The sequence below is a fragment of the Helianthus annuus genome, chromosome 5 (genome assembly GCF_002127325.2).
Source record: "Helianthus annuus cultivar XRQ/B chromosome 5, HanXRQr2.0-SUNRISE, whole genome shotgun sequence".
NCBI classification, from domain to species: Eukaryota; Viridiplantae; Streptophyta; class Magnoliopsida; order Asterales; family Asteraceae; genus Helianthus; species Helianthus annuus.
Genome location: NC_035437.2, coordinates 91,202,923 through 91,275,011, shown reverse-complemented (window position 1 = coordinate 91,275,011; position 72,089 = coordinate 91,202,923). Strand labels below are relative to the sequence as shown.

At 39.5% G+C, this 72,089-nt stretch overlaps 4 protein-coding genes across 6 annotated transcripts; 3 read left to right on the top strand and 1 right to left on the bottom strand.

The window, feature by feature from the left end:
• Positions 1-13,218: 13,218 nt before the first annotated feature.
• Positions 13,219-14,728, top strand: LOC110938828. Its single transcript, XM_022180875.2, has 2 exons — positions 13,219-13,914; positions 14,512-14,728. Exons 1-2 carry the CDS (start codon positions 13,219-13,221, stop codon positions 14,593-14,595), a joined length of 780 nt encoding a protein of 259 aa, XP_022036567.1. The 3' UTR covers positions 14,596-14,728.
• Positions 14,729-15,352: 624 nt separating this feature from the next.
• On the top strand, positions 15,353-17,788 carry LOC110943134. Its single transcript, XM_022184890.1, has one exon. The coding sequence runs from the start codon at positions 15,353-15,355 to the stop codon at positions 17,786-17,788; it is 2,436 nt and encodes an 811-aa protein (XP_022040582.1).
• Positions 17,789-37,471: 19,683 nt separating this feature from the next.
• LOC110940564 (zinc finger CCCH domain-containing protein 63) lies at positions 37,472-42,673 on the top strand. Of its 2 annotated transcripts, XM_022182112.2 has the most exons (9): positions 37,475-38,090; positions 38,605-38,700; positions 38,788-38,877; positions 38,957-39,058; positions 39,143-39,289; positions 39,731-39,850; positions 39,930-39,989; positions 41,997-42,094; positions 42,273-42,673. In XM_022182112.2, exons 1-9 carry the CDS (start codon positions 37,662-37,664, stop codon positions 42,418-42,420), a joined length of 1,290 nt encoding a protein of 429 aa, XP_022037804.1. In that variant the 5' UTR covers positions 37,475-37,661; the 3' UTR covers positions 42,421-42,673. The 2 variants fall into 2 exon arrangements, with proteins under 2 accessions (XP_022037805.1, XP_022037804.1); XM_022182113.2 differs by lacking the exon at positions 42,273-42,673 and having other exon boundaries at positions 37,472-38,090; positions 39,930-40,015.
• A 288-nt stretch (positions 42,674-42,961) lies between these two features.
• LOC110940565 (probable protein phosphatase 2C 75) lies at positions 42,962-47,280 on the bottom strand. Of its 2 annotated transcripts, none has more exons than XM_022182115.2 (4): positions 46,876-47,280; positions 46,517-46,807; positions 46,302-46,350; positions 42,962-43,365 (listed from the first exon to the last, which is right to left on the bottom strand). In XM_022182115.2, the coding sequence occupies exons 1-4, from the start codon at positions 47,158-47,160 to the stop codon at positions 43,085-43,087; spliced, it is 906 nt and encodes a 301-aa protein (XP_022037807.1). In that variant the 5' UTR covers positions 47,161-47,280; the 3' UTR covers positions 42,962-43,084. The 2 variants fall into 2 exon arrangements, with proteins under 2 accessions (XP_022037807.1, XP_022037806.1); XM_022182114.2 differs by having other exon boundaries at positions 42,962-43,374; positions 46,876-47,278.
• Positions 47,281-72,089: the final 24,809 nt, after the last annotated feature.

Below are 72,089 nucleotides of genomic sequence, written 5' to 3'. Positions count from 1 at the left end.
ATATTTTTAGAAAATTTTGCCATAGTTTTCCCTAAAAATGGAGGTGTCCATGCTATCAAAGCATATCATTTTCTTTTTAAAATCATCACAACAATCAACAACTTAACCAACACTTACCAAGTGACAAAACAATGCTATTTACATAACAGCATGAACTTGAACTTTCATAAAAACTTGTAGTAACTTGTTTGTAAATCTTATTCTTGTAAAGTTTAGTCTTTTACAACTTACTAGATGATTTTTCAAAAAATCATTCTTTTGAATTTTTCTTGTTAACAATGTAATTTTATACTTGTTTCACCACTAGATACATGGTTAGCTTCTTTAAAAACATTGTTTATGTAAATCTTGTGACTTAACTTAGTTTCTTGAGAAAACTAGTTTTGAAATCATCCAAGATTATGTCTAGTAATTATGTTACATACTTCATCATTCATAAAATCATTTTCATTCTTCAAGTTCATGAGAAACATAAGGTATGATGATCTTGGTGTTTCACAAGATCACCACCTTAACTTACTAGATCATGTGTTAAATCACAATCTAGTAGGTTTCATATGATGTCTAACATCACTAAAACAAATCATCAATCATCAAGAAGCACATCAACACTAATCAACACGTATTTTTATGTTACTAAGCTTATGTTAAAGTTTCATCGTCTTGTTCATTAGTGTTCTTGTGATTAACATCTTACATAACATCTTTTAACCAACTAAATATGAAGTAAAATCAAGTGACAAGAAGCTTACTACTAGCACAAGGGCTAGGGATGAACACAAGAAGATGGAGATGGTAAATATGATGGATAAAAGCAAATGGAAGTGGTCCTTCAATCTCCAAGAGCTCCAAGCATCTTTAGACACCTTCTTGCACCTTTGTGAGTGTATGGAATGGATGGAAGTGAATGAATGATGATGGTGGTGTGGGTGGTGGCTCACGGCCGTGAGGGAGCAAGAGAGGGAGAGAGAGCTTGTGTGTGTTGGTGTGTGAGAGATGAATGAGCTTAATCCTTCTTATAACCACGTTTAAGTTTTATCCAATGGATAATGTGTCTACTAAGTACATGGCAAAATCTCTAACAAATCCAAGTGAATCAAAGGAAGATCAAGGGTGGGTCCACCCTTGATGCCGCCGTGAACATTAGGGGGGGGGTCTTGGTTGGGTTGTAATGGAATGTTAAGATATTTAGTTGAAATCTAAGTGTATTAGTTAGATGTTATGCATATTAAGTGTTATATAGTGTGTTAGGGTGTTCGGGGATCATAACTAGCTAGGAAACATTAAAACAATGCTTCTAGTGTAATTTTGATGTTTCGGGTAGTGTCCGGTTATTCGGTTAGATACCGGTTCGTTAAAGTGTCAAACTATTCCGTTTAGTGTTCTTTATGTACCCTTTTGTGACACTTTTAATTCCCGACACATAGGAAAGCATTCAGGACCATTTAGTCATATTTTTGCATGGTACAAACCTATTAAAAAGCTGATTTTTGCTGAAATATGCTGAATTCAGCACTTTATGTGGGTTTTAGGCACTTTCCGGACTTAAACTATCACTTAGGAATGCAGTTTTGTGGTCCTTACTTCCCTACACACCATACTAGTGTAGTACTTAGTCTCTGGCCCTCACTGGGTCTCAAAACACTGTTTGTCTATGTACTGAACTTCGTCAGCATTTTTCTGAGTTATCCGCTAACTGTGCTAATTGTGCTTTGTGCATCGTTTATGTCAATAAAGTTTGTATGTAAAAATGATGTGGCATTATGAAAGGTGTAATGCACATGTAAGTATGATGCAGTAATCAGAAAGCAATTTTTTTGTAATTCAGCACAGCCAATAAGCACTAATCATGGTTAATTAATTGTACGGATACCTGGATTTTTGATGGTTGTCACATTCTCCCCCTGTTAAGAAAATTTCATCCCGAAATTTTAGGTTCTGCTAATAGCTGCAGGGGAGTTGGGGAACAAATGCGGGTATTTTGCTTTCATGCGATCCTCACGCTCCCAAGTGAACTCTGGGCCGTGACGCGCGTTCCATCGAACCTTGACGAATTTAACACTACTCCTACGTGTCTTGTTAACCTTCCAATCGGTAACCTCAACAGGTTCTTTGGTAAAGTGGAGTGTGTCGTCAATGTGGACTTCATTGGCAGGAATGACAACTGTTTCTTGAGTTGGACTCTTTTTCAGATTAGATACATGGAATGTATCATGAACTCCATTCAGTTCTGCGGGTAGATCCAACTTATAGGCTACAAGACCAATCCTGTCCAGGATTTTGAACGGTCCAATGTATCGCGGGTTCAACTTTCCACGCTTCCCAAAGCGTGCTACACCTTTCCAAGGTGAGACTTTTAGTAAAACCATATCTCCCACTTGAAATTCCAAAGGTTTCCTTCTTTGGTCCGCATAGCTCTTTTGTTGATCACGAGCCGCCATGATGCGCTCTCGGATCTAAATAATCTTGTCTGTCGTCTCTTGAACCAATTCGGGACCAACAAGCTGTCTATCACCCGCGTCTGCCTAGCATAACAGTGATCGACACTTGCGTCCGTAGAGAGCTTCAAACGGTGCAGCTTGAATGCTTGCATGGTAGCTGTTGTTGTACGAGAACTCAACCAAAGGTAGGTGAGTGTCCCAACTGCCACCCAAGTTCATTACGCAGGCTCGCAACATGTCTTCTAACGTTTGAATCGTTCGTTCGCTCTGGCTATCTGTCTGCGGATGGAATGCGGTACTCAGATTCAGCTGAGAACCAAAAGCTTCTTGAAAGGATTTCCAAATCCTTGACACGAATCTCCCGTCTCTATCAGATATAATCGAGAGAGGCACTCCATAAGACCACCAAAGAGGGGAACCCAAATTCTTCCCATAAAACACAATGTTCCTTCTTTTTTGGGTACTAACTGCTTCTCCATCCCACAGAGATATTCATTCACAAGGTTCTCCTTCTTAAGAGCTTCTCTCTGCGCAGCACAAATGCGCAATGAGAGGTCCGTTTGTATGATCATTTCCAAAGCCCTAACCCTTATGGGCTTAATCCTTTCTTTCTGACTCAAGGCGTCTGCTATGACATTCGCCTTTCCTGGTTGATATTTGATCTCACAATCATAATCGTTCAACAGCTCCACCCATCGGCGTTGTCTCATATTAAGCTCCTTTTGATCGAATATATGCTATAAGCTCTTGTGATCAGTAAAGATCGTGCATCGAGTGCCATACAAGTAATGTCGCCAAATCTTTAATGCAAACACCACTGCGCCTAATTCCAAATCATGCGTGGTGTAATTTTTCTCGTGAACCTTCAACTGGCGCGAAGCATAAGCTATAACCTTCTGTTGCTGCATCAACACGCAACCTAAACCTTGACGCGAGGCGTCGCAATATACCACGAATTCGTCGGTGCCTTCGGGTAGGGATAGGATGGGTGCATCGCAAAGCTTATTCTTCAGCAACTGAAAAGCTTCCTCTTGTTTATCTCCCCATTCGTACTTCTTACCCTTCTGAGTAAGGGAGGTCAAAGGTTGAGCGATTTTCAAAAAATCCTCGATGAATCTGCGATAATACCCTGCCAAACCTAGGAACTGACGGACCTCGGTTGGCGTCTTCGGAATCTCCCAATTCTTGATCGCCTCGATCTTTGTGGGATCCACATGAATTCCATCTTTGTTAACCACGTGAACCAGGAACTGAACCTCATGCAACCAGAACTCGCACTTTGAGAACTTTGCGTATAATTTCTCTTTCTTAAGCAGCTCTAAAATAGCTCTTAGGTGTTGTCCGTGCTCTTCCTTTGTTCTTGAGTAGATCAAAATATCGTCGATAAACACAAGCACAAATTTATCGAGATATGGCTTGCAGACTTTGTTCATCAAATCCATAAACACTGCTGGCGCGTTTGTCAGACCGAACGGCATAACCAGGAACTCGTAATGTCCATATCGAGTTCTGAAGGCAGTCTTCGGAATACTCTCTTCTTGAATTCTCAACTGGTGATAGCTCGATCGAAGATCGATCTTGGAGTTGAAACTCAAACCTTCTAGTTGATCGAACAGGTCATCAATCCTTGGCAAAGGATACCGATTCTTAATGGTCAACTTGTTTAGCTCTCGGTAGTCGATACACATGCGGAAACTACCATATTTCTTCTTAACAAACAGCACTGGAGCTCCCCAAGGCGAGAAGCTTGGTCTGATAAATCCCTTTTCCAAAAGCTCCTGAAGTTGTGTCGACAACTCTTGCATTTCTGAGGGTGCAAGTCGATAAGGTGCCTTAGCTACAGGCGCGACGCCTGGAACTAAGTCAATGCGGAATAAGACTTGTCGCTGCGGCAGCAATCCTGGCAAGTCTTCGGGGAAGACTTCAGGATATTCCTTTACAACTGGGATATCTTCTAACTTTGGCTCAGCGGCTTCTTTGTCCACGACGTGCGCCAAGAAGGCAACACATCCTTTCTTCAAGCACTTTCGAGCTTTCAAGCAGTTGATAATCCTCAGAGGCGTCTCATGCTTCTCGCCATGCACCACAATCGTTTCTACATTCGCCATCGGGATGCGAATGATCTTCTCGTGACATACGATCTCTGCTCAGTTGCTCGACAACCAATCCATTCCAACTACCACGTCAAAGCTTCCCAACTCGACTGGCAGAAGGTCAAGCGTAAACTCATGCTCCCCAAGTTCTATTACAAAACCTCTAATGACTTCATTCGCTTCTACTAGCTTTCCATGAGCTAGCTCTATCGAGTACGGAATATTTAGCTTACTAGCTACCAACCCAAGCATATTCTTAAATTCTAGGGATACAAAACTATAATCGGAACCAGTATCAAACAATACAGATGCAAAGCGTTGGTTGATAGGGAACATACCAGTGACTACGTTCGGATCTTGGCGAGCTTCCCTAGCGCCAATGTTGAAAACCCTTCCTTGAGCTTGGTTGATTTTTGGGCATTCTCTCTTGAAATGCCCCACATCTCCACAGTTAAAGCAACCTGGTCCCCGACCATTTCCATTTCCATTACCAACCTGGTTGTTGTTCGCTCCACGGTTTCCACTACCAGCTTGATTTCCAAAATGACCACGATTTCCACTACCGCCATTTCCTCCTTGATTGCGTTCCATACCCATTTCCACCACGGTTACCGTTTCCATTACCGCCACCATAATCTCTCTGACCACCGTTACCACGACCAGTACCAGCCCAGCATGTCTCCTTCGAATGGCCAACCTTTCCACAAGACTCACATTTACTAACTCTACACTAGCCAGCATGATGGTACTAGCACACATCACATTTGGGCAGAGTGCCCATGTATCCTTTTCATTTGTTTTCAGCACCAGTCTTGACTTCGGCTGGTGGGTTCACATCCTTCTTTTTGTTGGCACTACTGGTACCCTTCTTAAAGTTTGAGAACTTCCTTTTGTTCTCACCTGACGACTCAACATGAGTCTCCTTCTTCTTTTGGTCAGAGGTCGAGAACTTGTTCAACCTGATTGCTTCTTCGGTTAGTGCCACACTTAGATCAATAGCCTCAGTGATCATTGCAGGCTTTGACATCGTCACCATGCTCATGATTTGGGGTGCCAATCCCCAAATAAAACGCTCGATGCGCTTGAATTCTGGATCAACCATGTAGGGAACGACGCGAGATAGGTCGTGAAATCTCTGCACGTATTCAGCAATCTTTGGACCATCCATCTTGAGGTTCCAGAATTCAGTCTCCAATTTCTGTAGCTCAGCCCTTGAACAGTACTTTTTGCATATAAGTTCCTTCATTTCATCCCATGACATGGCATATGCAGCTTCTTCTCCCAAGGTCTGAACTTGGAGATTCCACCATGATAGAGCGCCGTCCAGAAAAAGTCCCGAGATGTAGGTGACCTGGTGCTCCGGCGCACACTTGCTCATTCTTAGCACAGAATTGGTCTTTTCTGTCCATCTGACGAAAGCTACAGCACCCCCGGTGCCGTCGAAATTCAGAGGCTTACAGTCTAGGAACTGCTTATAGGTACAGCCTGTACAAGCAACGTCATTCACAGAAAGCATTAGCGAACGCACATGGAATGTCCAAATATAACGTAATGTGTCTTTAGTGACTTAACATTACCATGAGGTGGGTTGTTTCCAGAGGTACCCCTGCTATGTTCAGAGCGTAGGGCCTCGTGCTGTGCTATCGCTTGTGAAATCCGTTCTTGTAACTCAGCCTCTGTTGTGGGCAATCGAGTTTCTCTTCGTGGGGGCATCTTCTATAAGAAGATCGTATCGGTCAGGTCGTAATAAGTATAGTAAGTACATGACACGTACACGTAATAGCTTTTATCAACGCAAGTAAGCACATAACATCCAAATCATAACACAAACAAGTAATTCAACAATGCATGTAATGAGAATATTGCGATTGAGCTTTCATATATCATTGACCACGATTACAGTTTTACAAGTTCTACAAGTGTATCATACATCAAAAGGGACTACAGGGTCACATCACCCTTGTCCAAATCGTCTATCAATCTACAACAATCAAAAGTCAAAAAGTGGTCTTCAAAAGGCTGTGCAAACTGGGCTCAATAGCGACACTCTCATCAAAAGTAAACGACCCGCATAAAACCAAAAACCGGCTATGCTGATGGCGGTGGAGGAGGAGGTGGAGGAACGAAAAGCAAACTGCGCACATGCGCTAACTCCTCCTCAAGAGCATGATCGCAACGCAACAGGTAACTAATTTGCTGCTCCATGGTAAGAAATCGCACATCAAAATCTGGGTATGGCAGAAGAGGAGCAGGTGGAGTCGCGAAAGGTGACTGACATGTACAAGGTGGAGGACGTGGAATCCTCTCTAGCTGCAAGACTCTGCGACACAACATCTCCTGCTGGAGCTGCAAGGACAGGAGTAGCTCATCCCTCGTGTAGCCAATAAAGTGTGAAGGATGGTATGGATCAGAAACTGGCATAGTGTTGGGCGGAAACCATATGAGTGGCTCGCCCGATGATGCAGAAGCAAAATGAGTAGCAGGTGAAAACAGAGGCATGAAGGGAAAAGCTGCTGACAAAGGTGGAACATGGCCAGGTTGCTGGCTGGACAGACCTTCCCCTGGACGGGGTGGAGGGATATCCTGTAAGAATGTGATCGGCAAGTCAGTGCGGTGTATATCAGACACATGTGGGTGAAACGGGGCAACGCCAACAGGTGCATGTGTAGGTGCAGGTGGGGGAGTAACAGGCTCAACAAAAGGAGGCATATCATCATCGTCCTCTATCCACCCATTGCGGGTGAATTCGTAACGGGGATCTATCTGATCAGCAAAAGGAGCATGGTCAGCGGCTTCAGGGATCGGATCGGGTACAAGTGGTGCCACAACAGGTATGCCAACAAGTACAGGGTCATGCTCAGGCAGAGGATCATGAGCAGGTATAGGCTCGGGTGCAAGCATAGGCTCAGGGTCGGCTGGTGCCAGCTCAGGATCAGCAGGTATCAGCTCGAGATCAGCGGGTGCATCAAAAGGCTGATCGTCGGGAACAAAGTCAACCTCATGCTCAGGATCAAGGTCAAGATCAAGCTCGTCATCAAACTCAAAGTCCTGTGGAGGAATAGCTGCGGTAGACATAGCTGTGTCAGAATCGGAATCGGTGGGGTAACGCTGCAATCCCAGTGCATGCAAAGTAGTGGATCATACAGACTCAAAAGAATCAGGACCAGAATGATCAGATGAAATCTCAATGATAGGTATCTCAACAAGTGGAACAGCAACGACATCATCGACTGGAGCTCCATCACCCTGGGCATCCTCAGGGGGACCCTCAATAAAAAGATCGACATCATCATCAGACAAAGCATCAAAAGGCAAATCCTCGAGAGGAAATGCAGCAAGAGGCAAGGGGGCGAGGATCAGAACCACGGCCTGCTCATCATCGGGATGTCCGAGGATGATAAGATCCTGGTTAGGAATAGGAATAAGAAATAGATCCTCAACGGGTAAACCATCAGCATGCGGTATAATGTCGCCAAAGTCAGGTAAAGCAAAAGGCTGGAAATCATCGTCATCGTCACTCTCAGTGTCAGAGGTAAGAATCTCAGGGTCTGGGACAATCTCATCGTCCGAAACTATGGCCATGGGGTCAACTGTATCTGACAGTCCACTCTCAGATGAGGACATGGTGTCTGTAACAAAGCAATCACAACATATGCACATATATCAACAATCATCAAATAAGGATGTAAGTAGTAACAATGTAGCATGTATTCATCCTAGTCTCCCCAGACTATCCCACCCAACCTCTCAGACTGAACTACCTAGCCTTTCAGACTAAACCTCCCCAGTTTCTCAAACTAAACTACCCAGTCTCTCAGACTAAACTTCCTAGTCTCTTAGACTGAATCATAACCTTCAAATATGTTTGGTGTCTTTTGTTTGTAAAAATGTTTGTCTCCTGGATCTGGTCGCTTTGTGTATGCAATGAAAATATGTTGTTAAAACATTTTTGTGAGAGCCCTAATGATCGTAGTCTAGACTCGAGAAAGAATCCTAGTTCGCTACGAACCTGGCTCTGATACCAAGCTGTCACACCCTGACTTTTGCGGAAGCGTGGTTATTGGTGTGACTTTCTTAATACCATAGAAATCAATCATAACAACACTATATGATAAAACCAGTAGATGTTCATCCATAAATTAAGTTTGAAAATATTACAACATACTTGTCTGAAACGTTGACTCCAAATTTAGATTACAAACCACAACATGTTTAAATGAGTTCATGAAGACTCGACAAAAGACCTTAAATAAAACCGAGTTTAGAACCATGTATCTTGTCCTGGATTAAGATACATCTCCTAAACCCTAATGACCTCGGATGACATCTTTTCTTCATGACGCAGCTTGAGACATGCAAACACCTGCCAGATCCACTTAGTTCCCTGAAATACATGTAATTTGAAAACATCAACAAAAGTTGAGCGAGTTCATGTGTTTGTGTATGAATAAACCTTTAAAGTATGTCTGTATATATCTAAGCCCTGGTATGTAGCAATAAGGAAAAACAGATCACCAATGGTTTGCAAGGCCAATGGTATGTGTGAAATGGTGCAGGAAAACTCAAACCTAGCGGATTTTGCCACGGCATTAGTAGGTGGACATAGTCACCACATGGGCCACCCTGGTCCTGATGGGTGTGGGCCCCCTACACCCAAATAGATCTATCCTCATGTCCCTCGGTCCTACGACGAGGATTAATGGCCTTAAGTGTTGTACCCACCTTTCACATGATTAGGCAGTAACCCTCCTTAGCTAACCATACCATGTATAAAACGTTTGTAAGCAATTGTAACATGTATTTCACCCCCGGAGTTATAATACTGAAAATAGTTAAAAGAAAAGGGGGACATGAACTCACAGTCTTGCGTCTTCGGTACTCGTAACTCAAATCCCTTAAGCAAACACGACTACCTACAATGTACTAATGTCTATTTGACGAACGGGCCGTGCCTTGCCTTAGTATTTACGTTTTTGAGTTACGTTTCTTTTATATCTGTAATATTATCCCAAGTTATAATTACTTGTTAAAATAATAATTATTTTAACTTTGAATTATATTTAATTTTGGAATAATTGTTAAACAATATTTTTGTAATAATACTTCTCAAGTATTTATACTTATATTTCCTTCCCAAGGATGGGGGTATCTCATACATGTGTATTCGTATTCTTGTATTTGTAGTTTCAAAGTAATATATTTTCAAGTCTCACTTTAGAAAGTATATATAAACTTATTTTTATCCAAAATAATGTATTTCAAGAAAATATATATTCTTCCCAAAAATCATATATCTTCTAAATATTCCATGAAAATATATTTTTACTTCCCAAAAATAATATATTTTCTCCTTGTCGAAAATATGATATAACTTGGTAATATTTGAAAAAAAAAATCATATTTTCATTTCTTGTATCCAAAATATTATTTACCAAAAATATATTTATAAAGGTATTTTCCGGAATATATTTGTAAGTTACGTTCTTTCGTTCGGTTTAACAATATTATGTGTGTAACTTATATATTTATTCCTTGAGATTTTTGGTATTATTTTGGATTGTGAATTCTTGGTATTTTTGTTAAGTTATATTACTTTAACCCTAAAATAATATAACTATTACACAAAGTATATAAATAATCACACACAATGTGTCTTCTAAATATATATATATATATATATATATATACCTTTCAAATACATATTTAGTTATTTTTATTTACAAAAACCAACCTCCAATATTTGTATTTTTGTTACAAAAATTATGGCAAAGTTTATATTGAAAACCATAGTTAAAATTCACTTGTAAATATTTGTTTAGAAAATATTTTTCTAAGTGTTTATATTTTTAGAAAATTTTGCCATAGTTTTCCCTAAAAATGGAGGTATCCATGCTATCAAAGCATATCATTTTCTTTTTAAAATCATCACAACAATCAACAACTTAACCAACACTTACCAAGTGCCAAAACAATGTTATTTACATAACAACATGAACTTGAACTTTCATAAAAACTTGTAGTAACTTGGTAGTGTGCTTAGTAGGTTTAGTTATCCTTTAAAAAGTGGTTATTTGTTTGTAAATCTTATTCTTGTAAAGTTTAGTCTTTTACAACTTACTAGATGATTTTTCAAAAAATCATTATTTTGAATTTTTCTTGTTAACAATGTATTTTTATACTTGTTTCACCACTAGAAACATGGTTAGCTTCTTTAAAAACATTGTTTATGTAAATCTTGTGACTTAACTTAGTTTCTTGAGAAAACTAGTTTTGAAATCATCCAAGATTATGTCTAGTAATTATGTTACATACTTCATCATTCATAAAATCATTTTCATTCTTCAAGTTCATGAGAAACATAAGGTATGATGATCTTGGTGTTTCACAAGATCACCACCTTAACTTACTAGATCATGTGTTAAATCACAATCTAGTAGGTTTCATATGATGTCTAACATCACTAACACAAATCATCAATCATCAAGAAGCACATCAACACTAATCAACATGTATTCTTATGTTACTAAGCTTATGTTAAAGTTTCATCTTCTTGTTCATTAGTGTTCTTGTGATTAACATCTTACATAACATCTTTTAACCAACTAAATATGAAGTAAAATCAAGTGACAAGAAGCTTACTACTAGCACAAGGGCTAGGGATGAACACAAGAAGATGGAGATGGTAAATGTGATGGATAAAAGCAAATGGAAGTGGTCCTTCAATCTCCAAGAGCTCCAAGCTTCTTTAGACACCTTCTTGCACCTTTGTGAGTGTATGGAATGGATGGAAGTGAATGAATGATGATGGTGTGTGGGTGGTGGCTCACGGCCATGAGGGAGCAAGAGAGGGAGAGAGAGCTTGTGTGTGTTGGTGTGTGAGAGATGAATGAGCTTAATCCTTCTTATAACCACGTTTAAGTTTTATCCAATGGATAATGTGTCTACTAAGTACATGGCAAAATCTCTAACAAATCCAAGTGAATCAAAGGAAGATCAAGGGTGGGTCCACCCTTGATGCCATGAACATGAGGGGGGGGTCTTTGTTGGGTTGTAATGGAATGTTAAGATATTAGTTGAAATCTAAGTATATTAGTTAGATGTTATGCATATTAAGTGTTATATAGTGTGCTAGGGTGTTCGGGGATCATAACTAGCTAGGAAACATTAAAACAATGCTTCTAGTGTAATTTGGTGTTTCGGGTAGTGTCCAGTTGTTCGGTTAGATACCGGTTCGTTAAAGTGTCAAACTATTCCGTTTAGTGTTCTTTACGTACCCTTTTGTGACACTTTTAATTCCCGACACTTAGGAAAGCATTTAGGACCATTTAATCATATTTTTGCATGGTACAAACCTGTTAAAAAGCTGATTTTTGCTGAAATATGCTGAATTCAGTACTTTATGTGGGTTTTAGGCACTTTCCGGCACTTAAACTATGACTTAGGAGTGCAGTTTTGTGGTCCTTACTTCCCTACACACCATACTAGTGTAGTACTTAGTCTCTGGCCCTCACTGGGTCTCAAAACACTGTCTGTCTATGTACTGAACTTGGTGAGCATTTTTCTGACTTATCTGCTAACTGTGCTAACTGTGCTTTGTGCATCGTTTATGTCAATAAAGTTTGTGTGTAAAAATGATGTGGCATTATGAAAGGTGTGATGCACATGTAAGTATGATGCAGTAATCAGAAAGCATTTTTTTTTTGTAATTCAGCACAGTCATTAAGCACTAATCATGGTTAATTAATTGTACAGATACCTGGATTTTTGACGGTTGTCACACTAACAATACCCCCCGAGAATAATGGGGAGGTGCATCTTCCTATAGCGCTAATATTGTTAAGGCGGAACTACACACAAGGATTAAACGTTCACATAGCATAAAGAATCAAGAATCAAGAATCCAAAAGTATCAAGTTTCACATTTACTGAGGATAGAGTTAGATTCAAATAGTTTCAAGTTTCAAGTTTCATAGAATACTTTGGAAATGCCCTCGACATAGAAACCAGAATTGCGGAACTTGTAGGATTGCGGAACTGGTTTGGTCTCAAATCTGCACATGGGTTAAAATGCCCTAGACATAGAAACCAGAAACACTTAGAGAGGTATTTAATACGTTAAATGATTATCATTGGCCAAAGGTAAAAGAGAAGGTTGTGCACGCAATCTTTATGTTAACAACTTGGTGTATCTGGAAATATCGAAACGAAAAAAATCTTAAGAGCAAAAAACGGTGAGGCATACAAGATGATTGAAGAGATTAAGGAAGAATCATTCCAATGGATGAAGAAAAAACTAAGGTGCAAGTAAATTATGGGTTTACTTTTTATGATGTAGCTAGTTATTTAATTTCCCTATGTTCTCTTGTTATGTAAGCTTAACATTTTGATGTACTTTGGTTCTCATAGCATCTTGCTATGAGGCCGTTGTTCTCTGTGGTTAATAATATGCTTGTTGCCATTGAAAAAAAAAAATTTAACCCGACCCAACGGCCAACACCCAATTGTACAACACCATAGTTGAATATTTTCCCACCTAAACCTTAGTAATAATATAATAATCTTTTAATGATAGAAAATGCTTCAGCTGAACACACCCATATCTACTAACCCACTTCCACCAACTCCCATAACTTGATGCATAAAAACATGCAAACTATTCATGCAACCTCTTCAACTCAAACACCATGGCTGATCAAGACTCCCCACAAAACCCTACCAAACGAATCAAACAAACGATTTCGGTCCCCTTTCTTTGGGAAGAAAAGCCTGGAACACCGAAAAACGACTGGAAACGAGTTAACCCCGTCATGCAACTGCCTGTTAAACTAATCGCTTCGGTCCCATTCATGTGGGAAGAAAAGCCTGGAACACCACTTCCAGGCCCCTTCTCCCACCAGACACCCGAACCCGAAGTTACTACCCCTTCACCACCATATCTACAACAACACACCAAAAACAACCCATTTTGTGATTCGGATTCTGATACTGATCTTGATCAAGAACAACATCAAGCTTCTAATCAGCTAACTATATACCGTAACAACAACCCGTTTTGTGATTCTTCTGATGACGAACTCCAAGCCCCTTCGTCGCCTGCGTGGGAAACCGAGAGTGTTGCAAGCAGCTATGCAACTGGTACGACAAGCCTAGCTGGATCGTCCTTCTTGGAATGCATGTTTCCGCTCATGACCCCGAAAACTAGTTTCCTTGAAAGCGTTGGTTGCACGAAAACTAGGGTTCCAACGACGAATTCGTGTACTCAGATTGTAAGCTATGGTGGAGAAAGAAAGCCGTTAACACTTGGGGAGCTGATTATGATGAGCCGAAGAAGAAGCTATCTGAAGAGAGCCATTGAGTCACAAGAATACAATCACTCCACGGTAATCATTTCTAACACGTCACTATATATATCATCGTTGTTAAATTAAAGAGTATATTTTAGTTAAAAGGGGTAATTTTTATAAAGAGTATATTTTTTATAAAAATGTTAAATGATCTAAAAAAAAAAAAAATTGATTGATCAACAAAACATTTCATTTTTATAGAAGACAAATAATAAACGAATAATTTAAATCTGTCAGTAGTGTGGTACGAACCCATAAGTTCATATTCGACTCAAAAACCAGATTTGGTTTCAATATCATTGTTTTCAAGTTCGGTTCAAATAGTGACGGCTTCAAGATTTTATTTCAATGGATTCATTTTGGTAAATTCTTTTTAATTCTCACTAATTTTTTCTAAATTCTATAAGGTTCTCACTATTTTTTTCTATTTTTTCCAAACACACTTAGTTCCTAGGAACTCACAAATGTGGGCTGGATCCGCCCCTGGGTTCAAACATTAAATAACTATTACAAACGACTTAATTATTGTTTGTCGGCTTTAAAAATCTCAAATCGGATTATTAATTTTATAACAATATATAGATGTTTATCCCATCTAGAAATGTAATGGCTGGTAATTTGATGAACTGCCAGGAATTGATGGTGAGGAATGGATTTGGGTGCTGCAATATCGATGTTGGAGGATTAAAGAGGCAGTTGCAGTTAAAACTGATCTAAAAACATTTACATCATATTTTTGCTTCTTTTGAAAATATATTATTGTCGTATTTGGTTTTGAGATTCTGTTTACTTCTTTTGAAAATATATTATTGTGGTTTTTGGTTAGGTAATGAGATTCTGGTGTTATAAACTGGGACATGGTTTCTTTCACATGGGGCCTTTGCTTAGGGGTTTGCAATTTAAGACTTTAAATAGAACGAGAGATTGATAAGTTATTTTTTAATCGATTATGGTGATTCAAACTTTCCAAAGGTGTGTTGGCAAAGTTTTGTGATATGAGGCTTATGAGTTCAGGGGGTTGTCTTGTAATATTCAATAGTTAAGGGGCGTAGTTGTAAGAAGGGTAGTAGTTAGGAGTTAGTTAATTCTGTTAGTAGTTAAATACAGTTGTAATCAATTGTAGTGGGTTATGAATGGATTGAGCTAATTCTCTGTGTTCTTCTTCTCTTTTTCTATCCTTCAATTTCATCACGTATCATTGGTATCAGAGCGGTTCGAACCTCTTGGACGCTCTTCCGATAACCAATTCCGGCGATAACAATCATTTACGACGGCAATTCTGTAACCCATTGATTCAAATCGTTTCACAATCATAAGGAATTGATCATTTGTTCGATTAATTCTATCCGTATCCTTTCTATTCTTGAATTGATCATCGTTTCGGTCAATTCTGTTCATTTCAGCTGGAATTAATCAATTGATTGATTGATTCTTCTTCATTCAAGTTTCCATTGTTGACTGTCTGTTTAGAACCATGACTAACACAAGAAGTCAAACTGAGTTGGAAAAGACATTAAAGGACCATACAACTTCTCTTTTGAGATTCGATGCATTTGTTGAGAAGGCTGAGAAGAATTTTAATGAAATTCATCAATTCTTAGAAAAAATAGCCAACAATCAATCTAATCATGGAAGAGATTCAGGACCAACAGACGGTCAATTGGGGGAAGGTTTAGTCACTAATTACGCCACAAGGAATGATAGGCTGTATAGGTTGGGAAAGATAGAATTCCCAAAATTTGATGGCAATGAGGTGGAGGATTGGATTTGCAGATGTGATCATTTTTTCGATGTTGATGAGACACCAGCCAATTTTAAGGTGAGATATGCGGCCATCAATCTTGAAGGCAAGGCTATGAAATGGCATGCAAATTTTATCAAGAACCTAACAAAGCCTATTTCTGAGGTAAGTTGGTCTGAATATACTAGCCATCTTGTTGATAGATTCTCTGTGAATCAATATAATGATGCTATGGGTGACTTAGCCTCTACTGTACAATTGGGATCATTGGAGGAATTTTGTGATAAATTTGATGAAAAGTTATTGAGGGTAACAATATGTGAAGAATATGCAGTCAGCATATTCTTGAACAATTTGAAACCTGAAATTTCTGGGCCAGTAAGGTTGTTTGAACCTAAGAACATGAAAGAAGCTTATAAGTATTCTAAGAAGCAAGATATGGCAAACAAGATCAGTGCAGCCAAACCAAGAACTTACCTAAATCCTACTCCTATTTCCTCCTTTAAATCAACTAATACCAATATCAAACCACCTGTAAACACCCAACACTTACCTTTATTACCTTCACCTCCATTGAATCAAAGGCTTAATAATGGCAAAAACAGATTGAGTTTACCAACAAAAGAAATGAATGAGAAAAGGTTAAGAGGTGAATGTTTTTGGTGTCCGGAGAAGTTCACTTCCACTCACAAATGTCCTAGGAAACAGTTGTATGTTCTGGAGATTGATGATCAAGAGAGTGATGAGGGAACAGAGTTACAAAATGAAGAGACCTTAATTGACACTACTGTTGATGACCCTCTTATTTCCATTCATGCACTAACTGGGGTACCCTCTTTTTCTACTATGCAAGTGGTGGGCAATATTGGAACTAAAACCTTGAGAATCCTCACTGATTCGGGTTCTACTCACAACTTCTTGGATGAAAAGTTGGCCATGAAGCTGCAGTGTCAATTAGAAGACATCTCCCCTATGAAGGTTGGGGTAGCTAATGGAATTCCATTAATGTGCAAAAAGATATGCCGAAATTTTGAATGGCAGATGCAGGGCCTGTGGTTTAAAGCAGATGTTTTAGTCATATCATTGGCAACCTATGATATGGTATTGGGGGTGCAATGGCTCCTGCCACTTGGTGATATTGTTTGGAATTTCAGGGATCTCACTATGCAATTTAGGGTGGGAAATAAATCTTACCAATTGAAGGGGAGCCACAACAACAAATTATCATTATGCTCAATAGAAGTTATGAATCAATGGCTGGCAAATGATGAAAGTTATGTGCAAGGTCAGGTGTACAGTCTGAAGATGGAAACTCCTGATAGACAGTTTCAGCATGAAACCTTGGTGTCTAATCCTGTAAGCCCTGCAGTTTTTGATAACCTTTTGAAAGAATTTGATGATATATTTCAAACACCTACTAGTCTGCCACCTCATAGGGCTTTTGATCATAGAATTGTTTTGAAAGATGAATCAATAACTATAAATCAAAAGCCTTACAAATATCAGTTGGCCCAGAAAGATATTATCGAAAAAATGACTAAGGAATTGATAGACACTGGGGTGATTAGGAACAGTGTTAGTCCTTTTGCAGCTCCTGTAGTCTTGGTTAAGAAAAAAGATGGTAGCTGGAGGATGTGCATAGATTACAGAAAATTGAATGATGCAACCATCAAGAATGGCTTCCCTATTCCCCTGATAGAGGATTTGATGGATGAATTAGGAGGATCCACTGTGTTCTCTAAATTGGATTTGAGATCAGGGTATCATCAAATCAGGATGTACCCTGATGACATTCCAAAAATAGCCTTTAGAACCCATGAAGGGCACTTTGAATTCATGGTAATGCCATTTGGCCTGACAAATGCTCCAGCAACATTTCAAGCTCTCATGAATCATACCTTCAAACCATTATTGAGGAAATCAGTTCTAGTTTTCTTTGATGACATATTAGTATATAGCAAAACTGTGGAAGAGCATATGGGTCATTTAAGGGAAGTTTTGCAGATTTTGAGGGCCAACAAATTGTATGCAAAGTTGTCTAAATGTTCTTTTGGTGGGAGGGCTGTTGAATATTTGGGACATATTATCAGCAAAGAGGGAATTGCTACTGACCCAAAGAAGATTGAGGCTATTAAGCTTGGCCTGTTCCTAGCAATATCAAACAATTGAGGGGTTTCTTGGGATTATCAGGCTATTATAGAAGATTTATCAGATCTTATGGAATTCTGGCTAAACCTTTGACAACTCTTTTAAAGAAAAATAGTTTTATATGGACAGAAGATGCAACCACTGCTTTCAAGGCCCTGAAACAGGCCTTGTGTTCCCCTCCTGTGTTAGCTCTCCCTGATTTTTCTAAACCTTTTGTCCTTGAGACAGATGCCTCTGCACTAGGTTTTGGTGCTGTATTGATGCAGGATGGCCACCCTCTTGCCTTTATTAGCAGGGCCTTATCACCAAGACAGCAGTCTTATTCAGTGTATGAGAAAGAACTTTTGGCCATCATTTTTGCAGTCAAGCACTGGCAGCATTATTTGTCTAATGGTCACTTTATAATCAAAACAGATCAGAAGAGTCTTAAGCATCTATTGGAACAGAAGTTGACCACTCCATTACAACATGTATGGCTTTCAAAACTTATGGGGTTTGACTATGAAATCCTATACAAGAAAGGGGTGGAAAATAAGGTGGCTGATGCACTTTCAAGGGTTCAAGGTCCCACACTATGCATGATTTCTTTATCTACCCTGGATGATACCTTATTTCAAAGAATTGTCCAATCTTGGGAGGGTGATACTGAGATTCAACAGAAATTGCAGAAGTTGCTTAAAGGGGAACAAGTTCCAAAGTATCACTGGAATGGCACTGTTTTAACCAAGAATTCTAAGATTGTGGTAGGTAAAAATGAAGCCTTACAGACATACATTGTGAATTTGTGCCACAGTTCAGCAATGGGGGGGCATTCTGGGGTCCATGCCACTGTTCAAAGGATCCAATCTATGTTTACATGGAAGGGTATTCATAAACAAGTCAGACAGTTGATTAGGTGCTGTGATGTATGCCAAAGAACAAAGCATGAGAATGTTGCTTCACCTGGCTTATTGCAGCCACTGCCCATTCCCAGGTATGTCTTTTCAGACATTTCCATGGATTTTGTGGGTGGATTTCCTAAGATACAAGGGAAAGACTCTATCTTGGTGGTAATAGATAGATTAACAAAATATGGGCATTTTATTCCATTGGGCCATCCTTATTCAGCTGAGACAGTGGCTCAATTGTTCTTAGACTATGTGTTCAAACTTCATGGTTGGCCACAGACAATTGTTTCGGATAGAGACCCTGTATTCCTTAGCCAATTTTGGAGAGAGTTTACTAAATTACAGGGAATACAATTGTCAATGTCTACTGCCTATCACCCTCAGTCTGATGGCCAAACTGAGGTAGTGAACAGATGTATTGAGGCCTATTTGAGAAGTATGACACTGGCTACAAGTTCTAACTGGTTGAAGTGGTTATCATTGGCCGAATGGTGGTATAATTCTAATTACCATACTAGTTTGAAAATGACACCTTTTCAAGCTTTGTATGGTTATCCACCACCTATCTTTATACCCTATGTTCCTAAAGACTGTTCTATAGCAACAGTGGATCAAGTGCTTACTGAAAGGGAGCAGATGATTCAACAGTTAAGGCATTCGTTATTAACAGCTCAAAATAGGATGAAACAAATGGCAGACAAACACAGAACAGAAAGAGAGTTTCACACAGGCGATTATGTTTTCTTAAAGCTACATCCTTACAGGCAACATTCAGCTAGACAGAATAAACAATCTAAATTGAGCCCTAAATACTATGGCCCCTTTATGATTGTAGAGAAAGTGGGCAAGGTTGCTTACCGATTGGATTTACCAGAAGAATCACAGATTCATCCTACATTCCATGTGTCTTTGCTCAAGTTGGCTCGGGGAGACCATTCAAAGATCATACCTTTACCAACACAGCCCCGGTTCCGTTACTTTCCAGCTGCAGTGATTGAGAAAAAGATAATAAAAAAGCGGAATCGAGTTGGGGTACAAGTTTTGATTAAATGGGAAGGGTTACCGTTAACAGAAGCTTCATGGGAGGACCTTGAGGAGATGCAATTGAGGTTCCCAGAATTTGAATTTTAATTTTGGGGCAAAATTTGTTAAAGGGGAAAGTATTGATATGAGGCTTATGAGTTCAGGGGGTTGTCTTGTAATATTCAATAGTTAAGGGGCGTAGTTGTAAGAAGGGTAGTAGTTAGGAGTTAGTTAATTCTGTTAGTAGTTAAATACAGTTGTAATCAATTGTAGTGGGTTATGAATGGATTGAGCTAATTCTCTGTGTTCTTCTTCTCTTTTTCTATTCTGCAATTTCATCACGTATCATTTTGTTACCCAACAATATCAATTTGTTAAAAGGTAAGAATACGACCAGTCATGATATCACATAAAAAAGGGTGTGATACACAATCAATTTGTTGCTCGAATTTATCATCGTTCATAGACAACCTCCCATATGTAACCTGTTCACGAGATGAGCCAAACCGAGCGGACCTTTGTTCATGCTTGGCTAGTTTACAAACCGAACTGAGCTGAGCGGAGCGGCTCGTTTAAAACCGAGCCTCAAATCAAACGAGCATTTTCCAAGCAGTGAATATTCCGAGCGAGCGTCGAGCGAACTTCGAGCGATTTTGACTATTGTGTCGCGCGATTTAAATTTGCGCAGAGAGATAATGACAGTGTTGGGTCTCAAATTTTTATGTCTTTATAAATAGGCACATTTCATGGCATAATATTTTTCTTATAAACAACAATGTTGTGGTTGATGAGGCGATGTTCATATTGCACAAACAATGGCGTTGAGAGTGGGAGACGATCGACTTAGGGTAACACCATGAGACACTGAGGCGATGAGCAGACTGTCGTTTAGCGGTTTAGATTTTAATTTAACTTTTAGGTTTGGTGTTAAGTTTTTTATTTGCGTGATTAGGTTGGTACGTATAGATATAGATGTAAATTTGTATATAGTCGACCAAAATCTAATAGAGTGTTATATATAAAACTATATATTTAATTTATATTATGTATATATGTATGTGTGTATGTGTATACACATGTTTATATATGTATGTCACAGTATGTGTATATGTATATGTATATATATATACTAACTAGAAATAATAATTCGAGCCGAACCGAGCCGAGCGTACCTTTGCTCATGCTTGGCTCGTTTACAACCGAGCCTCAAATCGAACAAGCATTTTCCGAGCAATTTCTGAGCGAGGAGCGAGCGCTTTGAACGGCCCTGCCCATATGATATGAAATCCATTGAAATGTATTCCATGAGTGTCACCAAAATGTGTTTCATTCATGAATTCAGGGTGATATTCGAAAATGATAAAAAATAAATAAATAAATAAGTTTTGAACCTCATGTGAGATAAAAAAAATTGTCCCCCTCTATAAACTCATCAATCATATATTAAAAAACCAAAATATCACAATAACTATATTACCTATATATTAAAAACATAAGCTAATGAACAGTAACAACATATTACCTATATATATATATATATATATATATATATATATATATATATATAGGTAATATGTTGTTACTGTTCATTAGCTTATGTTTTTAATATATATATATATATATATATATATATATATATATATATATATATATATATATATATATATAGGGGGCCGTTAGAATGAGAACCACCCCGAGTTGTAAGAACCGCGAGAACTACACCCCACGGGTGGGCGTTCACCATGATTTTTTTTTTTACAACTAGATGTGTGTATTATAAACACAGCCGTAAAAAAAATTTTAAACGCCGCGACCGAGGGGGTAGTTTTTTACACCACAAGTTTGGTGAAAAAAAGAAAAAAAATTAAAAACACCAAACTTGTGGTGTAAAAAACTACCCCCTCGGTCGCGGCGTTTAAATTTTTTTTTTACGGCTGTGTTTATAATACACACATCTAGTTGTAAAAAAAATCATGGTGAACGCCCACCCGTGGGGTATAGTTCTCGCGGTTCTTACAACTCGAGGTGGTTCTCATTCTAGCAGCCCCCTATATATATATATATATATATATATATATATATATATATATAGGGGAAGGATGTATAGAAAACCCACTTTAATTTAGAAAACCCGGGAAACTAAAAGCTCCCGATGTTTTTTTTTCTTGAAAAAATTTACACATGTTATATACATGTTTTTAAGGGTTTTGGTAAAAAAAATCAAAAAAGCGTCGAGTAGATATTTAAAAAAAATAAACAAGTTTTGGTGTAACACATGTTACATTCATCTGACATATTTGTAACATGTGTTACACCAAAACTTTTTTATTTTTTTTAAAAATATCTACTCGGCGCTTTTTTGATTTTTTTTGCCCAAAACCCTTAAAAACATGTATATAACATGTGTAATTTTTTTCAAGAAAAAAAAAACATCGGGAGCTTTGAGTTTCCCGGGTTTTCTAAATTAAAGTGGGTTTTCTATAGATACTTACATTATATATATATATATATATATATATATATATATATATATATATATATATATATATATATATATATATATATATATATATTATATGTTAATAATAGAGCACAATTTTTAATATTATAGTAAATATATAAAGTTTTTTAATACTTTTATTATTCTAATATTATAATAATAATTATTATTATTTCTTTACTTTTTAAGGTGCTTAAATTTTGTGTCAACCAGTACTTGTATCGAAAATACATGTACGGTCTGGTTCGTTATCGGTACATGAAGGTAAAAAACGGCACCAGCCTGGTACAGTTATCGGTACATGAAGGTAAAAAGCGGCGGTACAGAAAATGCCAAAAGTTGGTACCGAAATGATTTTGAAAATCTTTTAGTTCGGGAAATTCGGTACTTCAACCCAGTACCATTTGCTCATCTCTGATCATGGGTACCGTATAAACAACAACGGTATCGTGCAACTTTTTTTGTTTATTTTCTTCAACTTTTAATGATTTCTTTTTTTCAGATTCAGGGGTAGGGATGAGCTTGGTGCCAACCGATACCGATACCGAAAATATTGGTTACGTTACCGGTATATGAAGGTAAAAACCGGTAGGCGCCAAAAGTCGGTACCGAATTTGTACTTAAGATCTTTCGGTTTGGGAAATTCAGTACCGGTACCCAGTACCATTTGCTTATCTCTGACCACGGGTTTCATACGAACAACATTATTACCATAAAAATTTTTTGGTTGATCTTCTTTCGGTTATCTTTTAGTGTTTTTTCTGTATTTTCTTTTTATTCTTGTCAGTGGTTTCCTCACGGCTCACCTGAGATAAGTATACTCAAAACGACGTTAGCTATATACTTGTGAGCTCATACTATTCAATTTTATAAAGACAGACCATAGTTTACATTATATGCATACACAATATGGGCATGTGACCACATTATAGTCAGGTTTGTGACAACTCGAGTTTCCAAGATTTTATCTTCGCATCAATTGCACGTTAATTGTTTAAGTTGTTTGTTTTGATGACTTGTTTATTTCACAACTGTACACGTTGAAATATGTTAAATCGTATTGTGTTTGATATGTTATGTATGGTGTGCATTAAGTGTGTATGTGATATATGATTTGTGTTATTAAATAAAGGTGGCGAATTATTTATTCTGGAATGAGGCTTATTTGATTACACCTCCTTTGCGACGAAAACCCCCCACCCGAAAACACCCCATGACCGAAAACATCCCATGTGTTTTCGTCCACCTTGTGACCAACGAAATCAGGAATGGGCTTCGGCCCAGTAGCGAACAACTATAAGGTTTTGATAATAACCTTTACGTTAGAGATTAATCTTAAAACCCTAACCACTTCTCTTCCCTCATCTTTGTGCGACGGCAACTGCAAGACTTCAACCTTTTCCCTTCAATCAATCTTGTGATCTATCATCTTCGGTTAGTATAATCCTTAATTAAATATGGTTCCTTGATTGACTTTCTGTGTTAATAATTGATTGGTTATTATCATTGTTTTGTTATTAAAACAATTAATGTGAGGAATCGGTTTTGTCTATCCAATGCATAGTAGGAGGGTGCAGTCAATATGAAACAAATAAATAGATGAGGCTCACGTGAATACTTGAATTAGCATATTTTCGATGCAGTCCACTAACAGATTATGGTCCAATGACGTTTTAACCTTTATCAAGTACCACATGCTATTAATTGTTGAATGATGGCTGAATAATTATCATGATGGTAATATGAGTTAGTATTTTACATGAGTGCATGAATCGGTTTTGTTTGATATGATCTGCTGTGTGTGACTGTTAATGATGATCTACTGATTTATTGGTGATCTTGGTCTCGCAATGGTTGGGTAACTTATATGTTAATATTTCGATGATTGATTTAAGGATTTCGTTGATGTCGATCTTGTAACTGTTAGTGTTAACTAGGGTTGCGGATGTATGAAACTGTTAAGGGATGATTAGGGTTGTTATTGTTTGGTAACTGTTTCTGATGTTGTTGCTGCCACAGACGAAAACACAAAGGGCCAGATGAACACTTAAGGGATTTCGCCAAGCATGTGTTTTCGGCACATGTGATTTCGTGGAATGTCTTCTGTTAAGCATGTAACCTTGTTCAGTTTATTAAACCTGTTAATTCTGTTAATTCAGTAACCTCAGTTAGTCTATTAATTCTGTTACATGTTAACTCTGTTAAGTACGTAACTATCTTTAGCCTATTAACTGAGTTAAGTTTATTAACTCAGTTAACTTTATTCACAATGATAGACTCATGTATGACACTCTGTTAAGGGGGTAACTCTTGTTAACTCTGTTAGTTAATTCTGTTAGTTAATTAACAGTGTTGGTTTGTTAATCCTGTTAGGTGTGTTAACTTTGTAAAGTATGTTAACTGCCTGTTAATCCCGTCTAGCATGAATTGCATGGCTTTGATTAACTGCTTATATGATACGTGATAACTGCTTAAACACACTTCGTGACATAAATGGCATACGAAAGAAACTGATTGCATATACGTGCGTACTATAGGTCGTGACTGATTATTTGTGAGCGTGTATTTCTTTAGCATACCGAGCAAACCAAGGTGAATTCACACTCTTACGAAGGCATGGGATTCCCGGGGTTGGGAATGGGATTAAATGATTACTTGTACTTGCAACACTACTGAGATACATACCACTGACCTCGTTAGGTGTAGGACACCTATAGATACAGCTAGACTAGTAAAACACGGGAAGCCCCCACTAATCTTCGCAAACATGCCTAGGAGGCCGCGATACAAACATTAATCTTCGCACACATGCCTAGGAGGCCGCGATACGAATACTAATCTTCGCAAACATGTCTGGGAGACCGCGATACAAATACAAACACAACTAGTCTAGGATACATGGGAAACCCCCCTAACCTTCGCATACATGTCTGGGAGACCGCGATACGAATTAATACGATACCTGGTACAGAACGAACAAATGATTTATGAAACGAATACTATAACTAAACAACCAACTGTGAACTCGCTCAACTTTGTTGTTGACTCGTTGTTACATGCCTTGCAGGTTGTTAGGTACTCATGGAGCTTGCACAGGGAGGAGCAGTCGTTGTGGGACATGGATCGTGGATGCCATGTTAATCAATTATGACATTTCAAATTTATTACTTATGTTGGGTTTTTACATTATTGCTTCCGCTACACACTTGATTATGTTTTGGTTTTTGAACACCTTTCGTATTGATGAATGACTTTTACTTATTACTTATAATGTTCAATATGATTGGTGGCTTGATCTTGGTCATGTCACGCCTCCATGCGGTGATACTCCGCGTGTGGATTTTGGGGGTGTGACAGATTGGTATCAGAGCCATTGGTTATAGTGAACTTGGTTTTAATAAGAGGAAAAAGTTTTTGTTAAAACCAGACTATAACCTGCAGTGCTCAACGAGCCACAACGACACTTCGCTCCACGTGCAAGACTCAACACACTATAGGTAATACTGTTCATGTTTACATTGCCTACTTGCTAGATTACATAGAACTTTGCTCATGGTATACTTAGATAAACGTAACAATTATTGCTTGAGAACACTTATGTGCTTACTCTCTTCTGTCATCGCATTTTTTCGCGAACCTCTCTCACTTATGTTGCCTTTGATATGAAGATCTAGGCTGGACGTATTAACATGACTCAAGCCCAGTTGACGGCTCTGATTAACGAACAAGTTGTTGCGGCACTTGCAGCCGCACAAGCAGGAGGTATACCCTGCAGTCGTAACTCACACTAGGATCTTTAGATCCTAAACTCCTAAACCAACTCTTGTGTTTAACCCTGTCCTGATTCTTATACACAACAGGTCAGCACGCTCAGCCACCTGTTTGCACCTTCAAGACTTTCATGGACTGTCGTCCTAGCACATTCAGTGGCACTGAAGGAGCGATTGGACTCCTCCATTGGTTTGAAAAGCTCGAGTCCGTATTTGAGATGTGTGAATGCCCTGAGGCTCGCAGGGTGAAGTACGCCACTGGTACTCTTCAAGGCATTGTGCTGACTTGGTGGAATGCGCAAGTTCAGATGTTAGGGTTGGCAGCTGCTAACGCCACCCCTTGGAACGATTTCAAGGAACTTATCAAACGGGAATACTGCACTCGCGATGACATCCACAAGTTGGAAGTGGAGTTCTTTAATCTGAAAATGACGGGGTCAGAGATTGAGGCTTATACGAAAAGGTTAAACGAGCTGGCCATCTTGTGTCCAACTATGGTGGACCCTCCTATCAAGCGTATTCAGTTGTATCTCAAGGGACTAGTACCGGAAATTCAAAGTCATGTGACATCGGCCAACCTTGCTACTATCCAGGATTTTACTCGTCTTGCTCATCGCCTCACGGATCAGGCAGTGGAACAGAACAAGCTGCCCAAATGTATCAGTGCTACTAATGCTACTACTTCCACTACTCCCAGTGATAACAAGCGGAAATGGGATGGGGATTCCTGCAAGGGTTCAGCTACAGCTCAGTCTCAGGCACAGCAACGAAAGACTGATAACTACCAGAGCCCTGGTCAGCAATTTTCTGGTAATCAAAGACAGGGTGGATATCGAGGAAACCTTCCAAGGTGCAACACATGCAACAGGCACCACAATGGCCAGTGCAACAAGGGTCGTTGTCAGAGGTGTCTCAAGATGGGTCATGAGGCTAAAGATTGCAGGAGCTCACGACCTGTGAATCAGAATCAGCAACAACAACCACCTGCTCCACGAAACCAGCAGCAACAACAGTAGTGAGGCAACAGGGGATGCTTTCAGTGTGGTGCTGAGGGCCACTTCAAGCGGGACTGCCCCCAGTTAAACCAGAATCAGAACAACAACAACAACAACAATAATCAGGGCAATGGGAACAACAAGGGGGAAACAATGATGGAAATAATGGCGCCAGGGGTCGTGCATTTGTGCTGGGTCAGGGTGATGCAAGGAATGATCCTAACGTGGTAATGGGTAAGTTCCTTCTCGACGACTTTTATGTTACTGTATTATTTGATTCGGGTGCGGATACCAGTTATATGTCTTTGAAAGTTAGTCAAATGCTCAAGCGCACACCAACACTTTTGAACACCAAACATGTCGTAGAGTTAGCTAACGATAAAAGTCTAGAGGCCACACACATAGTTCAGGGTTGTAATCTTATCCTCGCTAGTCAAACTTTCTCTATCGATCTCATACCCATAGCTCTGGGTAGTTTCGACATCGTCATTAGAATGGATTGGTTATCCCAACAACAAGCAGAGATCCTATGTAAAAAGAAGATTGTTCGTATTCCCCGTTCTGGCAAGGAACCTCTCGAAGTTCAAGGTGACAAGAATGGTGCCATGGTTGGCATCATCTCCTTCCTGAAGGCCCAGAAGTGTTTGCGAAAGGGCCATACTGCCATTTTGGCACTTGTTACTGATGCATCAACGGAAGAGAAGAGATTAGAGGATATTCCAATAGTACGTGACTTTCCTCAAGTGTTTCCTGAAGATTTACCAGGGCTACCGCCTCATCGCCAGGTCGAATTCCAAATCGAGCTAGCTCCAGGAGCAGCACTAATAGCTCGTGCACCGTATCGCTTAGCTCCAACTGAACTGGAAGAACTATCCAAGCAATTACAAGAGCTCTTGGATAAGGGCTTTATTCGTCCTAGCTCTTCGCCCTGGGGAGCTCCAGTATTATTCGTGAAGAAGAAAGGTGGTACCTTCAGGATGTGCATTGACTACCGCGAACTCAACAAGGTGACCGTAAAGAATCGCTACCCTCTGCCACGTATTGATGATTTATTCGATCAGCTATAAGGGTCGAGCTACTATTCAAAGATAGATCTGAGGTCAGGCTACCATCAACTGAGAGTCCGGGATGAGGACGTCTCCAAAACAGCATTCAGAACTCGCTACGGCCATTACGAGTTTCTAGTTATGCCATTCGGGTTAACAAACGCACCTGCAGTCTTCATGGATCTTATGAACAGAGTGCGCAAGCCCTACCTGGATAAGTTTATGATTGTATTCATCGACGACATTCTGATCTACTCTAAGAGTCAGGAGGAACACGAGCAGCATTTACGACTTATTTTGGAACTCCTTCGATCAGAACAGTTGTACGCCAAGTTTTCGAAATGCGACTTCTGGCTTCGTGAAATCCACTTTCTAGGCCACGTGGTAAACAAGGATGGGATTCATGTTGATCCATCCAAGGTAGACTCGATCAAAAACTGGCCTGCACCACGTACACCAACGGAAATATGCCAATTCTAGGGTTTGGCGGGTTATTACAGGAGGTTTATCAAAGACTTCTCAAAGATTGCACAGCCGCTTACACTACTGACACAGAAAGGTGTTATTTATCGTTGGGGTAATACACAGGAAACAGCTTTTCAGCACTTAAAGGATAGACTCTGCAGCGCACCTATTCTTTCATTGCCAGAGGGCATAGACGATTTTGTGGTCTACTGCGACGCATCAATTCTAGGTCTTGGTTGTGTATTGATGCAACGGGATAAAGTCATTGCTTACGCTTCACGCCAACTTAAGATCCACGAAAGGAATTACACCACACACGACTTGGAGCTGGGAGCTGTCGTTTTCGCGCTTAAGATATGGCGACATTACCTGTACGGTACCAAGTGCACCATCTACACCGATCACAGGAGTCTCGAGCATATCTTCAAGCAGAAGGAATTGAACATGCGTCAACGTCGGTGGGTCGAACTTTTGAACGATTACGAATGTGCCATCAAGTTGTGGCTGACGCCCTCAGTCGAAAAGCCAATGTTGTGGCTGACGCCCTCAGTCGAAAAGACACTGCGCCTAGACGCGTACGAGCATTACAACTTACCATCTAGTCTAATCTTCCTGCACAGATACGAGATGCTCAGGTAGAAGCATTGAAACCAGAAAACGTAAGGGCTGAAGCCCTACGCAGCTCAAGGCAACGGTTAGAACAAAAGGAAGACGGTGCCTACTACGTAACAGGACGCATTTGGGTCCCACTATATGGCAACTTACGCGAACTTGTAATGGATGAAGTACATAAGTCTCGCTACTCGGTACATCCAGGTTCGGATAAAATGTACCACGATCTCAGAACTACGTATTGGTGGCCTAGTATGAAAGCCCACATAGCAACTTACTTCAGCAAATGTTTGACTTGTGCGAGAGTCAAATCGGAATATCAGAACCGTCGGGCCTACTCCAGCAACCAAAGATACCACAATGGAAATGGGAGGAAATTTCCATGGATTTTGTTACTGGCCTGCCTAGATCTCAACGAGGTAATGATACTATTTGGGTGATCGTGGATCGACTCACAAAGTCTGCACACTTCTTGGCTATCAAGGAAACAGACAAGTTCTCTATCCTAGCAGACGTCTACCTAAAAGAGGTGGTTTCAAGGCACGGGGTGCCGACCTCCATTATCTCCGATCGTGATGCACGTTTTACTTCGGAACCGTGGAAGCAATGCACAAATCTTTTGGCTCACGTTTAGACATGAGCACAACTTATCACCCTCAGACGGATGGGCAGTCTGAGCGCACTATTCAAACTCTGGAAGACATGTTACGTGCATCTGTAATCGACTTCGGCAACAGCTGGGAAAAACACCTCCCTTTAGTGGAGTTTTCGTACAATAACAGTTACCACACCAGCATTCAAGCCGCTCCATTCGAGGCATTATACGGGCGTAAATGCCGATCACCTCTCTGTTGGACAGAGGTAGGGGTGTTCAAAAAACTCGTGGCTCGCAGCTCGCTCGAAACTCGCTCGAAAAAAGTTCGAAAAGAGCTCGGCTCGAAATTGGCTCGGTTGTAAAAGAGCCAGCTCGGCTTGGCTCGGTTTGTAAGCGAGTCGAGCTCGAGCTTGGCGTGGCTCGGCTCGCAAGCTCGTGAGCCAGCTCGATAAGGTTTACATCCTTCATATTTTTGTCCCACATCGCTTAAAAGACAAAAACTAAGGGAGTATCTCCCCTATAAAAGAAGGTAAGGAAAATGTACAAAGAGATTTAAGTATTTATACTTGCATATTTAGCCATTTGGTTAAATATAATTGCAATTATGGCCCTTAGTCTATGAAAATATTCATTTTTAGGGTTTTTTAAGTAGTAAATTTTGTGTTTTTTTGTTAATTCGAGCTAGATCGAGCCGAGCCGAGCTAGCTCGAATTTTAATCGAGTCGAGCTCGAGTCTCAAATCACAGCTCGATTTGAAATTCGAGCTCGAGACGAGCCAGCTCGAATTGAGTTCGAGCCGAGCTCGAGCCGGGTTGAGCTCGGTTCGACTCGATTCGTTTACAGCCCTAGGCAAAGGTGGGCGATAGTCTGATCACAGGTCCAGAACTTGTAGTTGATACTACTGAAAAGATTGCACAAATACGACAACGCATGGCGGCAGCTCGTGACCGTTAGAAAAGCTACGCTGATAAGCGCAGGAAACCACTCGAGTTCCAGGTTGGGGATCGAGTGCTACTCAAAGTCTCACCCTGGAAGGGTGTAGTTCGTTTTGGCAAACGAGGCAAGCTCAATCTGCGGTATGTCAGACCATTCGAAATCATAGAAAGAATAGGCAAAGTGGCCTACAAACTAAACCTACCAGCAGAACTCGGTGCAGTTCACAACGTTTTCCACGTGTCGAATCTGAAGAAGTGTCTGTCAGATGAGACCCTTATAGTTCCTTATAAGGAGCTCACTATCGACGAACAGTTACATTTCATCGAAGAACCAGTTGAAATAATGGACTGCGATGTTAAGGTCCTCAAGCACACCAGAATACCTCTTGTTCGAGTTCGTTGGAACTCCCGTCGTGGCCCAGAGTTTACCTGGGAACGAGAAGACCAAATGAAACTCAAGTATCCCCAGTTATTCGGAAACAGTGCAACCACTACTGAGGCTGAAGCTACTGCTGAATTTCGGGACGAAATTCCAAATCAACGGGGGGAGGATGTGACACCCCAGGAAAACCACGAAACAACACAACACAACTAGCTTCCTCAGTAACCACGCGCTAAATTTAACGACGAAATTTCTTTCAAGTTGGGGATAATGTGACAACTCGAGTTTCCAAGATTCTATCTTCGCATCAATTGCGCGTTAATTGTTTAAGTTGTTTGTTTTGATGACTTGTTTGTTTCACAACTGTACACGTTGAAATATGTTAAACCGTTTTGTGTTTGATATGTTATGTATGGTGTGCATTAAGTGTGTATGTGATATATGTTTTGTGTTATTAAATAAAGGTGGTGAATTATTTATTCTGGAATGAGGCTTATTTGATTACACCTCCTTTGCGACGAAAACCCCCCACCCGAAAACACCCCATGACCGAAAACATCCCATGTGTTTTCGTCCATCTTGTGACCAACGAAATCAGGAATGGGCTTCGGCCCAGTAGCGAACAACTATGAGGTTTTGATAATAACCTTTACGTTAGAGATTAATTTGAAAACCCTAACCACTTCTCTTCCCTCATCTTTGTGCGACGGCAACTGCAAGACTTCAACCTTTTCCCTTCAATCAATCTTGTGATCTATCATCTTCGGTTAGTATAATCCTTTATTAAATATGGTTCCTTGATTGACTTGCTATGTTAATAATTGATTGGTTATTATCATTGTTTTGTTATTAAAACAATTAATGTGAGGAATCGGTTTTGTCTATCCGATGCATAGTAGGAGGGTGCAGTCAATATGAAACAAATAAATACATGAGGCTCACGTGAATACTTGAATTAGCATATTTTCGATGCAGTCCACTAACAGATTATGGTCCAATGAGGTTTTAACCTTTATCAAGTACCACATGCTATTAATTGTTGAATGATGGCTGAATAATTATCATGATGGTAATATGACTTAGTATTTTACATGAGTGCATGAATCGGTTTTGTTTGATATGATCGGCTGTGTGTGACTGTTAATGATGATCTACTGATTTATTGGTGATCTTGGTCTCGCAATGGTTGGGTAATTTATATGTTAATCGATGATTGATTTAAGGATTTCGTTGATGTCGATCTTGTAACTGTTAGTGTTGACTAGGGTTGCGGATGTATGAAACTGTTAAGGGATGATTAGGGTTGTTATTGTTTGGTAACTGTTTCTGATGTTGTTGCTACCACAGACGAAAACACAAAGGGCCAGAAGAAATCACTTGGTGATTTCGTCACTTAAGGGATTTCGCCAAGCATGTGTTTTCGGCACATGTGATTTCGTGGAGTGTCTTCTGTTAAGCATGTAACCTTGTTCAGTTTATTAAACCTGTTAACTCTATTAATTCAGTAACCTCGGTTAGTCTATTAATTCTGTTACATGTTAACTCTGTTAAGTACGTAACTATGTTTAGCCTATTAACTGAGTTAAGTTTATTAACTCAGTTAACTTTATTCACAATGATAGACTCATGTATGACACTCTGTTAAGGGGGTAACTCTTGTTAACTCTGTTAGTTAATTCTGTTAGTTAATTAACAGTGTTGGTTTGTTAATCCTGTTAAGTGTGTTAACTTTGTAAAGTATGTTAACTGCCTGTTAATCCCGTCAAGCGTGAATTGTATGGCTTTGATTAACTGCTTATATGATACGTGATAACTGCTTAAACACACTTCGTGACATAAATGGCATACGAACGAAACTGATTGCATATACGTGCGTACTATAGGTCGTGACTGATTATTTGTGAGCGTGTATTTTGGGGGTGTGACAAGGTTGGATCTCATTGAACCTTATAGGCCACATTTGACTTGTCACAAACCACTGTACAAGGGACATACTGGTCCTCCAGCTGTGCCTCCTTACGGTCGTCACATAGGTATGAGTGTGTGTCGCTGGACCTTATAAGCACTAAGTGCCTGTGGGTACAACACATTATTACCCTTCCCAGAGTGATACACCCCATTAAGCATAAAAGGATCTCATATACCCCTACTTGACTCTAGTTACCAGATTCCACACTTGACTCTTTTCAAATTGGTCAAGCTCTTCTTGCATTGCTTAGACGCAATCTGAGTCATTGAGTGCTTCTTTGACAGATTTTGGTTCTATCATGCTTAGAAATCCAGCATATAGACATTCATGTGTTGTAGCTGATCTTGTCTTAATACCTTCTTTGGGTTCCCAATTATGTCCAATTGGAAATGTCTCTTGATCTATCTTATATCATTTTGTGAACTTGTGTAGTCTGATGGATTTGAAGCTTCCCCTTGATCTGTGGCCTCTGTGTGATAAAGAGAGTCAAAATTCTGGTGTACAATTGGATTTTCTGATGAATTTCCAGAATTCTGATCATCTTGTACAGTTTCTGATAAAGGTTCTAGATGCTTCACATATTTTATCCTTTTTCGATGAAATAAAAGGTAAGCCATTCACTAGATTTTTATTTACTAATTGGTTTAGATTTTGAGATTCAAGTGGGCCAGTCTTTTATGCCATAGCCAACTATTACCCTTATTTTCTCTTGAAAATAAACATAACTGAGGATGCTCAATTTCTTCTTTAAAATCAAAGTAATAGATAGATTTTCTTAATCTTTTTCCACTCAAATAAATTTTGTTGTCATCTAAACCAAGTAGTAGACATTTTTCTAGTAAGAAAGCTACCTGGAAGCCTTTATCAAAGAATTGTTCACAACTAAGTAGATTATATTTCAAACCTCTTACATAGGCAACTTTCTCAATAGTTAAAGATCCATACTGAATGGTACCATAACCCAAAGTTCTCCCCTTAACCCCTTTCCAAAATTTACCAATTTACCCAGTTTTACTTGAAAATTACTGAGTAAGCTCCTATCCTCAGTCATGTGCTTGGAGCTTCCTGAGTCGTAGTACCAGATCTGCTGCACATGATGGTCCTAAAATGGTAAGGTTAGAGATTTTTTGGTACCAAAACCTGTTTGGCTACTTTTTCTGGTGAAAATACACTTGAGATTTTTTCTTCAGATGAATAATTCTCATCAGAATTTCTGTAAAACGCTGGGCCATTAACAAAATGATTTTCTTTTGAGAGATGGTGTTGAATTAGCTTCAATATTTCAACACGCATACAACTTGTTTTGTCTACATTTTTAGACAAATTTGATTGTGATGGAAGATTATTGTTTCTTTGGAACTTAAGGATGAATTCTTTTTGAATTATTAGAAAATTTTTGTTTTACTTCACCCCTTTTTCCTTTTAAACTACTTTGGATGACAAAGAGAAACTATCAGAACTTCTTGATTTGCAAGATTCAACATCAGATTCTGATGTTATTTTATCAGAATTGTTGTCGGATGCTTTTACAAAGGTGGTGGGATTTCTAATGTTTGTCTTTACATATCCTAATCCTTCTCCTTTGTTCTTTGGTGTTGCCTCAATAAAGTGTATAAAATCTTTTGCTTGTTGAAAACCTTTTACATTGATTTCATTGTCATGATTTTTTTTTTGTATAAATCTTTTATTTCTTTTTCATAAAATTCAATTTTTGTTTCTTTTGTCGGATTTTCTTCAATTAGTAATTGGTTTTCAATTTTGACTTTATTCAGCAACTTTTGTAAATCATCAGATTTTGTATTTTCTGATAATTGTTTATCTTGTAAAATCACAAAATCTTTCATAAGCTTGTTCAATTGATGTTCTAAATTAAAATTATCTGAGCTTACTTTGTGTTCTGATGAGCTGGAGCTTTCATCAAAAATTTATTCATCAAACAGAAATTTGTCATTTCTTCTTCTTCTTCAACAGAAGAGCCATCAGTTAGCCAGGTATCTGTTCCTGCAATAAGGCTAACCTTCTGTTGTTGTTTGGCTTCTTCAAGCTTCTTTTCATAATAAGCTACATCTTTAAGTTTCTTATTTTTGCACTCTGATGCATAGTGCCTCTTTAGTTTGCACCTGTAGCAAACTATCTCAGCCTTTCATTTGTCCTTGGATCTAGCTTCCATCCTCCCTGTATCACTCTTCTAGTACTTGCAACTTTCCCCTCTTAATATTTGCTTAAAAGTTTTTGTGGTTTTGGTATTATCGAAACTAATGTGTCGATATTCTTTTTTGCATATTACGACTTTATGTTTTTGGGTACCTTTTAGATTGTTATATCGATTGCCGTTCCCGTAATCAACCGAATGGATACCGACCAAATTCCCACCAACCCGCTGCAAAGCGCAGGTTTCCAGAAAAAATAATTTTGTTAAAGAGTAAACTGCTATTTTGGTCCCTGTGGTTTGGGCACTTTTATCATTTTAGTCCAAATCTCAAACTTTTTAAATCTGGGTCCCTGTGGTTTCACTTTTGTTGCCATTTTAGTCCAAAATTCAAATTACCTCCTATTTCACTATCAAAATCCGGTAGTTTTGTCTTTTTATTCAGGGGTATAATCGTCCAGTTTTTTATAGCAGTTAAATCATTAAATTAATTATACTCATTTAATTCCTTTATACCCCCATTTAGCCATCGTCTTCCCCAAAAAAACCCAAACAACAGTTCATCTTCCCCAATAAACTTTAGATCTGAGAATCAAATCCTGTAGCTGGGAATTATGTCACCTGAAACATACCCTATGCAGATAACCGCACAAAATCAATTCGAGTTTTGTAAAAACTTTAGATCTGAGAATCAAATCCTGTAGTTTCCGATCGAATCCTCTATCGATTCGTTCCTCAAACTCTTTAATCAAATCGATCAACACAAGTTCCTGTTTCGTATCAGATTCAACGGTAACAGTACCTGTATGAACAAATAAACTCTCGATCGATCCACGCTTGAATCTCGGACTCGATTGCACCGGCGAGTCTGGAAACCTCGTGTGAGCGTTACACGAGTGTTCGATGAGAGTTTTTAACGCGGTTAGGTGCGTAGACAGCGTAACAAGGTGCAGATCGTTGCAGAGGATTGATTTCGATTCGTGTTCGAGCTCGAGAAGTGCTTTAATGGTGGATTCGGATGCGGATGAGGTTGAAACTGTGTTGTTATCGGTTTGTGAGGGGTTAGGGTTTTGGTGGAGGTTGTGTGAAGCTTGTTTGAGAGCTTTGAGGATGTGGAGGAAGATGAACTGCTGTTAGGGTTTTCTGGGGAAGACGATTACCAGCTTTTAATAGTGAAATAGGAGGTAATTTGAATTTGGACTAAAATGGCAACAAAAGTGAAACCACAGGGACCCAGATTTAAAAAGTTTGAAATTTGGACTAAAATGGCAAAAGTGCCCAAACCAAAGGGACCAAAACGGCAGTTTACTCTTGTTTAAAAGATAGATAAAGAAAAGAAATCGTGTGACAAAATAAAAAAAATCATCAAATCAAAGAAAAATAAAACACGTATTTTCAACAACTACAAAAACAAGTGTTGGCACCGACACGGGAATAGCTGTCTGGCACTCCCTTATTGGCCCAATAAATTTACGATTTTATCTCACTTTAAAATTACGATTTTGCCATTAGTTCAAAATTATATTTTTGCCCCCACTTAAAAATAAATTTACGCTTTTACTCCAAGCTAAATATTTCAATTTTGCCCCCGGTTCAAAATTACAATGTTGCCCCGTTTCAATTTACAATTTTGCCATTAGTTTTTTTCCCTTAAAATTACGATTTTCCCATCAGTTCAAAATTATGTTTTTACCCCCGCTTAAAAATAAATTTACGCTTTTGCTCCCAGCTAAAAATTCTATTTTTGCCCTCGGTTCAAAATTACGATTTTGCCCCGTATAAATTTATAATTTTGCCATTAGTTTTTTTTTCTCGCACCCAAGTTACGATTTTGCCCGCAACTTAAATTTACATTTTGCCCATCGTTTTTATTTGTTTTCTTGGTGAAATTACAATTTTGCCCCCAGTGTACAATTACAGTCGTGCCGGCAGCTTCCTGGCACTCCCCGGTTGGTCCATTTAATTTACGATTTATCCCCAAATTAAAATTATGATTTCGCCCTCCGTTAAAAATTACGTTTTTCCAATCGTTTTAGTTTTTTTTAGCAAAAGTATAAAGGTTTTTTCAATTGGTTTACTCGATTTAATTTTTTTTTTTTCGTGTTAAGGAGCTGCCTAACACTCGCTCATTAGTCCTGAAAAATTACAATTTTGCCCTGAGCCTAAAATTACGGTCTTATTATCGTTTTTGTTTTTTTTTTCTACCAAAATTATAGTAGTCTTTTTTTAATTGTTTGAGAATTATTCGGCCATCGTCTCGAAACACGGACGGGACATCAACTAGTAAAAATACAATAACAATAACAATAATCAACGGCCCAAAATCATTAAACATCATCAACGGCCCAAAATAATTAAACATCATCTGGATCCACCACATCCCAAAAACACCTCTTTCTATCAACCCCCTTTTCCATTCCCCCCCTGCTTAATTAGGGTTCTTGATTTTAAACCCTAGATCTTCAAATTCTCCACTCCACCAATACCTTAATCCTCAACATTTTATTCTTCAATCCATACTCATATTTGTGATGATCACACCCATACGCACAAATTAAAGAACTCGATGGACTTCGATGGAGGAAAACGAGTGTTCAACAGATTAGGGCCCAATCAGCAGACCGATAACCGAAACCAGAAAGTGTGTTTTCATTGGAGAGCGGGGAACTGCAACCGGTTTCCCTGTCCCTTTTTACATAGGGAGTTGTCGGCTCCGGCTAATGGCACGGCGTCGTCTAAGAGGCCGTACGGATTTGCGACGGATGATCAACGGTCGACGATGGCACGACGGGGCGGTGGTGGTTTTAATACGTGGGGTAGGGGTGGTGGTGGAAGAGGAGGGAATGTGTTGAATAATAATGTAGTGAAGAAAGATAAGATTTGCAACTTTTGGGTACAAGGTAGTTGTAGTTATGGCGAAAAGTGCCGGTATTTGCATTCGTGGTGTACAGGCGGTTGTTTCGCGATGCTGACACAGCTTGAAGGTCACCAGAAGGTACAAATTTTAATGTTTTACGATGTCTGTACTTCTTGAATTTACTATGTGCGTACCACTGACAGATCGTACGGGCTGTATAAATGGCGATAAAGGGTTATATGATGTGTTTTATTGACTCATCAAACTGCTCATAATGTTTATACGGGCCGTGTAAACGACGAAAAGGGTCATACGGGTCGTGTGAGGTGTTTTACTGACTCATCATACGGGTTATAATGTTTATACGGGCTGTGTGGTCATACGGGCCTTTAAACCGCAAACAAGGGCTATACGGGGTTGTATGAGGTGTTTTACCAACTCATCATATTGGGCATAATGTTTATATGGGTGGTGTTCTTGAAAATGATAAGGGCTGTATGATGCGTTAGACTGACATGACAGAAAGAAATGCCATATGGCCCCATATGAACCTGCGCTGCCATTTATACGATCTGTATGATGATTGCGGGTGGTGTATGTATTTTTTTGCATTACAACAAAATCATGAATTTTTTATTGATTAATTTGACAGGTTGTTAGTGGTATTGCACTACCAGTTGGGTCTGATAAATTGTACACAGGGAGTAGAGACGAGACTGTGCGGGTTTGGGATTGCCAATCTGGACAGGTTGCTATATGTTTACATTTGTTTTATGATTTTGATTTGTTTCATTTCAGTTTTGTTATTTATCGCGGTCTTTTGGTTTGGTTGCAGTGTGCAGGGGTTATTAAAGTGGGTGGTGAAGTGGGCTGCATGCTCAGTGAAGGCCCATGGATGTTTGTGGGTCTGCCAAACCTTGTCAAAGTAAGTCCCTTGGTGTCGTTTATGCATCAATTTATGTTCTGATTATCTTACTATTGTTATTGTTACTGCAACGTCATAGGCGTGGAATGTGCAAACTTCTGCCGAGCTGAGTCTTAATGGACCTGTTGGGCAAGTCTATTCACTGGTTGTAGGAAACGATTTACTATTTGCTGGTACACAGGTATCTTTTTTGCTGATGATGAGTTCTGATTTGATATTGGTTTGTTTGCTGGTTGTACTCATAACTCACTGGTGTTTGCATCAGGACGGGAGTATATTGGCGTGGAAGTATAATGCTGCTAGCAACTGTTTTGAACCAGCTGCATCACTTCAAGGTCACACATCAGCCGTTGTGACACTGGTTGTTGGAGCTAACAGATTATATTCTGGTTCCATGGACAAATCTATACGGGTGAGTTTACTTTGACATGGTATTGCTGATAATTTATGTCTTAAATGGACAATTGCATAAATGTATCTGCTTTTGATAGTTTTATATCACTAGAAATGGGTGGATTCAGGTTGTACTTGTCACCAACGGGTCAAATGGGTACCATTTTAAATTTTAGCTAAAATGGAAACAATTTAACAAGTCAAGTGGGTGGAAAGTCTCCCATGGTGTATTTATAGTGTCATGTTATTTTATTTATAGAGTTAGATTATCCTTGTGATAATATAGTTTTATTCAATTATATTTAGCACATTAGTTATCTATAAACTCAAGAAAGCAAGTGTCGGTAAAACACCTTAGTTTTCTACAAATTCATACTTACACACCGTGCCCATTTTACCACCTCTACATAACACTAACCCGTGATTAGTTTGTTCCCTCATCTGCCTAACTTGCTTTCAGGTTTGGAACCTTGAGAATTTGCAGTGTCTTCAGACGTTAACAGATCATCGTGATGTTGTGATGTCTGTTCTTTGCTGGGATCAATTTCTTTTATCATGTTCATTGGACAAAACGATAAAGGTCTCGGCACATCACTTTCTAATCTATGAAGAAGGTTTTTTTTTCCGTCTACAAGTGCTTATTCTGCTTACTAATGCAGGTGTGGGCAGCTACAGAAAGTGGGAACTTGGAAGTAACTTACACACATAATGAGGACCATGTATGTTAAATCTGGATATTGCATATGTAATATTTTCTTTTGCAATATATATTTTTTTAAATCTGGATATTGCATATGTAATATATTTTTTTGTCGTAGTTTCATAGATGCTTAGATTATGCTTATTACATCCTTGGGTAGGGAATATATTCTTTATTATATTTTATAATCTGAATAGCACTTAGATATGCTGTGCACATAGATGGTTAGGTATTTCGAAGACTTATTTATTAGCATAAACTGTGCTATTATAAGATGCATCTAGCAGGCATTACTTTTGTAGCATGCTTTTAGGAAGGTTATCTTATATTGATATGGAAAATTCAAAACAAGCAGATTATTTAGATACGATATGCCCTGGATCATTGGTGAAGAACATTATGAAGAACCTCTAAATACCAAATATTATGGTAGCGTTATACAATTTGCTACAAATTGCAATATAAAATTTTAGTGTGGGCTATCATGGATCCCTAGGTATTTTAATTGTTAAAAGGGAAAAAAGAGGCTTGGTGTTGACTTTCTTTAAGATGCTACTGTTCCTATCCATATTACTTGATTACAAGGCATTTAAGATGTTTAGGGTCTTCTTATTTCCACTATATTATTACCTATTCATATTGTTTAGTGTTGATAGAACTTGCTTTGCTGGAAGCTAATACTTGAAATAAAGGCTATTTTTTTCTTTACAAAACTCAGTATCATCTGTTTTACTTTACTTAATTCACAAATGGTTGATTGAATATGCAAATGGAAAGTTGGAAACTTTTTAGGGGTGTAAGTTTGTTGATTCTTACTTTTGGGTCTTATACAGTTATATTGCCTCTGCTGCTACTTCTCTCTACTTCGTAAGAACATAAGTTAATGTGTAATTTGCTAATTTCTGTCGTAGAATCATCTTTAGATGATTGCTGTGATGAAGTATAAGATGAGGCCAATGTATAAGGGGCTGTGAAAGCCCAGTTATTATTTTTTTCCTTGTCAAAAAATAACAATTTTCTGGTTTGGAGATGAAGGTCCTATTTAGTATTACACACTAGTAGGCCTTTTTACACTTACGTCTTCTTTGTCTTTATTTTTAATTTTTGATTTGTGGTTAGAAGCGACAGTGGGTCAAAGGAATGTGGGAGCAATTCATCTCTTTGCAGGATGACTGTGGTTAGGAACTTAGGATTTATCTAGCTGTTTTATTTCGCCTGGATTCTTAGAGTATTCTAATAGTTTAGGATTATAGTATCATTTAAAGAAAGCTATATAATTCATTTTCAGTACTCTGTGTGTTTTCATGTTTCTGCCCACTGTTCCTCAGTGAATCAGTCGCATTCATTTGCAATTAACCTGTTCACACTCACTTGCTATGAACAGTTTATTGGTTGTCATACTCCAGGATGTAGTCTAGGTTTTTTTCTTTTTAGCTTCCAATTTCTGTAACTTTCATATACGTGCCTTATTGTTTCTGTTGAACCTCTTTTAGCTCATACTTTTCCACTAGGTTGTTTCTTTGACATGCTTGGACAGACCTATGTGAGCCTGCTGTTTTTAGATATTTATCGTATATTTATGTTTTATACTGGTTTTTAGTTGTTATTTTCATTAGCTTATGCATGATAATAAAGTAAGCAAGCCTACATTTTGCTCTATAAGTATATAATAGCTTATGCATGATATTGAAGTAAGCAAGCCTACATTTTGCTATATAAGCATAGCATATAATAAAACCATAGTTATTAAAGCGGGCGCCCAGCCGCGCCTAGGCGCAAATAAAGCCCCGGGCCCAACAAATCAATTTGAATGTTACTGAAACTTTTTTCATTGGCTCGGTTTCATTCTTCGCATCTCTTTCATGGTCTTCCTATTGTTTCTTGGATGTTGGCCTTTTTAAGAAACTTGAGATGACTTAGGAATCTATCACCTTGGAGCTCCAATATTTTCTTTCTAGTTTTTCTGTATATTTATTTGTATGCTGGATTTCATGCAGCCTAATGTCTTCTTTTGTCTGTGGAGTAGGGCCTGCTCAATTTATGCGGGATGCATGACCTAGAATCTAAGCCGGTCTTGCTATGCTCTGGCAATGACAACACTGTTCGTGCATATGACCTGCCATCGTAAGTTTTCAACGCCTTCTTTTTCAAAATTCGGTACACCATTAGATTGTGGCACAACGTGTGGGCATGGAAATGATGGTTTGACCTGCTAACACACCTTATTTCTTCTTTCTTTATTTTTGTGTTTTTATAAGAATTTCCCCGTAAATCATCCCAAATTACTGCTGTTTTGGATTAGGTTTGCCGAGAGGGGAAAGATATATGCAAAACAAGAGATTCGATCTATACATGGCGGTCCTAACATTTTCTTCACCGGAGATGGAACAGGAGAAGTGAGAGTTTGGCAGTGGTTAGCGGACCAATCAGCCACAACCACACCTGCTTAGCTCTCTGTTATATTTAACCGCCATATTGAGTTTTTTTTTTTTTTTTTTTTTTTTTTTTTTTATTTTTTTTTTTTTTACGGTTCTGTTGTGTAACATAATTATGGAGTTATGGTCGGCTTTACAGTCGATGGAAGTGTGCCCAGAGAAGGTTAATTGAGGTGTAGGTTTTTGTTGGTAGAGTTATACATTGTAACATTTTGGACAATTGTAACATCAGGTGAGTTTCATAATGGAAGTTTTTTTTTTTTTTTAACTATACTCCCACCATTCAGCATTATGTTTTGGATCTAATTGAATATTAACTTAACCAGTATCTCCAAACCCAAATTCCTTGAACAACCCAACTCGACGAACCCGATAACTGAACAACCACCTTAACTTGGTTGTATCAACTTGGTTGTGATACGTGTTAGTTATCGGATACAATATCATACACAAATAACTCGAATAACCAGACCTGAACTACCCGAAACATAAATAAATATCGTCAACACCTATAGATCATGCTTCTTGTTCAATGCTTATATAGCCGTTTCGAAAATACTAATCAAAACCATATTTTTATATAATTTGTATACCTCTAATGTTATATGATAATTTACATGTAACAGAAGATAAAATAGTCATCAACCAACATTCCAAGGAGATGAATGATCATCGAGCTTCACCTCCTCAAATCAACGACGATGACACTTATGTTATCAGCACTCCTACGACCCAAGGCGAGACGTGCCAATAGAGTTGCTGCCAACTTGGTTCCTACATCTGTGTCAATCCGAAGCTCCACATTTGAATTCCCATTTTCTCCAAGACATTGGTGTACTGTTTTGGATGCTGCGTCACTCGACACAACATCCCATAGTCCATTACTACCTAGTATCAGACACTCGTCTCTTGATTCCCGTTTTGTTACGGAGATGTCTGGTTCAGATGTTGCCCAGAATCCTATCTCATCTTCATAAAAAATTAGCACATAAACACAATCAAACTACTCGATAAAAACAAAGGATTTTAATCGAAAATACCGTAAGTCTAAATAGTTTATAGCTAAATTAGAGCCAATCTCTTGATTTGTGAAGTACTCAGAAATGGGTATGTCTCACACTCTTACTCACTAACTACGGCATATCTTAGATTTGTTTGTCCTTTCGTTTTAGATGACTACATCCTAATTACTGCTACTGTCTTTTTGGGTCCGGGGCGTGTGTTTCTTTTTTCTTTTTTTTTTGGCCTTTTACCCGTTTGGGTCGGAGGTGTGTTTCTAATAAAGTTCTCATTTAAAAAAAAAAAAAAAGATAACATGCCTAATAACTACGCCAACTGTCTTTTTAATCGTAGATTCCTCTGAAAGTTGACCATAAGTAGTTGTCCCAGTTATTAAGTGTGACATCTACAATAATGAGGCAAAACATGTCTACTCTTACACTAAAGATAATGGCACAAGTTTTTATATGTCTTAGTTAGGGATCTTCAAAAAAAAAAAAAAAAAAAAAAAATCCGGATCCGAAATCCGGATAATCCGAATTTTTGGATTTGGGTTCAGATATTGATTTCTAAAAATTTCGGATAATCGGATTATCCGAAATCCAAAAACTATTTTTTTAATATATATAGTATATGAGCACTATATATGGTTTGAAATATAGTAAAAACAATAAAGAAATAGTATATAAGCGGATTCGGGTGTGGATTTTAAATGTTTTTTGTTTTCAATATATATTTTTAGTATTTTTAATATTTAAAACAAACATAAATTTATCTACAACTAATAAGTATTTAAATACTAAAAATATACAAATCAGTTTGATGAAATTTATTTTTTAAATACTAAAACATAAAGTGCATTTAAATCTGATTTCATGAAATTTAAATATTAGTATTTAAAACAAACATAAATTTTCAACATTTGTATATACTAAAAATATATTTTTAGTATTTTAATATTTTTAATATTTAAAAATAAATTTATTTTAATATTTAAAACAAACATAAATTTATGTTTGTTTTAAATATTAAAAATACTAAAAATAAAAAAATGTTGAAAAAAAATTAATGAGTGAATTGCAAGTTTTGTCCTTTATCTTTAGGCCATTTTGCAAGTTTTGTCCTTTATGTTTAAATTTGACGAGTTTTGTCCTTTATGTTTGAAAATCAAGCACGTTTTACCCTTTGGGGCAAAACGTGCTTGATTTTTAAGGACAAAACGTGCTTGATTTTTTGAACATATAGGACAAAACGTGATTGATTTTTAAACATAAAGGACAAAACGTGCTTTATTTTTAAGGCCCAAAGGGTAAAACGTGCTTAATTTTCAAACATAAAGGACAAAACTCGTCAAATTTAAAGATAAAGGACAAAACTTGCAAAATGGCCTAAAGATAAAGGACAAAACTTGCAATTCACTCAAAATTAATAAATTAGGCTGAAACGTCTCAAGCCTCTACAAAAAGATGCTGAAACGTCTTAAGCCTTTAAAAAAAAAAAAAATTGACACGTGGCGGAATGCAGTTGATTGGGTTGAAAAGACTTTTTTAAGACGTTTCCACGCCATATTTTTCCGTGAAAAGGCTTTTTAAGACGTTTTCGTTGGCTATTTTAGAAATTTTAACTGGTCAAAGGCTATTTTCGCTATTTCCCTACTATAAAAGGAGGTGGAAATAAGATACAGGGTTGTAAAAATACTGAAAGTAATGATTATATCAAAATGCAATCTCTCTCTTCTATCTTTTGGTTTGGTGGGTGTTCTTCTCATCATCTAGATCTTTCTCTTTTTTTTTTTTTCTAGATCAGGCCCGGTTATTGGGCCGGGCGGCCCGGGCGAAAGCCGAGGCCCAAAATCAAAAAGGGTCCGAAATTTGAATTTTGTTTACTTATATTATATTAATAGTTGGAGCCTGATTCAAATAAAATTTCAGTGTTCCATTTGGGTGGGTTGTGAGTTTTGAATTTAATTTCGGAAGGTTTGGTGTTCGATTCCTAAATTTCCCATTTTTTGTGCCTTTTTCATTTTATTTTTTGTAGCTGACCAGTTGGACTTTGACTTTTTTTATTTGTTTCATGGTTTCATAAATGTTGTTTCTAATTCAACTTTTCAGATTCTATTTTTACACATTAAATTTAAGTTGTTTCTAAGTTAATAGTTTTATGCTCATATAGTGATGCTTATTGGTGGAGTTAATAAATTGGTACCAATATTTCTACTATGGATCTTGGATATGTGATTTTTTAGCTATTGAATGTTGATGAATGATGTATTTGCTACAAATAGTTTTATCTAAAAAAATCCTTGGAGAGCCTCAAGATTCGCTTAAGTAAGTTCAATCAATTATCGTTGTATTGTGGTTTCTTGATGTAAGGGGTTGGCCCAATTTTTTTTGTTTCACCCGATGCCCAATTTTTTTCCATCATTCTAGGAGACGGCCCTGTTCTAGATCTAAAAATTCGGCACGTAACTTTGGTTTTTGATTGAAATCTTAAAGTTTTATTGTCATCGTGGATACGAGTTTGCTTTCGTTTTTTGTGTGATTATTATCTTTCTTCCGGATTTACTTTAGCAAAATGAATTTTTAGGGCAAAATCTTAAGAAGGCTGATCCAACCGCCGGACCGTTTTCCGGTTAAACCGGATGTTCGCCATAACCGGCCGATCTTTTCAAAGCACAACGAATCACCCCCAACCGAATCGCCTGCCATGCTGAATTCCGGTCAAACCGGCCGGTCTGATCTGGTTTTGAAAACCTTATTTTTTTTTAAGTAAAAAAGATTATGAATAAACGGTAACGGTCAAAGGGTATGTATAGGTTAAGTTTGTTTGTAAACATGAGTTATGATATTAAGCAAACATTCTTGAATTGTTTTGATAAAGATTAAGAGATAACTAACCTATTGGTCGGGACATGATTCGTCCACCACAGCTTCCTTCATCATCAGCCTACACAAAACCATAACCAAACAAACAATTATAGATTCTACGTTTTAACTTTTTTTTTTTTTTGTGTTGGATCGGTCTAGCGATTATTAATATAACCAGAAAACTTTAAAAACAAACAAACAAACAAACCCATAATATTCAAATTATATAGTGTTGCATGTATTACCGTAAGGTCGACGGGCCTGCCTTCACGGCAGATGACGGCGCCTGAATTACCACATTTTGCCACTAACATGTATTCTTTGGTCATCACGGACACCACTGCGGTCGACCCCAGCTGCGTGTTGCATCTACAGATGTCGGAACTGCACAGTTTCACTGCCATCTCATCCATCCTGTGAAAGCTCCGGTTAACCGCCAACCTCCACATCTCCCCGCCTCCGTCTCCAACCACCTTCACACGCATCATCTCCTCTTTCATGATAACGTGCATCAGCTCCTTACACAATGCTGATACCTGCTCTACAAAGTTAAAAAAAAAAACAAATAGTCATTGGTAAAAATGAAGAGTGGAGATTTACGTACGTGACCATCAAACACCCCGAAGAAATGCACGGGTTGAAACCCGTTGATCTCCGGGCGACATAAGTTGGTTTGAACAGAAACTTCATCCACCATTTCACGTTGCCGTCCAACCACCGACACCGTTCCGTACACCGGAGCCTCCAAATTCACTATCCCCTGATTTCCAGCTTCCCTTTTAACCGCCATCCTCCGCATGGCCATTCTCCGGCGCCGTCGCTCACGGCATTTCACCGCCGTATCCTCACCCTCCTCACTGTGCTTTCGACTACCGTACACCCGATTCATAACCGACAGATATAGTGGGAGTTTGATTTTGATTTTGGTGACTCTTTAATAATTGAAGAATTTGAGGTTAACGGGCATGACGGCGGAGCTGCCCGACAGCAGATTATGTGATTGTCTGATGTTGACACGTGAAAAGCACGATATTTTGAGTATCTCGGTGTACGTGAGTTAATTATCTAATCATAACACCACCCGTAGTGGTGCGCGGTTCTTAAAAAAAAATTCAAAAAAAACGCTCCAAAACGACGTCCCCCCACTACACCCGGCGTTGTCCGGCGTTATTTTCGAAAAAAAATGAGTTTGGCGTTTTATTTAAAACACTGTGCACCCATTTGACCGGCCAATCAGAGCTCCCCAACGGCTAGATAACGGCTAGTTGGATTTATTTATTTATTTTTTTTAAACCTTTTACCTATATATATATATATATATATAAACTCCTTCATTTTCAACCAAAACTATCTCAAAAACTCTCTAAAAAACACAACCATTTTATAAAAAAACTTGATGGATTCTCCTAGTTCTTCATCCATGGTAAATTTCTACTACAACGAGTATTTTGCGGATGACGATGGTTCCACCGATGAGGAGGTTGAGCAAGAGGCGGTTACGAGTGCTTGTCAACTAGCGGTGAGATATGTCAAGCATTGTCGTCGCCTCCAAGCAGAAAAAAATAAAAGAGGTTATATTCAACGAGACCGACGCGCGGCACACGATCGTTTGATGAAAGATTATTTTGATGAGGCGCCGACATTTTGGAACGAAATGTTTAGGCGTCGTTTCCGAATGAGTAAGCAGTTGTTTCTACGCATAGTCGACGACTTGGAAGCCAACTACGATTATTTTAAACAAAAAGCGGATGCGAGAGGGGCACTTGGATTTACCGGTATCCAAAAGTGTACGTCGGCGTTACGAATCCTTGCTTATGGAAACACTATCGACATCAATGACGAGTATCTAAAAATGGCGGAGGAAACAACGCGAGACAGCTTGGAGCATTTTTGTCGCAGTACAATTCCTATACTTTACTTTTTTTTTTTTTAAAAACGACGAGTATGTTTACAATTTTTTTTGAAGCTTATGTTTGTCTATGTTTTTTTATAAATGTATAATTGATGTGTATGGTGCGCGTTATCTTAGAACGCCCACATGGGACGACCTTCAAAAGATCTACGAGGTACATGATGCTGAGCATGGTTTGCCTGGTATGATCGGGAGCATAGATTGCATGCATTGGCGTTGGGATAACTGCCCGACTGCATGGCGAGGCCAACACACACGGGGTGACAAAAAAGGACCCACTATTATTCTTCAGGTGGTTGCTTCACAGGACCTTTGGGTTTGGTCGGCTTACTTTGGCGTGGTCGGGTCATGCAATGATATCAATGTTTTTGAACAATCTCCGTTGTTAGAGGAGTGGATTTCTGGTAAAGCTCCAAAAGCGTCCTTTTACGCAAATGGAAACTACTACCCTCATGGATATTATTTGAGCGACGGAATTTATCCTAGGTATTCGATTTTCGTGAAGACGTATAGTGATCCTATTGATGAAAAAAGAGCATACTTTAAAAAGGTTCAAGAGTCTTCACGGAAAGATATTGAGAAATGCTTTGGGGTTCTTAAACAACGCTGGCAATATTTGAGAAATCCTTGTCGTGCATGGAGCAAGCAAAAATGAGAGATGCTATGTACGCTTGTATAATCATGCACAACATGATTTTAGAAGACGAAGGAAAGGCGATATGCCAGAATTATGTGCCAGAAGCCGTTCAAGAGGACCATCCACAGGCATCAATGGAAGAAAGGGTGAATAATGCGCGTGAGTTGCGTTACGAACCGTACCATTCCAAGTTAATGGTTGATTTGGTACACCATGCATGGTCGGTTCGGTATGTACCACCTGAGGGAGAGGAAGAAACGGAGGACGAGGAAGACGAAGTTGGCGAGGGTGAAGAAAGCGAAGACGAAAACTAGTGTTTTTTTTTAATTTAGTCGGATTTTAATTTTTTTATTTCTAGTATTGTATTTTTTTTAATTTAATGAAGTATTTAAATTAAAAAAAATAATTGTGAAATGATTGCATGGGCGTTATTGGAATAATGCCCCACTACACCACTTTTGCAATAATGCCCCATGCTGACTGGGATGACACGTGTCGAATAATGCCTCATGGTGGAGGCATTATTTTGTTTTACCACTACACATGGTCTAAAAATAGGGAAAATCTGCATATTAGCCAAACCGGTAAAAATATCAAAATAGACATTTGACACCCCCACAAAATAAATTCATAAAGTGTTTAATTTTTATCGAAAAATACAGTTTCAGTTGGGTTTGAAAGGTATTTCCTGAAACTATGTTATAGACTCAAGAAACATCAACTTTTGATCAAATTTGACCCGGTTACAGTCGACATAAGTCGGCTGTAACATTCTAGACATATTCTGATTAGTTACCCGAACCCCACAAACGACTACTTAGTGAACCCAATGACCTAAAATCATCAATCACAATAGTTTATTATCAAAACCCAGATTAGTTAACCCTAAATAATCAAGAAACAAAATCCTAATAATGTATATCAAGTCACTAAGATCCCATAATCAATCCTAACCCCAACATCATGATCTCTAACAATCCCATGTTACAAGTAATCATCAAAACATCAAGAGTCCTTATCAAACCAGAAAAAAACAGCCAAGTTTTCATTAAATAACAAGGGTTTAAAAAGTTAAACAAGTTACCGAAGTATGAGAAACGATGTGGATCGATCTGGGCTTGATACGAACTGTAACAACTCTCATTAAAATTTATAATTAGAATGATAATTAGTTAATAAGGAAACCCTAATTGAGACACCCAAGTAATTCCGTACTAACCCTAAAATTTTCAGAACAATCGGAATCAGGATCAGGGCCCCTAAAACTCAGGGGGGATAAACCCTAATTGATAGTTATCAATAAAATCTGTTGTCACAAATTGAAATTCGAAATTTGATGATTCATGCAAGCTAGTCCCGAACTCAGCTAGTCTAGGTAAATAGACTGCACCCTTTACGGACCGTAAAGGAAAATGCCTTACGGACCGTAAGCATATGTGCTTCCCTTACGGACCGTAAGGGTTGAAGCATACGGTCCGTAAGCGATGCTATTTTCTGGCTATAAATAGCCGACATTGGGACTTGAATTTTGGAATTTAAACGACGTCTGTAGGTTCTGTATACGTCGAATTAGCTCTGAAACACTATAATTAAACACACACTGCACTCGAATCGCTGCCGCAAAACAGGGTAATTACTCGATCGCTATTACGATTCATTTTCCGAGATCAATATATCCAAAGAATGTTTAAGTGCCGCCCACATTAGGGTTATACTTTGTCGTTCGTCGTTAAATCGATGAATGTTTAAGTATTGCACTTTGTCGTTCATTGTGAGAATTTGATTTCGTGAGTTATCGTGACTGCTGTATTGATCACTAACCCAGTTTTGTGTGCATTATTATTACTATTAGGTTAACGAGGCTAAATCATATTCTGTCCGTATTAACTCTGCAATGTGAGTCATTCTCTTTTTATTAAATGTTTTACAATACTCCAAGTTATTTTTCAGAATTATAATTGCAGTGATTAAGTTGATGTAATCACCAAATTACAGCCAGTATGTGGGGTATTGTGCACATTACTACGGTTTAAATCATTTTAGGTGGGCGAACCTAATTTTAATTGATTTACGTCATTCATTGGGGCAGCCAATGGTGATATGACCACTGTCACAGATCCGGTCGAGTGACAAATACTGTGGGTAGTTGGTTGATATCAGAAACATGCGTAAAAGATCTTAACACTGTGTATTAAAATAAAATATGTCATTTTCAGTAAAATGAATGATTCACTCAGTATTTCCCCGCTGACAAAACCTTTTTCAAACATGTTTCAGGTGATCTACTGTAATTCAGGAAAGTGCCGAGGAGCATTTCAAGCTTACGATAGTGGCTCAATATAAAATAAAGAAATATGTTTTGAAACAAAGATTATCAGAAAAATCTTATTATTGTAAATTATCGGGGTTTTATCCCGAATTGTGAAATGAAATAATCGGGAAAAGTTTTTAGCTTTAAAACGATCCTGATGTTAAAATTCCGCTGCTAAACTCAATTAAATAAATATCACGGGATTTCTGTCCCGCGGCTCCTGAAACGGGTTAAACCGGGTCGGGGGCCGTGACAGAAATGAGGTGGTATCAGTGTCACACCCCCAAAATCCACCTGCGGATAACGCCCGCTCCGAGGGCGTGACTGACCAGGATCCAGCCACCAATCATACTGAACAAGCATATAAGTAGTTATAAAAGTTTAACCATCACAATTGGTGTTTCAAAACAAACAAGTTAAGTTGCAAGCGGAAGCATAAGTTTAAAGTTATAACATAAGTTCCAAAAGTTTCAAGTTTAACATAGTCTTGTAGCAATCCCTGTCCCACAACGATCCTCCTCCATGCAAGCTCCCACTGAGTACCTATGGTCCTGCAAAGCATGTAGTAACGAGTCAACAACTAGTTGAGTGAGTTCACGGGTGGGCGTTCGTTTTAGTTGTTTCGAAAACAGTTTACTTTATCTGGCATCCTGCCGTGGGGGTTACCCCATAGTTTAAAAACGTGACCAGTTCGTTCCCAGTTACTCCGGCACTCCGGCCGTGGGGGCTACCCCATGTAGTTATCAGGCATTTCGGCCGTGGGGGCTACCCCATGTACATCATCTGGCTCTCCAGCCGTGGGGGCTACCCCATGTGTATACTAGACTCGTTACCGTATCGATTGCTGACTGTAGTCATGTTTATGTGCCCTGAAAACATCAATGTCTATCATCATTGACGTGCCCCAGATCCATTAGTTCACGCCCGTCCTCTGCGGCACGGTGTGAGGCTTGTCAGACCTAAATAGCGCTATCTAACTAATGACCCGCTCGCCATTGGCCCGGCGATTAGTCGATACAAAAAGGAGGGACTTCGTGATAGAGTTTTAGTCTAGTACGTTTATCCGTCCATCCGGACGAGGAATCACATTCCTGAACCACTGACGTCCTACCCAAGGTAGACGAGGAACCACGTTCCTTAACCCCGTTCCCAACCCAGGGAATCCCATGCTTTGTAAAGGGTGTGAACTCACCTTGGTTTGCTCGGCAGTCAAACACAGAAAGTCAATCAAGTCGCAAGTAGTCAATAACGTCCTAACACGGATATCACGTATAATCAGATTCGAACCAAGTAGTGCACAAATGTTCAACATGTTTGGCAAGCACGTTTAGCAGTAACAGTTAACAGTCAACAGTAGCACATACGGTTCACAAGTTCAGCCCAACTACTTAGGCCCAAACACGTAGAAGCAGTTAACACAGAAGCCCATCAGTCTGGCCCATTAACTAAGGCCCAAAAAGTGTGGTCTCGAGTCGCAACCGGACTCGCAAGCATGGTCTCGAGTCATGCTGTGTGTTGATTATGGATGGTTGCGAGTCGCAACCGGTGTCGCAACCGTAGTCTCGGTTCATCATGCTGAGGTCTCGAGTCGCAACGGGACTCGTAACCTGTGGTTTCGGCTTGTCCTGCTATGGTTGCGAGTCGCAACCGCGTGGTCTCGAGTCATCACGCTGTGGTTGCGAGTCGCAACTGCGTGATTGCGAGTCGGTAGCAGTCGTTTTCAAGTTCACGTGTTGATGCAGATGGTCAGATTAATGGTACAGTATAATCAGGCCCAAATCCGGAAACTACCAATAGCATTCCACTAACAGTTTTCCTAATCAGGTTACTAGTCAAAGATGGATCAAAATCACAAGGGTTTTCACATCCTTAACTATCATTCAAAGTGTTCTTCACATATTCAAAGCATATATTCAAGTTCTTCATAACATAAACAACACTTATTCACCCAAAATCATGAACAACCATCAAGATACAATTTTCTAGCATGCATCCTACTTGACAACCATATTTATTAGCCGATTTTTCTTAGTATAAACACCCAAACTTTTCGGATCAAACCCAAATGCAACCAATATCATCATTCACCTTTTTGTCATACCATGAACCCATTTTTAACATCAAATATGTATAGTTCCACTCATAATAAGAAACATTCATGAACCGATTTCTTTTTCAAAACATTATGTAAAACTTAACAACTTAACATATTGTCACATAATCTCATCATACATTTATTCAAGCACAAACACATCATGAACATATTTGACACTTATGCATTCAACAATATCCAACAAGAAATACTAACCGGTTGGTGAGGTGTGTGTGTGCCGATCCAAAGTTCCAAACCCGAGAGTCCTTGTGCTAACCGATTAGATCCGAGAGTCTTGGAGGTGTGTTTGTGTTCTTAAGGCTTAGAGAGAGAAGTAGGAGAGTGTGTGTGTTGTATTGTTCAACAAATGGCAAGAACTAACTAAGGGTAGTTTATATATAGGCTAGTTCCAAGTGTGCACCCTTAGTGGGTTTCGAGTGGGGTTTACGGCCCAAAGGCCCAACCGGCCAAAGGTTCTCGGCCCAAGGCCCAAAACCGATTACTAGTCACTCGAGACCTCATGGTCTCGAGTCGGGTTCCTTGTTGTTTCGTGTCGGGTTCTCGGTTCACATATAACACGTACACATATAAATACAATACACACGTAACAAAGCACTTATCACATAAAAAGGTTCACGTTATCATTTAAACTAGTCACATAACGTACAAGCAAGTTACAACGAAAGGTTCTAAATTTCGAGTTGTCACATCATCCCCAAGTTGAAAGAAATTTCGTCCCGAAATTTGATGGCACTCACTGAGGAAGCTAGTTAAGTTGCATGGTTTTCCCGGTTTTCCTGGGGTGTCACATCCACCCCCCGTTGATCTGGAATTTCGTCCCGAAATTCCGTAGCTTCAGCCTCAGTAGCGTTTGTACTGTTCTCAAACAGTTGGGGATACTTTTGTTTCATCCGATCTTCGCGCTCCCAGGTAAACTCTGGGCCGCGACGTGAGTTCCAACGAACTCGAACAAGAGGTATTCTAGTGCTCTTGAGGACCTTAACATCCCGGTCCGTGATCTCGACAGGTTCTTCGACGATTTTCAACTGTTCGTCGATCGTGAGTTCCTTCAGAGGAACTACGTGCGTCTCATCTGACAGACACTTCTTCAGATTCGACACATGGAAAACGTTGTGAACTGCACCGAGTTCTGCTGGTAATTTCAGTCTGTAAGCCACCTTGCCTATTTTCTCAAGGATTTCGAAAGGTCCAACGTATCGTGGGTTGAGTTTGCCGCGTTTACCAAAACGAACCACACCCTTCCAGGGTGAAACTTTGAGTAATACCCGCTCCCCAACCTGGAGCTCAAGTGGTTTCCTGCCCTTATCGGCGTAGGCCTTCTGACGGTCACGAGCGGCCGCCATGCGTTGTCGTATTTGAGCAATCCGCTCAGTAGTGTCTACCACATGTTCTGGACCAGTGATTTGACTATCCCCCACCTCTGCCCAACAGAGGGGTGACCGGCATTTACGTCCGTACAATGCCTCAAACGGAGCAGCTTTAATGCTGGTGTGGTAGCTGTTATTATACGAAAATTCTACAAGTGGCAGATGTCTTTCCCAGCTGTTGCCAAAGTCGATTACACAAGCGCGAAGCATGTCTTCTAAGGTCTGAATAGTTCGCTCGGACTGCCCGTCCGTCTGTGGGTGATACGCTGTGCTCATATCTAAACGTGAGCCAAAAGACTTGTGCATTGCCTGCCACAGTTCCGAAGTAAAACGTGCATCTCGATCAGAGATGATAGAAGTGGGCACCCCGTGCCTCGAAACAACTTCCTTGAGGTATATCTCCGCTAGAGTGGAGAACTTATCCGTTTCCTTGATTGCCAAAAAGTGTGCGGATTTCGTGAGTCGATCCACGATCACCCAGATAGTATCGTTTCCGCGCTGTGATCTAGGTAGGCCAGTAACGAAATCCATGGAAATTTGCTCCCATTTCCATTGTGGTATCTCTGGTTGCTGAAGTAGGCCTGAAGGTTTCTGATATTCCGTCTTAACTCTCGCACAAGTCAAACACTTGCTGACATAAGTTGCTATGTGGGCCTTCATGCTAGGCCACCAATACGTAGTTTTAATATCGTGGTACATCTTGTCCGAACCAGGGTGTACCGAGTAGCGAGATTTGTGCGCTTCATCCATCACAAGTTCTCGTAAATCGCCATAGAGTGGGACCCAAATGCGTCCTGTTACATAATAAGCACCGTCTTCCTTCTGTTCTAAGCGTTGCCTTGACCCGCGTAGAGCTTCAGCTCTAACGTTTTCTGGCTTCAGTGCTTCTATCTGAGCAGCTCGTATTTGCGAAGGTAGACTAGAATGGATCGTGAGTTGTAAAGCTCTTACACGCTTAGGCGTAGTGTCCTTTCGACTGAGGGCGTCTGCCACAACATTGGCCTTGCCCGGGTGATACCTGATAGAGCACTCGTAATCATTCAGCAGTTCGACCCATCGTCGTTGCCGCATATTCAGTTCCTTCTGCTTGAATATGTGTTCTAAACTTCTGTGGTCGGTGTAGATGGCGCACTTGGTTCCGTACAGGTAATGCCGCCATAGTTTAAGTGCGAAAACAACAGCTCCCAGTTCCAAATCATGTGTCGTGTAGTTCTTCTCGTGAACTTTGAGTTGTCGTGAGGCGTAGGCTATGACTTTATCTCGTTGCATCAATACACAACCAAGACCTTGAATTGATGCATCACAGTAAACCACAAAATCTTCTGTGCCCTCTGGCAATGAAAGGATAGGTGCACTACAAAGTCTATCCTTTAGATGCTGAAAAGCTAACTCTTGTGCGTTTCCCCAATGATAAACAACGCCTTTCTGTGTTAACAACGTGAGAGGCTGCGCGATCTTAGAAAAATCCTTAATGAATCTCCTGTAGTAACCTGCCAATCCCAAAAATTGGCGAATTTCCTTTGGTGTGCGAGGCGCAGGCCAGTCCTTAATAGATTCCACTTTGGATGGATCAACGTGAATCCCATCCTTGTTCACCACATGCCCTAGGAAATGGACCTCTCGAAGCCAGAAGTCGCATTTCGAGAATTTCGCGTAAAGCTGTTCCTTCCGAAGGAGTTCCAAAATAAGTCGTAGATGTTGTTCGTGCTCTTCCTTGCTCTTAGAATAGATCAGGATGTCGTCGATAAAGACTATAACAAACTTATCCAGGTACGGCTTGCACACTCGATTCATCAAATCCATAAAAACTGCCGGTGCGTTCGTCAGCCCAAACGGCATGACCAGAAACTCATAGTGCCCATAACGAGTTCTAAAGGCCGTCTTAGAGACATCCTCTTCCCGAACTCTCAGCTGATGATATCCCGATCTCAGATCGATCTTTGAATAGTAGCTCGACCCCTGCAACTGGTCGAACAAGTCGTCAATACGCGGTAGAGGATAACGATTCTTCACAGTCACCTTGTTGAGTTCGCGATAGTCGATACACATTCTGAAGGTACCGTCCTTCTTCTTCACAAATAACACTGGAGCTCCCCAAGGCGATGAGCTAGGACGAATAAAACCCTTATCCAAGAGTTCTTGTAGTTGCGTGGAGAGTTCTTCCAACTCTGATGGCGCTAAACGATAAGGTGCACGGGCTACAGGCGCGGCTCCAGGAGCTAGATCAATCTGAAACTTGACTTGGCGATGGGGCGGAAGACCAGGTAATTCCTCAGGGAATACCTCAGGATAGTCGCGTACAACGGGAAAATCTTCTAACTTCTTCTCCTTCTCTGTGGTATCAGTAACTAGAGCCAAAATCGCAGTGTGGCCCTTTCGTAAGCACTTCTGAGCCTTAAGAAGAGAGATAATGTTCTCAACAGCACTTCTCTTGTCGCCACGAATCATGAGAGGTTCACTACCTAGACCAGGAATACGAACGATCTTCTCGTTGCAAAGAATCTCTGCTCGGTGTTGGGATAACCAATCCATCCCAATGACAACGTCGAAACTACCCAAGACAATAGGAATAAGATCGATAGAGAAGGTCTGGTTAGCGAGAATAAGCTGGCAACCCTTGACTACGTGTGAGGCTTCCAAACTCTTACCATTAGCTAGCTCTACGGTGTGCTTGTCGCTCAGGGGTGTAGGAATACGCTTAAGCATCTTACTAACTTCTAGTGACACATAGCTAGTATCGGCACCCGAATCAAATAAGACTGTAACATAAAAGTCGTCGAGAAGGAACTTACCCGTCACCACGTTGGGATCATTCCTTGCTTCACCTTGACCAATCACGAACACTCGTCCCCTAGCACCATTGTTGTTGTTTCCATTGTTACCATTCCCCTGGTTGTTGTTGTTGTTCTGGTTCAGTTGGGGACAATCTTTCTTGAAATGACCTTCAGCTCCACACTGAAAGCACCCTTTGTTGTTACCCTGCTGCTGTCGCTGATTCTGCTGAGGTTGCTGACGATTCTGGTTGACGGGGTATGCGCTTCTGCAATCCTTTGCAACATGACCAGGCTTGTTGCATCGATGACAGTTGCCCCTGGTGCATGGCCCACTGTGGTGTAGGCTGCAGCGATTGCACTTGGGGTGATTCCCCTTGTATCCACCATGACTTTGACCACCAGACGACTGCTGACTGGGGCTCTTGTGATCGTCCGTCTTTCTCTGCTGAGACTGAGTTTGCACTGAAGTTGAACCCCTGCTTGAAGTTCCATCCCATTTCCGTTTATCCCCACTAGAAGCACCAGAAGTAGTTGCAGCACCTATACGCTTCGGTAACTTGTTCTGCTCCACCGCTTGGTCAGTAAGACGGTGAGCCAACTGTACAACCTGCTGGATAGTAGTCAACCTTGCTGAAGTCACATGACTTTGGATCTCTGGCACCAAGCCCTTGAGATAGAGTTCAATTCGCTTGTAGGGAGGATCCACCATAGTAGGACACAACAAAGCAAGCTCATGCGATCTCTTAGTGTATGCCTCAATTTCTGACCCCGACATCTTAAGATTGTAGAACTCATCTTCCAGTTTGTGAATGTCGTCACGACTGCAGTATTCCTCCCTGATCATTTCCTTGAAAGTTTCCCATGGGGTGGCGTTGGCAGCAACCAACCCTAACATCTGCACTTGAGCATTCCACCACGTGAGGGCCAAACCCTCGAGAGTACCAGTAGCATACTTCACCCTGCGCGCTTCAGGGCATTCGCACATTTCGAACACAGACTCCAGTTTCTCAAACCAGTGTAGGAGACCTACTGCTCCTTCAGTGCCGCTAAAAGTCGTGGGTCGACAGTCCATAAAAGTCTTAAAAGTGCACACCGGTGCCTGACCTAAGGTAGGTGAAAGAAAAGACAGAGTTTAACACAAAGGTTGGTTCACGAGAGTAGGATCCAAATGATCCTAGGACAATTTCGGACTGCAGGATATACCTCCTGCGTGTGCAGCTGCGAGCGCTGCGGCAACTCGCTCGTTGATCAAAGCCGTCAACTGGGCTTGTGTCATGTTAACGCGTCCAGACATGGTTCTTCATAATAAAAGCAATACGTGTGAGAGAGGTTCGCGAAAGCACGATAGTAGGACAGAGTAAGTACACACGCGTTCAAACAACAGTAGCTATACTAATCAAGCATGCCATGAGCAATGTACTACGTAACTAACAAGTAGGCAATATACATACATCATATTACCTAGAACGTCGAGCCTTGCATGAGGAGCGAAGTGTCGTTGTGGACCGTTGAGCACTAAACCGGTTATAGTCTGGTTTTAACAAAAACGTTTCTCCTTTATTAAAACCAAGTTCACTATAACCAATGGCTCTGATACCAATCTGTCACACCCCCAAAATCCACCTGCGGATAACGCCCGCTCCGAGGGCGTGACTGACCAGGATCCAGCCACCAATCATACTGAACAAGCATATAAGTAGTTATAAAAGTTTAACCATCACAATTGGTGTTTCAAAACAAACAAGTTAAGTTGCAAGCGGAAGCATAAGTTTAAAGTTATAACATAAGTTCCAAAAGTTTCAAGTTTAACATAGTCTTGTAGCAATCCCTGTCCCACAACGATCCTCCTCCATGCAAGCTCCCACTGAGTACCTATGGTCCTGCAAAGCATGTAGTAACGAGTCAACAACTAGTTGAGTGAGTTCACGGGTGGGCGTTCGTTTTAGTTGTTTCGAAAACAGTTTACTTTATCTGGCATCCTGCCGTGGGGGTTACCCCATAGTTTAAAAACGTGACCAGTTCGTTCCCAGTTACTCCGGCACTCCGGCCGTGGGGGCTACCCCATGTAGTTATCAGGCATTTCGGCCGTGGGGGCTACCCCATGTACATCATCTGGCTCTCCAGCCGTGGGGGCTACCCCATGTGTATACTAGACTCGTTACCGTATCGATTGCTGACTGTAGTCATGTTTATGTGCCCTGAAAACATCAATGTCTATCATCATTGACGTGCCCCAGATCCATTAGTTCACGCCCGTCCTCTGCGGCACGGTGTGAGGCTTGTCAGACCTAAATAGCGCTATCTAACTAATGACCCGCTCGCCATTGGCCCGGCGATTAGTCGATACAAAAAGGAGGGACTTCGTGATAGAGTTTTAGTCTAGTACGTTTATCCGTCCATCCGGACGAGGAATCACATTCCTGAACCACTGACGTCCTACCCAAGGTAGACGAGGAACCACGTTCCTTAACCCCGTTCCCAACCCAGGGAATCCCATGCTTTGTAAAGGGTGTGAACTCACCTTGGTTTGCTCGGCAGTCAAACACAGAAAGTCAATCAAGTCGCAAGTAGTCAATAACGTCCTAACACGGATATCACGTATAATCAGATTCGAACCAAGTAGTGCACAAATGTTCAACATGTTTGGCAAGCACGTTTAGCAGTAACAGTTAACAGTCAACAGTAGCACATACGGTTCACAAGTTCAGCCCAACTACTTAGGCCCAAACACGTAGAAGCAGTTAACACAGAAGCCCATCAGTCTGGCCCATTAACTAAGGCCCAAAAAGTGTGGTCTCGAGTCGCAACCGGACTCGCAAGCATGGTCTCGAGTCATGCTGTGTGTTGATTATGGATGGTTGCGAGTCGCAACCGGTGTCGCAACCGTAGTCTCGGTTCATCATGCTGAGGTCTCGAGTCGCAACGGGACTCGTAACCTGTGGTTTCGGCTTGTCCTGCTATGGTTGCGAGTCGCAACCGCGTGGTCTCGAGTCATCACGCTGTGGTTGCGAGTCGCAACTGCGTGATTGCGAGTCGGTAGCAGTCGTTTTCAAGTTCACGTGTTGATGCAGATGGTCAGATTAATGGTACAGTATAATCAGGCCCAAATCCGGAAACTACCAATAGCATTCCACTAACAGTTTTCCTAATCAGGTTACTAGTCAAAGATGGATCAAAATCACAAGGGTTTTCACATCCTTAACTATCATTCAAAGTGTTCTTCACATATTCAAAGCATATATTCAAGTTCTTCATAACATAAACAACACTTATTCACCCAAAATCATGAACAACCATCAAGATACAATTTTCTAGCATGCATCCTACTTGACAACCATATTTATTAGCCGATTTTTCTTAGTATAAACACCCAAACTTTTCGGATCAAACCCAAATGCAACCAATATCATCATTCACCTTTTTGTCATACCATGAACCCATTTTTAACATCAAATATGTATAGTTCCACTCATAATAAGAAACATTCATGAACCGATTTCTTTTTCAAAACATTATGTAAAACTTAACAACTTAACATATTGTCACATAATCTCATCATACATTTATTCAAGCACAAACACATCATGAACATATTTGACACTTATGCATTCAACAATATCCAACAAGAAATACTAACCGGTTGGTGAGGTGTGTGTGTGCCGATCCAAAGTTCCAAACCCGAGAGTCCTTGTGCTAACCGATTAGATCCGAGAGTCTTGGAGGTGTGTTTGTGTTCTTAAGGCTTAGAGAGAGAAGTAGGAGAGTGTGTGTGTTGTATTGTTCAACAAATGGCAAGAACTAACTAAGGGTAGTTTATATATAGGCTAGTTCCAAGTGTGCACCCTTAGTGGGTTTCGAGTGGGGTTTACGGCCCAAAGGCCCAACCGGCCAAAGGTTCTCGGCCCAAGGCCCAAAACCGATTACTAGTCACTCGAGACCTCATGGTCTCGAGTCGGGTTCCTTGTTGTTTCGTGTCGGGTTCTCGGTTCACATATAACACGTACACATATAAATACAATACACACGTAACAAAGCACTTATCACATAAAAAGGTTCACGTTATCATTTAAACTAGTCACATAACGTACAAGCAAGTTACAACGAAAGGTTCTAAATTTCGAGTTGTCACAATCAGAGCCACTGAGTTAAGCTAATTAAGTATTTAATAGATACTTAATTTTTCCTGATTACTATTATGTGATTATGTGTTTTATTAAACTGACTATTTGGTAGTTACAGTATGGGTAAGCAAAAGTTGCAAGATATCTATCTAAAATTAGATAGGTCAGTCTACGAAGAGGGAAGTTCATCCAAAACTAAACTTTCAAAGCTCCCTACAATTCCTGAAGAAGGAATATTTGTGCGAAAAGCACAATATGAGAAACCGCTTTCTCCTAGAAAAAGGAGTATGATTATTAAGAAAAGTAAGGAGCAAATACGGGAAAAGAGAATTAAAAAGGAACCCAGGAGTTAATTAATAAATCACCTTGGGAAGACAAGCCAGATGAGAAATGGGCAAATTTGTATATGCTAGCCACTGTAGCAGAACATGCAAATCTTTAAATACCCTAAGTCTAGTAATAACACTTCTCAGTAAATAAATAAATAAATCTGAATGTGTTCTTTTCTGTTATTTTGTACAAATAGTGTGCAATAAAACTTCGATATTTATTTGTTAAACTTTGTTCCAAAGTTTTAACTTAGCATTTCTGTGCATTTTGCATATATGCTACACAGCATGAGCGAGATATCTGAAGCTTTTCAGAACCTCAATCTGTACCCGGTGAATATAGAAGTTTCCCAAGAGTTTACTGGATACTTTGCTGATGTGGACCAACCTGTAGAATTCCATGCTCCACCTTTGACAAAGCCAAAACGAAAGAAAAAGAAGAATTACGTGTGGGGACATCGTATCCGTAGGAAAAAGCCCGTCCCGAAACTTCCTAAAATAAACAATCCTTTAGAAATAGCAAAAGAAACTGGTAAACAGCCGGAAATGGAAACTGAAGTCGAGAAAGATTTTAGGCAAATGGAGATACAGTTTGAGGAATATTCTAAAGATATAGAAATGGAAGTAGGACAAGGTTCTAGACCAACTCAGATAGAAATCGGAGAGAGCTCCAATCAAAACCAGAACCAGGAAATAACTTTTCAGGATGAAATAGATTTTCTATTGGCAAACTGTGAAACTATTCAGCCTGTCAATACGAATATTTTTACCTATCCTAGTGAAAATCCAATCCCTATAAATTTTGCACCAGCAATCCCAGAACCAATAGTCCACGCTCAACCTATCGAAATGGAAGAATGGTGGACGAATGATTGGCAATTTCAAAATATTGTCAACGACCCTTATTCCTTCCTTCCGCAATTCGATCCAGAACCCCTACCTAATCCACCAATGAGCACTGAGAATATGGCTGAACTTCGCCATTTCGGTGAATAGTTGATGGATGCAGGGAATAGAATTAGGGAGATAGGGGGACAAATTGCTTGGAAGTATGATGAAAGGGAAATGCGTTTCTAGAACAACAAATGGTGAGAGATAGAAAGGTGGTAAAACTATAGTTGTGTAATAGTATAGTAAATAGTGAAATCAGTCTGTAACATAACTCCAAATAAAACTTTGTAAAATATCTGTGTGTAGTGATGCATACTATAACGGATATGAAATGGAATCGAGAAATCGATAGTTTTGACTTTATGTATATTATGAATTGTCTAATTGTTTGTGTATAAATTGCTATTTATCAAGATACTAATAAAAAAAATTATTATATATTATCAGATGGCCATTAGTGGTAATGAACCGGTAAATGAAGCTAATCAGTCAGAGCAACATCCAGGGGATCAATATATGACTAGACAAGATATTGAAAATATTGTTGCTCAAGGGATAGCTAATGCTATTCCAGCATTTGTTGCTGCTGTGAAAAATCCAATCGAACCGCAACATATTATTCCTAGTAAACATACTATTGAGGATAACTTCAGTAATAGTATAAACGGGGGTAATAATCATGCTAATCATGATAATGAATCCCAGCACACGCCGCTCCCTAAGAAACGAAAGGCTGCAACACCTGGTTGCACTTTCAAAGAATTCCTTGCTTGTAAACCCACTGAATTTGCAGGCAATGAAGGGGCGACTGCATCACTGCGTTGGTTAGAGAAAACCGAAGCAGTAATTGCAATAAGTAAGTGTGCCAGAGATGATCAGGTCATGTACGCATCGAATCTGTTTAAAGAAGGAGCACTCGAATGGTGGAACACTGTGCTACAAGCTAAAGGAAGAAATAGGGCTTTTGCTATGTCTTGGGAAGAATTTAAAAATCTCGTAGAAAGAAAATTCTGTCCTGAGTATGAAAAGGAACAAATGGCAAATAGGTTCCTAACTCATCGGATGTTAGGTGTGGATTGTCGTGGTTATACTTCGACATTCTTCGAATATGCTAGAGTGGTACCTAACCTGGCTTCGCCAGAACCGGTACTCATTTCTCGCTATATTTGGGGATTAATTAGCGAAATTCGAAATATCGTTAAGGCTGCGAGACCTCGCACTATTGACGATGCAGTAGAATTAGCTAACACCCTAACTGATGAACTGATACGCACAAAAGATGAAGATAGGAAGAAGGAACTTGCTCAGAAAATTACCCAAGGATTCAGGATGGGTAACAGTAGTAATTTCAAAAGGAGAGGAACAGGGCAATCTTCAACTGTGCCATTCTGCAAAATTTGCAAAAAGAACCATTTTGGAAAATGTAATAGAATTTGCAATTTTTGCAAGACCACAGGACATCGTGAAGAAAACTGCAGAAAGAAATCCATAATTTGCTATCATTGTGGAGAAGCCGGACACTTCAAAACCGAATGTCCTAAGTTAGCTAACCCAGTAGACAACAAACCTAAGGCCACCGAAGGAGCTACTAAAAAGAATGCCAGAGCATTCCAGCTAACTACTCAAGAAGCAGAGCTCATTCCGGATGTCATCGCCGGTATGTTTTTGGTTCACAACGTTTATGCAAAAGTATTATTTGACTCTGGTGCAAACCAAAGTTTTATAAATACTTCATTCTGTCAAGCTCTTAAGTTACCCTTAACTACCGTTAGGCAGATTTTTACAGTCGAAACCGCAGATGGGAATTCAGTAAAAATTAATCAGGTTTTGCAAAAAGTAGAAATAGAACTCTTAGGTCATAAATTTACTGCAAACCTATTGCCTATGAAATTAGCCGAGTTTGATGTTGTGTTAGGAATGGATTGGTTAATAGCCAACCATGCTCAAATCATTTGTGATAGAAATTCTATAGAAATTCAAGCATCTACTGGAGAGGTAATTAAGATTTCAGGAGACAAACCTCGGAAGCCACTGAAGTTCATATCAGTAATAAAAGTTGCTAATTATGAACGAAAACAAGGAATAGTATATATGATTTCAGTAATCATTTGTACTAAAGGAAAAGAACTTAAGGAAATTCCTGTAGTCTCAGAATACCCAGATGTATTTCCAGAAGATTTACCTGGGTTACCACCAGATAGGGAGGTAGAATTTAGGATTCATATAATTCCAGGAACTACACCGATAGCCAAGGCACCCTATCGATTAGCTCCTACCGAAATGTTAGAATTAAAGAAGCAATTAGATGAATTACTAAGCAAAGGATTTATACAACCTAGTTCATCCCCTTGGGGTGCACCAGTGTTGTTTGTGAAAAAGAAAGACGAGTCGATGAGAATGTGTATCGATTATAGAGAATTGAATAAGGTTACAATTAAGAATCGATACCCATTACCTAGGATTGATGATCTTTTCGATCAATTACAAGGCGCTAAATATTTTTCTAAGATAGACTTGCGCTCCGGATATCATCAATTAAAGGTTCAAGAAGAAGACATACCTAAAACTGCATTTAGGACTAGGTATGGACATTATGAGTTTACAGTCATGCCCTTTGGATTAACTAATGCACCCGCAGCATTTATGGACATGATGAACAGAATCTGTAAACCATATTTGGATAAATTTGTAATTGTTTTCATAGACGATATACTTATTTATTCAAAAAGTCAGGTCGAACATTGTCAGCACTTGCATGCACTCTTAACTTTGTTAAGAAAAGAAAAGTTGTATGCTAAATTCTCGAAGTGTGAATTTTGGCTACAAGAAGTGCAATTCTTAGGACACATGGTGAATCACGAAGGTATTCACGTAGATCCTGCTAAGATAGAAGCAATTACCAATTGGAAGGTTCCGCAAACTGCAATAGAAATTAGAAGTTTTATAGGATTAGCTGGATATTATAGACGGTTTATTAAGGATTTTTCCAAGATAGCTATACCATTAACTAAGCTAACCTGTAAAGCCACTAAGTTTGAGTGGGGACCTAAACAAGAAGAAGCCTTCAGAATCTTAAAGCAGAAATTAACCAATGCTCCAATCTTAGCCTTACCAGAAGGAACAGAAGATTTTGAGGTATATTGTGATGCTTCAAAATTAGGATATGGATGTGTGTTGATGCAACGCAAGAAGGTAATTGCGTATGCTTCCAGACAATTGAAAAAGCACGAAGAAAACTATACGACTCATGATTTAGAATTAGGAGCTATAGTTTTTGCCCTTAAAATATGGAGACATTATCTGTATGGAAGTAAGTTTACTGTTTATACAGATCATAAAAGTTTAAGGTATATATTTGGGCAAAAAGAATTAAACATGAGGCAAAGAAGATGGATGGAAATCCTGAGTGATTACGACTGTGATATTCAATATCACGAAGGAAAGGCAAACGTAGTCGCAGACGCCTTAAGTCGTAAGTATCATGAGAAGCAAAGGCGAGTCCGTGCTCTTAGAATAAATCTACAAGTAGATTTAATGGAACAATTGAAAGAAATTCAGGAAACGGCAATCAAGGACGATGCCGAAGGAATGAAAGGTTACCTAAAAGAATTGGAAAAAGGAAACGATGGAATTTAGAAATTCCACAAAAGCAGAATTTGGATACCTAAACAAGAAAATTTAAGATCAAAGATTTTAGAAGAAGCTCATAAATCTAGGTATACCATACACCCAGGAAACAATAAGATGTACCAAGATTTAAGAAGTAATTTTTGGTGGATAGGAATGAAAAAGGATATAGCCGAATACGTATCTAAGTTTTTAACCTGTTCACAAGTTAAAGCCGAACATCAGAAACCTTCAGGTTTGCTACAACAGTTAGAAATGCCTGTATGGAAATGGGAACTCATAACAATGGACTTTGTTACTAAGTTACCCAAAACCAGGAAAGGTAATGATGCCATTTGGGTGATCGTAGACCGATTAACCAAATCCGCTCATTTTCTACCAATAAAGGAAACCTTTAACATGGAAAGGTTGGCCAAGTTGTACGTAGATGAAATAGTATCCTTACATGGAGTTCCACTCTCCATTGTATCGGATAGAGATAGTCGTTTCACTTCCCGTTTCTGGACAAGTTTCCAAGAATCAATGGGAACCCGACTGAATCTGAGTACAGCATATCCGGTCGAGTGACAAATACTGTGGGTAGTTGGTTGATATCAGAAACATGCGTAAAAGATCTTAACACTGTGTATTAAATTAAAATATGTCATTTTCAGTAAAATGAATGATTCACTCAGTATTTCCCCGCTGACAAAACCTTTTTCAAACATGATTCAGGTGATCTACTGTAATTCAGGAAAGTGCCGAGGAGCATTTCAAGCTTACGATAGTGGCTCAATATAAAATAAAGAAATATGTTTTGAAACAAAGATTATCAGAAAAATCTTATTATTGTAAATTATCGGGGTTTTATCCCGAATTGTGAAATGAAATAATCGGGAAAAGTTTTTAGCTTTAAAACGATCCTGATGTTAAAATTCCGCTGCTAAACTCAATTAAATAAATATCACGGGATTTCTGTCCCGCGGCTCCTGAAACGGGTTAAACCGGGTCGGGGGCCGTGACACGAACGAACTTGAGAACTTCTTGAGCCTAGTTTCTTTGTCGCTTGTAGAAAGGCAGGGGAGGAGGTCTGCGGTCGTAACTTAGGTTTTTTTTTTGTTCTTCACAGATAACATGCATACGTACATAGTATAAGGACATGGGTTGGGGTGGTTTGGGTTATATGGGCTGCACAACGTTTTGGGCTAAAGGGGAAGTGTGTGGGGTGGTTTAGTGTTTACAATGGGCGTGGGCACATGGGCCGCAAATAAGTGGTATAAGGGGGTGGCAGTTTGGGTTAAGGTGATTCAGGCCACACGTGACATAAATAAAGCGTAAACGACGTAATTTATAATCGCAAAAATGAACGATGCTAACCTCAGAAATACGGATTGTCACATTATCCCCAAGTTGAAAGAAATTTCGTCTCAAATTTAGCATACAGTCGCTGAAGAAGCTAGTGCACTTGAGAGTTTTCGTGGGGTATCACATCATCCCCAAGTTGGTTTGAAATTTCATCCTGAAATGCAGTAGCAGCTTCAGCGATTGATGTAACATGTTTGAACATTTGGGGATATTTTGCGCATCATTTGGTCTTCCCGTTCCCATGTAAACTTTGGTCCATGTTTTGAGTGCCAACCAACTCGAACGATGGGAATATTACAGCATTTACGAGTTTTGATTTCCCAATCCATGATTTCAACTTACTAGTTCATATGTCTGTAGCTTCCGTCAGCATTGAGTCTTATTTTGTACTGTGTATGTCTTTTGTGTATATGTAAGTATTTGTATGTATGTTTGTATAACGACAACTCAGGGAACGAAGCATAATGTAAAAGTGAAGTCCGACGGTTGACTAATGTCATCCGATCGGATGGCCATCCGATCGGATCACCATCCGATCGGGTGACTCTTATAACCCTCCCTGATGTTGCCTATAAATAGCTAGTATGTGTTAGTCATTTAGAACTTTTGCTGAACTTGTAAGGAACCTCTGTCAGTCTGAGATTCTAACGGAGCTACTGTACTTTCACAATCATTCAAATAGAAAATCAGACGGATTTAAACGCTGAATATGTTGTTGTTGATCTTGTGACATGATCAATGGATTCCATACATTGATTCTGATCGATCCAGCCACGTTCCACACGAACAGATCCTGATCAAATCGGCCTAACAAGTGGTATCAGAGCCACCACAGGAGGTTGAATCGAAGACGACAACAACAAATTCACCGGATTTTCAACGATTCTTTGCCGATTTTAGTCGAATTTCACCGGAAATTTGACCAATTTCTCATCTTCTACTCATTTTCTTGCTGTTCTTGCATTTTTACATCTTAAAACAGAGAAAAACTCAAAATTAAACGGGAATTTACGGACAAAATTTGACAAATTTGATATCATTAGACTCGCAATTGAACAAAGATCAGTCCTTCAAATTTTCACAGAAAAATTCTAACTAAATCTGAATCAAATCTATCAAAAACCATGTTGTATGTTTCGTGCTTGTTGACGTCATCCACCCGATCGGACATCTATCCGATCGGATTGGCATAGACTGTTCTTGGATATTGCTTGCTGACGTCATCATCCCACCCGATCGGATCACCATCCGATCGGATTGGCATTGATAGTTCTTGAATCATCTGCTGACGTCATCTTGTCACTCGATCGGATCACCATCCGATCGGTGAAAGGTTGATGGTTAAAGTTTCATAGACTTGTGTCACTCGATCGGACGACCACTCGATCGGATCACCACCCGATCAAGTCGCCATCCGATACTTGTTACCTGACTGTGCCACTCGATCGGATCACATCCGATCCAAGTGCATCAGTTTGAAATATTTGAAAAGTTTAAAAAATTTGTCTAAGTGTTTGAAATTTTTTCAGGTGTTCTCACAATGGGAGACGAATTCCTAAACCCATTCAGCGACATGTTTGCATATAACACTAGAGACGCCTCGACAAATACCATGACCAACACAGCTCCAAATCCGAAGAAGGCGATTGCCGATTCGCTCAGTGTGGATAACGCATATGGTACATATAACAAGCCGCCTAAGCTCATGGCGATTGAGGACTATAATCGATGGGCGAGCATATTCGAAGACTGGTTGAAAGCGTTTGCTTATCAAAGCTGGAAGAGTCTTAAGAATGGTTATGATATTGGTAGGAAAGATTATGAAAATTTGAATGAGGGTGAACAAGAGACATTTGTAGCTGAACAGAAATGTATAGCATTGTTACATCAATCCGTTAGGGATGATATCATTTCTTTAATTAGTTACGAAAATGCAAAAGATTTGTGGGCTAAGTTAGAGAAAAAGTGTATTGGAGGAGCAGATGACCAGAAAAAGTTGCGGATCAGAACGTTACGAATTTGGAAGGAGAGGTGGATGTTCCTGGTGAGGTTATGCCGAGAACTCTTTCATACCATCCAGAAGAGTTGATAATAGAAGAGCTGCAGTCAGGCGTTCGTACCAGAAGCCAGATTGACCATGGCCTTACTTGTTTTTATACTAAAGTTGCTCCTTTACAAACAACATTTTCACTCAGTTGTTTCATTTCGCAGATTGAGCCGCGAACCTACAAGGAAGCACTGACTGAAGATTCATGGGTCAACGTAATGCAGGATGAGCTGAGTTACTTTAAAAAGCTTGGTGTATGGAAACTGGTGGACTTGCCTGATGGTCATAGGAAGATAAACACGAAATGGGTGTTTAAGTGTAAATGAGACGACCGAGGGGTTATTGTTCGCAACAAAGCTCGACTTGTGGTTCAGGGTTCAGTCAGCAGGAGGGGATAGATTTCACTGAAGTGTATGCTCCTGTTGCTCGTCTTAAAGCTATCAGAATCTTCCTAGCGTTTGCTTCATGGAAAGGATTCAAAGTATATCAGCTAGATGTTAAGTCGGCATTTCTCTATGGTAAGGTGAAAGAGGAGGTATATGTCGGACAGCCACCGAGCTTCACCGACCCAATCCACAAAGATAAGGTTTATGTCACGGCCCTCGGCCCCGGTTTGACCCGGTCCAGAGCCGCGAGGCAGGAAATCCCGTGGTATTTAATTTAGGCGACAACAGAAGTATTTAATACAAGATCTTTTAATATTAAAAATGTCCGTTTATATAATTTAGGGATAAATTCCCGTAATTTACATTAACATGATTTCACTGGGAAATCTTTATTTCTCAAAAACATGTTTCTCTTATTTATGTATATTGAGCCACTCCTTTAAACTGGTAGTGCTTCACGACACTTTTCTTGGATCATAATAGATCACCTGAAACATGTTTGAAAAAGGTTTTGTCAGCGGGGAAATACTGAGTGAATCATTCAGTTTACTAAAAACGACACATTTATAATTCACAGTATTAAGAGAGATTACAATGTTTCTATGTCAACCAATTACCCACAGTATTTGTCACTCGACTCGTTTCGGTGACTGTGGTCATATCACTGTTGGGTCCGTTCACCCACAAGTGACGTACATCCCTATTTAGGTCCTGTCACCTAAAAGGGTATCATGATATAGGCTCGCCCACCTAATCTGATAAAAACACTAGTAATGTGCACAATACCCCACATACCGGCTGTAATTGAAGACTACATAAACTTAATCACTGTAATTATAACTTTGGAAAATAATTTGGAGTATTGTAAAACAGTTGATAAAAAGAGAATGACTCACTTTGCAGATTTAACGAGCAGAGTATAAGCCTACTGATTAGCCTTGTTTAACCTAATTTAAATAACAATGCACACAAATTGGGTTAGTAACTAATACAGCAGTTACGACAATTCACGAGATTAAATCCTCACAACGATTTACAAAGTGCAATACTTAAATATTCAGTGGATTCACAACGAATGACAGAGTATAACCCGTATTCTGACAGCACTCAAACATTCAAGTCGAAATCACGATGAATAACAAAGTATAAACCCAATTTTAGCAGCACTCAAACAATCGTTGGATAGTTTCAATCGATCGGACGTTGAATCGTAATAGCGATCGAGTTATTACCCTGTTTTGCGGCAGCACTTCGTGAATTGTGTGTGTTGTGGACAGTTTCTGCTATAACTCAACGTATACTTTGAGTTTTTACGTCGTTTCAGTGCCAAAATTCAATTGCCCATGTCCTCTATTTATACACGAATTTTGACCCCCCTCGCGTGACGCGAGGGGTACCCCCTTGGGCTTCGCGTAGCGCGAGGGGTCACCCTACTCCATAGGGTAGCCCTTTGCGTGTGTAGGCTGGCTGAGTCGACAGTTTTGCAAAATTCGAATTTGACAACAAGTTATTAAGATAATCGTTAGCTAGGGTTTACCCCCCCTGAGTTTTAGGGGCCCTGATCCTGATTCCGATTGTTATGAAAATTTTAGGGTTTATGCAAAATTACTTGGGTTTCTCAATTAGGGTTTCCTTAACAGATAATTAACATACTAAGTATTAATTTTAGTGAGAGTTGTTACATCCTCCCCACCTTAAGAAAAATCTCGTCCTCGAGATTTACTGGAATAAATGAGGATATTTCCGCTTCATTTCTGATTCCAATTCCCAAGTGTATTCTGGTCCTCTTTTTGAATCCCATTTGACTTTGACTAGCACTAGTCGCTTGTGTTTGAGAAACTTGATTTTTCTATCTTCTATCTGTAGTGGTTTCTCTACGAATTTCAGCTTTTCATTTACCTCTACATCTTGAAGAGGTACTACCAGGGATTCGTCTGATAAACATTTCTTGAGATTGGA

What these genes read in the sequence shown, in the direction of transcription:
- LOC110943134 (XM_022184890.1), top strand. Translation starts at nt 15,353, where the DNA reads ATGACTAACACAAGAAGTCAAACTGAGTTGGAAAAGACATTAAAGGAC.
- LOC110940564 (XM_022182112.2), top strand. Translation starts at nt 37,662, where the DNA reads ATGGACTTCGATGGAGGAAAACGAGTGTTCAACAGATTAGGGCCCAAT. An exon ending in CCATGGACAAATCTATACGG is followed by an intron (nt 39,290 to 39,730) that starts GTGAGTTTACTT and finishes ACTTGCTTTCAG; the next exon opens with GTTTGGAACCTTGAGAATTT. An exon ending in CATTGGACAAAACGATAAAG is followed by an intron (nt 39,851 to 39,929) that starts GTCTCGGCACAT and finishes TTACTAATGCAG; the next exon opens with GTGTGGGCAGCTACAGAAAG.
- LOC110938828 (XM_022180875.2), top strand. Translation starts at nt 13,219, where the DNA reads ATGGCTGATCAAGACTCCCCACAAAACCCTACCAAACGAATCAAACAA. An exon ending in AAGAATACAATCACTCCACG is followed by an intron (nt 13,915 to 14,511) that starts GTAATCATTTCT and finishes ATGAACTGCCAG; the next exon opens with GAATTGATGGTGAGGAATGG.
- LOC110940565 (XM_022182114.2), bottom strand. Translation starts at nt 47,160, where the DNA reads ATGAATCGGGTGTACGGTAGTCGAAAGCACAGTGAGGAGGGTGAGGAT. An exon ending in TCGGGGTGTTTGATGGTCAC is followed by an intron (nt 46,808 to 46,875) that starts GTACGTAAATCT and finishes TTTGTAGAGCAG; the next exon opens with GTATCAGCATTGTGTAAGGA. An exon ending in GCAGGCCCGTCGACCTTACG is followed by an intron (nt 46,351 to 46,516) that starts GTAATACATGCA and finishes GGTTTTGTGTAG; the next exon opens with GCTGATGATGAAGGAAGCTG.